At 41.7% G+C, this 60,948-nt stretch overlaps 2 protein-coding genes across 5 annotated transcripts in view; both read left to right on the forward strand.

The window, feature by feature from the left end:
- LOC130203168 (transmembrane protein 238-like) overlaps positions 1 to 1,493 on the forward strand; it is a 2,851-nt gene extending 1,358 nt beyond the window's left edge. The window contains exon 2 of one of the 2 annotated variants that reach the window (XM_056429094.1): positions 213 to 1,493. The gene's annotated coding sequence lies outside the window, so the exon portion shown is untranslated. The remainder of the gene's footprint in view (positions 1 to 212) is intronic. The other variant, XM_056429093.1, reaches the window with a different exon arrangement.
- Positions 1,494 to 8,612: 7,119 nt separating this feature from the next.
- wu:fj29h11 (uncharacterized) lies at positions 8,613 to 58,590 on the forward strand. Of its 3 annotated transcripts, none has more exons than XM_056429092.1 (48): positions 8,613 to 8,984; positions 12,084 to 12,109; positions 12,236 to 13,233; positions 14,359 to 14,557; positions 14,654 to 15,021; positions 15,970 to 16,092; positions 16,170 to 16,367; positions 18,787 to 18,927; positions 21,115 to 21,375; positions 22,401 to 22,581; positions 22,678 to 22,844; positions 22,966 to 23,109; positions 24,823 to 25,001; positions 25,372 to 25,544; positions 25,699 to 25,923; positions 26,041 to 26,150; positions 27,310 to 27,501; positions 28,634 to 28,769; positions 28,842 to 29,037; positions 29,173 to 29,320; positions 33,264 to 33,435; positions 34,658 to 34,835; positions 35,435 to 35,561; positions 35,695 to 35,814; positions 35,943 to 36,093; positions 36,173 to 36,285; positions 36,882 to 37,032; positions 37,179 to 37,421; positions 37,928 to 38,140; positions 39,177 to 39,358; positions 39,491 to 39,674; positions 40,845 to 40,987; positions 41,962 to 42,143; positions 46,976 to 47,235; positions 47,341 to 47,578; positions 47,650 to 47,830; positions 49,877 to 50,003; positions 50,287 to 50,373; positions 51,287 to 51,472; positions 51,607 to 51,884; positions 52,033 to 52,181; positions 54,557 to 54,641; positions 55,095 to 55,209; positions 56,156 to 56,287; positions 56,373 to 56,564; positions 57,326 to 57,452; positions 57,569 to 57,725; positions 57,807 to 58,590. In XM_056429092.1, exons 3-48 carry the CDS (start codon positions 12,247 to 12,249, stop codon positions 58,218 to 58,220), a joined length of 9,015 nt encoding a protein of 3,004 aa, XP_056285067.1. In that variant the 5' UTR covers positions 8,613 to 8,984; positions 12,084 to 12,109; positions 12,236 to 12,246; the 3' UTR covers positions 58,221 to 58,590. The 3 variants fall into 3 exon arrangements, with proteins under 3 accessions (XP_056285067.1, XP_056285066.1, XP_056285065.1); XM_056429091.1 differs by lacking the exon at positions 8,613 to 8,984 and adding an exon at positions 9,910 to 9,984; XM_056429090.1 differs by lacking the exon at positions 8,613 to 8,984 and having other exon boundaries at positions 11,562 to 12,109.
- Positions 58,591 to 60,948: the final 2,358 nt, after the last annotated feature.

Genomic DNA, 60,948 nt, shown 5'->3' on the forward strand with positions numbered 1-60,948 from the left:
CACGCCCGATTCCCATATCATCTAAACTGGTTAGTGATTATGGTTATGGGTTGAGTGAAATGACGTGGCCAAGAACAAACACTGCACCGTGAACAATGAGGCTGGTTCCTTACTGGAAATTAATGTGGGACAAAGCTGCACTTAGTGCAAAAGTCAAGGCTAAATGACTTGTCTTTACTTTAATATTTTTTCCTTATTATGTCTTTGTGCAGCTGTCTCACTCCACTCATTGTGCATGGGGGGCGAATAGTGCACATCAACAACAACACACACTTTGTATGTACACAGATGTTTTGAGTATACCTCATTCTGTCATGCTTGGTGTTGGGACACATCTGGGCTGGTCGAAGACGCACAGTAATGGTGGGGCTGAACTGAGGACACTGGATCTGATTCTAAAATCCTGGCTTCAACTCTGACAGAGAGCACATGATGGTGAGGGTTTTATCTCTGGACATTCCTCCAATGAGCACAGGCCTCCACCTAAAAATAACATTGCTGTTGTAGAAGCCACCTGCCTCTCTACATTATGAGTCACAAAGGGACATGTTAATCAATCTCATTTGTCTGGGAGAGAGATTGATTACCTTCTGCACATGCATTCATGTTATTGTGTAATGTCAATATGAGGCTGTAAGCTGGTGGTGATGCAGAGAGGGATTGTATTAATGTTTAACAGCAGTCTGCAGCTCAAACCTGAAGCGGGAATATGTCAGTCAAATGAACATAAAGACTTGTTTGCCTCGTTCAGAGTCATATGACCAGATTTGTACTTCTCCCATGTCAGTTAATTTAGTATCTATGGACACAGAAGACGGGAAGTGGTGGTGAACCGATCACCAGTGCCTGTACAGGTGCAATGTGTCAAATCTGGAGGAAACGCTCAAAAAATGAACTACCGGTATCAACAGACTGAACGGGTTACCGTGACAACGTCATGTCAAGGACGTCTTATCTCTAGTGTTGCAGAGATACTAAAAAGGATCATGCTGACCAACTAGCCTTGAACCTTGAGGTAATGGTGAGTCACTGTAGTCTGGCCTCGGCCCACCACGGAGGACCCGTCAGTAACACTCCAGACACAAGTAGAGGAGTCCTCCCTGCTCGGGGAGTGGAGCACGCTGCTCACCCCCCTCCACTTTGAATCCCGTTGATTTTCTTTCATGTAATTTGCTGATTGCAACCTGTCCAAATACACAGAAACCCTTTATCTCCTTCTTCCAGGTGATGTGCGGCTGTCCCAGAGCTATTTTCCAAAGACTTCAAACAATTGAAAACACTCAGTTTATGGACTATAGTCACTTTTTATCTTTTTTTAATAAGAAGACAATTTCCTAATCAGGGAAAAGCCTCATGCATCCACATTCAGCAGAAGGGCTGTGCACAAAGAAACATACGGTCTTTAACATGTACATGGCTAATTTCTATTTTGAGCTCATTTTGTGACGTATGTAAATATTTTTTCTTGGGAATAAAGTTTACATTAAATCTGATGTAGTTGTTGTTCAAGGGTGTTTCTGGTTACAGGTGAGAGACTGCTTGGTGCCAGATTACAGCACAGTGATGCCCATGCACGTTGCACAAGAGAGCGCTTTTCTTCTCTTCCTTATCTGAGTTCTACATTTTTTTAAATTGTTATTACCTTTTATCCACTGAAGCTGTTTTTCTTATATCGCAACTTTTTTAAATGTACAATCTGCATCCGGAGTTCTCTCTCTATATTCCAAAGCATCAAGGCCAATATTTGTATGTTTTCCAAAGCCACCTGGGCTTGATAGAAGGCTGTAATGTAACATGTTGATGAAATGAGGCCACATCCAACGATAGTTGAAGGAAACCTATCAGACGGGGTCATGAGAACAATGGTAGATGTAGCTAGAGAAAGGCATGTGACCTGAGCCTTTAAACTCTTCCTCCTCATCTCAGACTCACGAGTAAAACAGAAAAGGGAAGAAGCATTTATATACTGTAAGCAGTCAGCCTCTTCTATCATGGATTATTCCAGCTGTGTGGGCCGCTGCCTGCTGCTTTTCTTCATCTCCCTTCTCCTGGATGCAGTTGGCCTCGTCCTCTTCTTCATCGGGGTCTTTGCTCCCCTCAGCTTCTGGGATTTGCTCGTTTTCTCGGGAGCCCTCGGTATCTTCCTCAGACTGGTGTTTTGGATCTTGTGGTACCTGGGAAACCTGGAGGTTGCAATGGAGGAGTTACTCCCCAAATGAGATTAATAGCCAACATTTTGTCTGTAGAATGTAAAGCACGGGTTCAGTTCCAGGTGCAGATCTCCTCATTTAAAGCATCACACTATCAGGCAGGTTGTTGAGTCGAGGGTTTTCATGGACTGCAGCTCTGTTCCCTCTCTTTAAGGGGCAACCTTAAGCTGGAGGATGAAGGACAAACCCGCTTTAAAGACTCCCATCTAAAGCCTTGCTTCTTGGCAGATAATAGTTTCCTAACTTATTTATTATTTAGAGCAATAAATTTATGTAAAATAATATCACTAAGTTGTTATTTGAAACTTTGTGAATGTTTTATATCTTTGTAGCCAAGTGCTTCTCATTTTCATCTTTGTGGTTGTTCTTGCGAGTCTTTGAGTTATTTCATATAAATATTACTTTGTGCCATATTGCATAATTGTTTGTTTACTGCAAATGCAGCTGTACCACACGCTTTACTGCAGCACAAATGCCAAAGAAACAAATCTAATTTTTATGGAAACTCACACTAGTTGATCTCAGAGGTCAAAAAAAGATAAAGATTAAAGTATTTAATTGTGTGTCCTGACCATAAGGCTGAGTAATTATGTTTTAAATGAAGTTTTTTTTATGTTGTGGTAAAGAAATTTAATGGGGGAAAGTTGGAACAATATGAGATATGTATGTTTGTGTGTGTGTATATATATATATTATTAAAAAATGTTATGAAAACTATCAAAATAATCTTTTTAGATCTTAACATTGAAATGATTATATATGTAATTATGTCTACTTGTTCATATGTATGACTCTGATGGTGAGAATAATTAAATTCATGGAGGTTGTTCTTTTCAAATGACAGAAACCCCCTTCTAGTCATTTTAAAGCTCATGTGGTCATTTGATTGTTCACATTTATTTTTGGGAAGTCAGTCTACATACGGAGATTCAGACATCACACCCTCTGCTCACACTGCCTGCTCATGATGAGTCCATGCAGTAAATATTGTGCTCAATAAGATCCATTTGGTTTATTTCATTAGACTGTGGATGTATTATGTGTTCAACTGGTCTGCACTGTTCATCATGTATTTACCCCTTTCTATCGGATTGACTTCCTTCTCAGGCCCTTGTTCCCGATCAGTCTCAGTGGGGATCTCCCCGTTGTGAAATCTGAGTCTTGGTCGCTCAACCTATTCAACAGAAACCAGTCAAACTGGGTCCATTAGCCACAGCAGTGCACACATTTTACAAGAATGGGTTTGTGTGAGGAGGAAGGGAGAACAATTTCCCAGCTTATCATATGAAGACAATAGTGGAATCAAACTGTCGTATTATCTTTATCTCAAGTGCCACAACTTGTTTCTCTGTTATTAAAGTAGTAGACACACCTATCTGGTGCAACTGTGGCTCAGTGGTGAGGAGCCTGTCTGACTCCCGGCTACGCTAGCCCATGTCGATGTGTCCTTGGGCAAGGCACTTAACCCCAACATTTCATCTGTAGCTGTGCCTGTATACAGTGTGTGAATGTGTATGAATGTCAGTAACTGCTGATGTGCAGGGGGAACCTTAACCCCTCCCATCAGGGTACGAATGAGTGTGAACGGGGTGAATGATGTCATGTAGTGTTAAAGTACTTTAAGTGGTTGGAAGGCTAGAAAAGATCGATAAGAGTACAGGTCCAGTTGCCTATTTACACTGACTGATATTTAATTTCAACACCAGAATAATCCTCAAATGTAACAACATGGACCACAAGGATAGAGCTTCAACAACAAGACAAAGGAGAAAACAAAAGAAAGCAACTACTTCTTAGAAAAAGGTTGACTTTTAATTGCTTTGGATTTGCTAAAACCTAGAATATTTGATTCATCAAATCAATGGATCGGGGTGTGGTTGCCCTCCATTACTCTGCTCTTCATTCTCTCCTCCAGAGCTACAGTGTTTTACAGCATACAGCAATGTAGCCTTGCCCAAGGGAGCATTTAAGCACGTGTCAGCTCTTTACTAATTCATAACTGCACTCTGATGTGGCCGAACCGCTCCAGAAGAATGACTGAGCCGGTCCCCATGTGATTCCAAGGTGTCACAATCCCTCTGTCTCTGTCTGCGGGGCATCAGGTTTCACCTCACACCTCTCCTGTCTTTCCATTACTTGTTGCCAGCCTGCTGTACACAAACACTGCTGCACCGCCGCTGGGTCGCGGGAACATGACACGGACTCAGCCCCCGAGGTACAAAAGGGACGGGGATTAGGTTCCGTGTGGTGTTGCTCGCCGTGGCTCCTGCCAGCACTTCACACAGCAGCAGCACTGTGTTGGCATTTGATGTGACAGAGTTTGATGGAGTCCAGTCTAGTGGTGCAAAAAGTAAAGATCATTTAAGAATATATTAAATACCATGGGTAAGCAAATAACTACATTTCAGTATTGCATTTAAAGTCAACATTTAAAGTAAAAGTATATTAAGTAAAGTTAAGGTTTTTGACCTTTATTTAACATTCATTTATCAGAAATATCCTATTGAGATACAATATCGAAAGTAGCAAGAAAAAGTATCTTTTATGCAGAATATTACGTATTTGCACAGATATATTTTGAGAAATGACCTCCCCTTTTAGATAATAATAGGATAAAAAGAGAGAGAAACAAAAGTTGCAGACTAGTACCCGAGACTTCCCCCCGACCACAGAGGAGGCATGAAGAGGAGGGAAGCGCCATTAGAAAGGAAACAGGCATAATTCTACATAACACATAACTCCGGCTCTTGTACTGGGACTTTTTCTTGCACACTACCCTCTCTTGCATTAACAGATGAATGTTATTCCCCAAATGTCTATATATCTTTCAATGCATACCTGTTTTCATTAAAACATATTTTCCATTCACTTGATAGACGTTTACTTGGAACAAAGAAATCCCCAGAAAGACATTCTAGAAAAAGAAATGGATGGTTTAGCATTACCTCACTTTTTATTATACTTCTGGGATTCAATCATTCAAACTATATTGCACTGGTGTTGTAATAACAATCCCCCCCCCCCCCCTTCCCGGCTGTAGTTTTTCCTCTTCAACCTTGTGTCTCTGCAGCTTCTTTACATTGATTGATAGAACATTTGCATCTTTAACTTGTGTATTTAATATACAGAGGTCTCACTTCTAGAGATACTTACAAATACAAGAATTCATTCCGAAATGTTTTGGGGGTTTCCCTGCTGTTCCTCCTTCTATTCCTCCTTCTACCGGGTTGACCCCTTTTCTAATGTCCACTGATCTAAAAGAATGTCGCTGCCATCCTATTTTGTTGGACTAGCAACTTTTTTCCTCGTAACCTCTCTCATGTCCTTTGGATAAAGGGTACCAAATCCTTTGTGAAAATAGAAGGAAAAAAAACCTCTCCATTCATGGTTTTCATTCTAAAAGGTGGTTACCCTTCTTCAAGCATGCTAGGTCCCTCCAGCTCAACACTGGCCCGACTAGCTGAGTGACACCAAACTCCAGCTGCTCCAGGGTGACTTTTCATTGACATCTCCATATTACCTGATAATACAACCAGTCTCTTGTGCCCTGCCTCCTGGGCCCTGCTTCTGCCTGTGCCCCGCTGATCTCATTCTCTCTATCTCCTTCTGTTTACATGGATCACGGTTATCTGGATCGTGGTCCTGCCGGAAAATGCATAAAAAATGTGTGAGGACATCTAAATGGACTCACATTTATCTTCTGACCACTCAAAGCACTTTACAGAACATGTCATGGACTGGAGGACCATTAGGAGGACGACCCACTCTACCTCTGAGCCACAGCCTTAGTTCTGAAAAGAGCAAATTGCTCATTAGGTTAGTTGACTTTGTTAAGTTGAAATAGGCAAGTCGACACACAACAACTTGGTTTTAGTAAGGACACAGTGGTCTCCCGGGTTGTTGTCTTGATGACAAAAAATATAAAGATAGTAAATGATAGGGCGACTATGGCTCAGTGGTGAGTGGTGAGCCGCAGGTCCTACAATCAGAGGATCGGAAGTTTGATCCCAGGCTCCGCTCGCCCATTTCAATATGTTGGGCAGGACACTTAGCCCTAAATGTCTCCCGTAGCTGTTCTACAATGTGTGATTGTTAGTTACTCTTGATGGGAGGATGGCACCTTAGCTCCTCCCATCAGTGTGTGAATGGGTGAATGGTGACAAGTAGTGTTAAAGAGCTTTGTGTGGTTGGAAAGGTACAAGTCCATTTACCATTTACCATGTCACTGAGAATTGACAGATAATCTAAGAATTGACGATAAAGAGTGGACATCTAGTGTCTCAGAAAACAGCTCAAACAAACTCAGAGAAGCTGTTAAAAATGCTTAAAAGCTCCACCCACCCTCCCTCCCTCTAATTCATCATATTATGCCTCTGATTGGCTCACCCTGATAATCTTACCTAATCTCATCCATGCCTCAATTCAGTGTAAAAAAAGTAAATCATAAATTAGAAATGTTACTCAAGAGTACAAACATATCATCATCATGACAATGTACTCAAAGAAGTACTCATTATGCAGAATAATGTATTTTAAATCACTGATTATAATCCTTGATCCATTATTTTTTATATTGCTCAAATGATGCAGCTGCAATAGTAGAGATCATTTTAATTGCATATACTGGGTAGTTAAATCTATAATCATGCATCATAATTGTTTACAGTAGTTGATTGTATTTATTCTATTAACCTAAATCCTGAAAGTAACTAAAGTTCGACTCAATAATATACTAAATACTATTAACTATAGGTTTACATCACAATTCATAATTCATCTGAAAAGTAAACAAACATTGTTGAGGTTCAATGGTTATGACTTATAAATGTTAACTCAAATTCAAATTTATTCAAATCGCCTACCTTTTTGGGTAATTTTGCATCTCTTTGGAGTTGATTTGTCTTTCTAGTTTGCCGCTCCTCTTACTTGTCTTTTGTAATAGAAAAACTCCCAAAATAAAAACCCTTTCACAGGGGGAAAAAGGTAAGCGACCTTCAGGAGAGCAACAGAGGAGGATCCCTCTCCAGGATGGACAGAATAATATGTCAAGTGACCAGAAGGAAGCATTACAGACAGAGTTACATAGACATTCAATGAGTATGACAGACATTTATGAATAATGAGTAGTAGACATGGACCATGATCCATATTTCCACAATCCATAAAACAGAAGGAGGAATAGCTCTCTGTGTAATTGTTTGGAGTCATTTTGTAGACGTTTTGCATTTCTTTGTGGTCTTTTGATGGAGTTTCCAACCAGTAGTCTAATGTTAACGGTCAAGTCACTAAAGGATAGTGGAATATATAACAATACTGCATTCAACTGTAAATGATATGGAACATGTAAATAAAATGACATCCATGTATTTGTTTTTATTTTATACCTTAATACCTCAATAGGATAAGCAGTTTTGGAATACCTAAATACCTCTACATTTATAGAGTACTGGTAACGGTTCACAAGCAGATCAGAGTTGAACTAGAGCCTCTTTATGACAATAACAAAAACCAACAGCAGGTGGCAGCACTAGTCTGATGTTTCACTGCAGCTGAGGTTAACTTGATTGTTACTGCTAATAATAATAAACAATAGTTTAGAGAAAATAAGAAATAGGAACACAAGTGTTATCGACATATTCAGATTGTTTGTATGTATGTATATATATATGTACATATATATACAGCTATATATATTATTTTATACATATATATATACATAGATAATGTAGCTGATTATAATATATAGCTGTAGACATCCTGGCAAACGTTTCCGGTGAGCGAAATAGTCTGACGTTCATCTTCATAAGATCTCTCTGAAACCTGTGAACTCGATAGTTGTCTATTTGTGTGATACCAATCTGTTCTATTCGACTGAAAATAAAACATACAAAACGTTATATTTTGTATTAAGTAAAGAAAGCTTCACTATTGATATTAAATATTCGCGAACTAAATGGGGGGAAAGACACAGCCCCCAATCATCTAGCTACCAGCAGAAAGCTGGGATAACGCCAACCGAGAGGCGGATTTACTACCTTTGTCAAATAACTTGAATGCAGCACACGCTAGCTAGGTAGCCGGCGAACCCAATAAGACAGTGAGCATCTTATAGTGTTGACTTCTTATTTCCATACCATATTGCTGCCCAGCTGACATTGCGAAATGCCAAAACAGTGACACTGGCTATGACCACTGGTTAATAATTGACTAATAGGATTCATGTTGAGTTACATTAGCTACACCAGGACACTTCTCGTATTGTTTGCTAACGCTAGCTAGCGTAGCAGGTCTGCTAGCTCGCTGGCGTGAGCGTTGGCTCTCCATTGCAGGCAGGGAGTTGTATGAAAGAGAAGATGCACACTTGTCAACTGCTATACTAACCGGAACTTTCCGGTACAATAACAGGGAGCTGGATAGTCAGTCGTGGTTAACCAGACATTTTAAGTGTTGCTATTGAGTTTGACAAGTATTGCTTGAACAGAGCGTTGAGTATTTCAGTTGGTGTACCGTTAACATAAATAAACATTACGTTTGTCTCGCGCTGTCAGCCAGGCGACGAGATCAAGCTCATAACGTCCCCCACATTGTACAATATATTAGTGCAACCGCTTTAGTTAGAAGTGGGTAATTCTTAATTGACGTTACGGTGTCATCTGAGCTGTTAATGGAAGATAAATGTAATGTCACTTTTCCCCATGCTGAAAGCGACAGCCCTCGCCTTGAGGAGACAGGAGATGCGATGCACTGACCACATCACAAAGTGAACAACGCACGGTATGTTGTCGGCCCCTTTGCCATTAACCAGAGTCCTTTATGATGGGTTTTAAGATCAGTCTTCAGAGGCTGTGGGCCAGCGTTGCATGTAATAACAAGAGAACACGATGCTAGAAGATACCCATGTGGGGACGCGGAGTCAAACAAAGGGAGCGTAACTATTATAGCTATAACTATTGTGCTGTGAATTCCTCAGTGCTACAGAAGTCAGCTCAGTTGGCAAGAAGCCAGCCAATTACCAAAAGAGGTGGAGTGGTGAATGTGCCAACATGTAACTTTGTTGTCGTAACTATGCACACTCTGATCCAGGGATTTAAAGTTACATTCTTCAGCTCTGTTGTTTCCTTCGGTACACATTTATTTTCACAAGTGACTGGGCAGTAACAGTGCATTTGCTGACGTGGTTTATTACACAGTAGTTGGGATGAATCACCTGGGTTCAAGCTATGAATATGAAACTTAAAGTTAGTTTCTTTCCCCTCCCTTCCCCTCTCAGGCTTCTCTTGTTTTGTTTTCCCTTCTGTTTTGTCATTCATGTGCCCTTACCAACCGGTTTTACTTGTATTACCATGTCATCTGGTAAATGAACTAGTATTGCGTTTGTGTCTCTGCAGATATCCTTTGTCAAACAGACATACATTAATAAGTGCCTCACATAACTAGATGAACCGTAGGTCATGAAATACAGTGTGCTGCTGCTTTTGTTTGCCTCTTGTTTGCTCTTTTCATTGCTTTGTCTGTGAGATGAGGTGTAACCCTTTCCAGGAATATGAGAGTGTGTCATGTCACAAAAAGACATGATAGACTTGAATGAGCTTACCAGTTACTTTCAGTTTCGTTTCTCTGTGTCTTAGCTCAGAATGAAACACAGCAGGAAAGGAGATGAAGGAGGAGGCGGGGTATAGGGCCTTTAAAAGCTAAAACAGGAAGGTTGCGAATTAAAACAGCAGTCCAGCGTCTGAGGAAGATGCACTACAGACCTAATCGTTTGAAAGAATAGGTAAGATAGACCTGATCGCTCTTACTCTACATGCAACGTTGTGCTGTTAACTTTTATGCATGTGCCTCTGGATGTGTCGGGAACTAATTAGCGACGTTTTGGTACAACAACTACAGTTTTGATTAGCCTTATAATAATGTTCATGCCATGGTCTAAGTAACTAAGATTGTTTTTTGACAAGCTTGGGTCATATCATCCAGTAGGTGGGTTGACAAGTGTAAACCTGTTCAACCTTATGGTATCAATGCAAATATTCAGTTGTTCGGTGTGCTGGCCCCTATAGCCGTAAATAAATGATGAGAAAAGTGCTCTTTTTGCTGGAGCCCACTTTTTTAATTCTTCAGTATTTAAGAATAAAAGTTACTCTCTCTGTCATCAAGTCCCCCCAAATGTTTTTTAATATCCGACGGGGCATTTATTTGAGTTATTGTGAGAATATCGCCCCTCCTCCTCCCTCCTCCTCCTCCACTTCCTCCTTCGCGCAGTGCTCCTCGCCGCAGCACCAGACAAACCCAGGGCTCTCAAGTTTTGAAGACAGGCAAGAGTGAGAGTTATATAACACAGATGATCGTTGAAGTATTGATTGAATACACATTGCTAATGACTCTTTCCTTTTAGCGTTTTTTTCAGCGTGATAAATACGATATGTGGCGGGAGTGTGTGACTTAAGACTGAAATGTGTGACTGTCACGCTCAATGCGTGACACTTGAGAGCCCTGCAAACAGATCATGACGGTGTTTGTCCCCTGACGTTGTTTTGTGATAAACCAACCACAACATTAGCGCTGCTGAAAACATGACGTCACAACTGGTCCGACGTTTCCTAAAAAAATAAATAAACAAAAACTCACGAAATCCGTGATTTCAAAGCCTTGTCCAGCTGTTTACTGACGTTAGTTATGTTTAGAGAATAGAGAGGAGAGAGAGAAGAGATTGAAGAGAGAGAGAGAGAGAGAAGAGATAGAGAGAGAGAGAATTCTTATTCCGTTCTATTTAAAGGGCTAGTCTAGGATTTGCGTGGCCACACTGAAAAACAAATCATAAGGCCTCTCTTGTTCAGAGGGCCGGGCCAAATGTGGAGGGGGGCCTTAGTTTGAGGACCACTGCTCTTGGCTGTTGATGTCTATCAATATCGCTCATTTTGAAAATGACGTAAGAGGGCAATACGGATCCGTATCAGACCAGCGAGGAGGAGGGCAATACGTGGCTGGCATGACGACCCATTAGCCAATCAGAATGCTTGTACTGTTGTTGCTATAGAATAATTCATCTTTATTCATAAAGAAAATGTAAGGTAGCGGTCTGATGCTGCCCAGAGGAAACGCAGGTCGAGGACAGCTTCACTAGTGTATTGCTGCTTATGCTTCAACTCTGTCAGAATTTTGTTTTTGGCATTGGGTGCCCTTTTTTTTGGTTTGAGCACCTGCCTCCCAAAATGTCTGTGCACGTGCCTGAATTTCAGCATTGACAAGAATATTGGCTTGTGCTGAGTATTGAATAACAATACTTTCTGAGTACTGACCGATAATAATAATGATGATGAGAATAATATTAACAAATGTTATCATCAAAATGAATAGCAACAAGCATATTAACAAGCAAACCATTATATGTACACAGTCATTTCATCCATCGCATACTACAATACAACATCTTAGTTGAACAGTTGCTACTACTCATATTTTTGTGTTTAAAAAAAAGAGTTTAAATATTCCAATCAAGATATACATTAGCTATTAACCTTTTTATTAAAATAAAGACATAACATTAAAAAACATTTCTGGTAAGGATCCCTTTAATTTGGTTATTCAACAATTGTGACAAAGAGTCGATTTGGTTTTCTTCCAATAAATTATGTTCTTTATGCTGAAAGACTTGTATACCAGAAGCTTATGAACACATCTCTGGTAAACACCAGATTTAAAGTGGTGTTCTTGTGGGATTCTTTATGTTTTACAGATCTGTCGATTAAATCAAGTTATTGATTAGTCTATCTGAGTGGAAATTGATACGGAATTTCTTTGGTAGACGACTTCTATATATCATACCCTTATATTGACAGTGTTTATGTATCTGCCTCCTCTTTTTCTGTCTAACAGTAAGGATCATTCTCTGTTGGATATACGTGAGTTTTAAACACACTCCTTAAAGCACATGCACTGTATGGAGCTTCTTAGTGAGAGCACGCACTATTGGTATCCTACTTTGCAGGATTTATCTGTTATTAATGGACTCTTTTTTCCTTTGATAGCATCCTTCAAAATGGAGAAGGTTCTGGAGAATGTCGTGGCCATGGTGAAGGAGCACCCAGCTGGGATCCCCCTTAAAAAGTTATCTGTGTTCTACAGCCAGACATACCGCAAGAACCTGACTTTAACCTCCCTAGGCTTCGACTCCATGTCTAGCTTGTTGGTCTCTCTGGACAAGGATCTGGTTGTGGAGGAACAACTGGTGCATCACAAGGCCCACTGCCACCTGAGACAGGCTGGATCTGGGGCATCAACAAAAGCTACAGAAGACCACAAAGATATTGAGGGGGTTTTGGAAGATATAGTGGCGATGGTGAAGCAGCACTCAGATGGGATCCCCCTGAAAAAGATATCTGTAACCTACAGGCGGACATACAACAAGCACCTGACTTTGTCCTCATTGGGCTTTGATTCCATGGCTAGCCTGGTGGCCGCTCTGGACAGGGATCTGGTTGTGGAGGGGGAACTGGTGTTTTGTAATTACCATCATCGTGGTAGCAGGGCTGGAGCTGGACCACCAGCGAAAGCAACAGAAGATAAGTTTGAGAATGTTCTGAAAAATGTTGTGGCCTTGATGACAGAATTCCCAGATGGGATTCCTCTGAAGACGGTGGCTATAGTCTACAGCCAGAAATACCGCCACAACCTGGCCTTAGCCTCTCTGGGCTTTCAAACTATTTCCTGTTTGGTAGCATCTTTAAAAGGAGATCTAGTCGTGAGAGGGGACATTGTGTTCCATAAGATCCACCAGGCTCAAAATCAGCTATTAGCTGGTAAGCCATTAAAGGCCACAGAGGACAGCAGGCCTGCAACACCACAGAGAACTGAACCACTTCTTGGGAAGAGTAGCGCTACTCCAAGTGCTCCAGTGCCTCAGATGGATGTGCCTCCCACTGCCTCTTTATGTTCGACCCACTGTCTCCCGGTTAACCCACTCTTTCCTGCGTCCAAGCCAGCGGAGAAGTTGACCCAGCAGCAGCTGTACCAGAGGGTCATAGAGGTCAGTTATGAAAACAAATATATGCACCACAGACTATTTTGCTTTCAGATTGTGTTTTCTCTGTTAGCATTGTTATCTCCTGTATATCTGAGAACATTTTACATGAAAGCAACAATAATACAATAGCACTCATTTAACTTTCCCCAGACAGATCATGTTTCATCCAAACGTGTTGCTAAGACGTGACATGAACCGATACACCATGGCAGAAGGAAAGAAGACTTAATTAAAGTGCACATTACAGTAGACATTTTACACTGGCGAGACACAATGCTACTGAGGTTGGCACTAGCTTGTTACCAAGGCAAAATCAGTATCCAAATGGAACCCCACAACCAAAAACCTTTAAAATAGGTCAATAATACATTGTTTAATTCGTTAATAAGACTCAATAATATCCCAAAACAGCTGGGCACTAGTTTTAGAGAACATTCTGGAGGAAGTTTTGCATTTGTTTGCGCCTATTTTTATTTGCTGAATAATAATACACATCTGGTGCTCTCAGTATTAGTAGTATGTAGGACTGGATCAAAATAAACTCTTGAGCATTCAAAATAATGCCATCCCTATTTTATATCTAATGCTTCACCACAGTCATTTAAAGAGGGCATTTAAAAAAAAAAAAAAATTCAGTACAGCTGCACTGAGCGAGTGGGAGAAATGTAGTGCCATGTTTTTGCCCTCTGCTCCATCGGCAGGATAAACAGGGGAGTTGTTTACTGTAAGGCTTCGAGTTAGATGCCTGAGAACCCATCACTGTTTTCTGATCATGTTAATGATTTAATGTGGGTTCCACAACATGTTTGCTGCTTTGAAATGTTGTGGAACATTTTGAAACAAAAGCTTCAGTTAAAGCAGTCAAAGACATTGCTTTCAGTATCAGACACAGACATTACCAGAACCTGGTATTAATACTTCAAAAGTTCAAGATTTGAGAAAAACAACAAACCTTCAAAAGCTTAACAAATATTAAGTCAATAACTCGTATATAGTGTTATTTGGATGTTAGAGCATGTCTTTAACATATTTATCTAAAAACTGACCTTTGACTTTTCCAGCATGGAAAGTTATACTATTGCCACTGTCTACCGTGTAGGCCAGTAAAAGTGTATTTATGTGTTGCAGGTGATTAATAAGTACCAGCTGAGTGCTCCATCAATGGACCAGCTCCAAACCTGCTACTCTCAGCAGTTTGATGAACAGCTTCCTCTCTCACAGTACATGTCTCTGTATGACAGCTGTGAAGCTTCTTGGCCTAAGAAGCTTCACACTCACTCTGAGCCAACAGCAGATCCCAAGACTGCTGTATTGCAGACAACAGCAGGTAGCATATCATGACAGCATTAACTTTCATGCATTAAAACAAAGATGATTTCTTCCGTACTTCTAAACAAACATGTGTTGACATATCCTCCCACAGAAGCACAGGATCTTACGAGAAAGCCTGAGGAAGAAGACCTGCAACAGTCCATTGTGTCCAACTTCCTTTCTAGCTCTGACTTCCCATTGCTGGGGACAGATGTAAGCTCGACCAAAGAGAAGAAGAACACAATTAAAGATGCATCCAAGAGAGAGGGCGGTGGCACCATCTTTAGAGACGCCTTTCATGCCCAGCTGAGAGAGGTCCATGGAGCTAATATGCGGGCAGTAGAGGCTATGGAGAAGGATGATCAAGAGCTCAAAGGCAGGAAGAGGAACAGAGTCCTGGATCAGGATTCAGTGAACAGCCTGATGGAAGATGTGATACGAGACATCTCTGCAGAGGGAGAACTGGTCACCAAAGAGAAGGTGAGGGGGAAGAGAACACATCTAGTGACTGCTGATACTTCTGTCTGCATGTGGTCAATATGAAGCTAGAGCAGTCATTCTCAAACTGTGAGGCTCTATTTGTTAACTCAATAAATCCAGTGACAACGGTAGATGTTTAAAGCTTTACTTCAAGCCAACAATAATTTGTTCCGTGCGCAAATTGTTCCGTGTCCAATGGACCCGATAAGATGTGAAGTCAAAAAGACTCCGGAGAGCAAGCAGAGTTAATAATGTGTGATGAAGAGATGAAAATTCATCCATAAGGAGAGAGAGAAGAGGAGATAGGTGCTCAGTGTATTCTAAACGTCCCCCAGCAGCCTATCAGCCTATAGCAGCATCTCTAGGGGCTGGACCAGGTGAACCTGATTCAGCCCCAACTATAAGACTATCAAGAGGAAAGTCTTCAGTCTCCTCCACATGAGGTGACTGTGTCTGCCTCCAGGACTGAAGGTGAAGCTTGTTCCATAAAGAGGAGCTTGCTAACTGAAGTGGTGTCCATGAAAGCATGTATTGTTTACATTCCTGATTGTTTAATAGCTGTCACTTCTATCTTTCATTTGGTCTTGTAGCTGTAAAACCGTACCTATAACTTTCAGTGAAATCTGTGCTCCTGCGCATATGTGTCCTTTTGCAAAACAAACACTACAATGCCCCCCCCCCCCCCCCACGCACACACACACCTATCCCAACAACTTTGAGTGATACAAAACTTCAAGTTGTACCTTATAAGTTCAAGTAAATAGCTGTTAAACAAGAGTAATAGTTGCTGATGGGCAGATTGTGGAATGTTCTCGGGATCTAACGTTGGCCTGTTCAGCTACTAAAAGGTCTTTCACTCAAGTACCATATTTACTTATTTTCTGCTAAAGTTGCTGAAACAAACCAATGCACTGCATATCTTTCCCTCATTGTCCTCGCTGTATCCAGGTGATATCCAGGGTGTGCACCCTGATGCAGATCCCCTCTTTGGAAGGCATGATCAGACACTGGACGATTCCGGCTTTAAAAGACCTTCAATACGTCATGAGAGAGATCAACATGTTCATAGAGGTTGGCAGATGCATTTTCTAATACTTGTGTTGATGTGGATGTTTGGTTGCTATTGCAGTATTCTCTCTTTGTGTCAGTCTAGTGCAGCAGTGACATCTATCTGTACCTTGTATGAGCTGGGCCAGTCACTGGCTGGACTGAAGGACAAGAAGCGTTACGAGGAGCTGAACCTGGGGCCCCTCTGCAAACTCCCCCTCATCCACCGCATGTTCAAGATAGACAGTAACACTAAGGATGATGACATCCACCAGATCGAGACAATTGACATCTTAAAGGTAAAATTTATATTTTATGAAACTGGGACTAAACATTCAACAACAATTCTAGTGTTGGTTATATTTTCGTTATTTTATTTATAGAACTTTGCATTCAAGCGTTACATTTTTATATTACATAATCTGAGTCCCTTTTTGTGTTTGGATTATTAATTGTTCTTCTGTGCTGGAAAATGTGGATCTGGATAAAAGCAATGAGCCATGTTTCACATGTATGGTTTCAAATTAACTGACTTTTACATTTCTTTTATAGCCAACTTTTTTTCATTTAATAATTCATCAAATGTGTATTTATTTGCAAAGCTTTAATGTACAGTGCAACGCATCTATAGCTACTTAAAATATCACCACATTTTCTATCTAAATCAGGAAGGTCATGAAAATAATTCAAATGATCTCCTGAGACCCAATACGGTTCAACTACAATGTCCAATGTCCAAAAAGTATTTTTGGAAATTGTAGTTAAACTGTCTAAAACATAATGATAAACATGAGCATCTATATTGATGTTGGACATCAAATTAAAGAAGACAACTTGGGCTACAAGTATCAGTGAGCCATTTCAACACAACTCAAACTACAACTGAAATGATAATTAAAATATCATAATCAAAATTTGGTCAGAAGTCGCCCCACTCAGAACGTTTCTGGAACTAGTGACACGTAGCTTCGTGCTATCGTAAAAATTAAATATTAGAAAGCAAGAGGACTTCACAGATTCTAAATATCTTAACAGAATCCTTCTGCACCAAAGTATCACGGAGATATTAATCGCTTCATAGCTTTACAGCCAGAAAATTCAACTTACATTTGTTCTTTAGGAAAAGAACAAATTATTTTCTCCCATGAATTCCAGCTGGCATGTTTTCCATGTGTGTATCTGTCCCTTTAAAAACCAGGCAGACCTTTGGGAAGTACGTCAAAGTCAGCTGTCCGGAAGTTCAATTTCAGCGAATCGGACTTCACATTTTAAATATGGCGACACCTTTTTTTCTCCTATTGGCTCACAGTGCTGTCAATCTTGTCTTTCTTTGTACCAACCTTGGTATTGGCTCTAAGGATTCCAATGACATGACGTTTTTTTAAATACGCCCTTCCCGGGCAGAGATATCTGCGTGAGCAACAGCTGCGCTGTGACAGATTCAAAAACCGGCTTTACGCGCAGCACCACTTTGTTTCATCATTCTTTTATCTTTGGTTTACTAATAAAGCCACGGAATGATGTATTTGGATGTATTGAACACCAAAAGTGAAAGTGAAATAAATGGTTTGGCACATGAGAAAAGTCAAATGGCACAGATGGTGCTCCAATGTGCCCAAATGCACATTTTAGAGACCTCGCCTAAATTCTTTACCAAAAACTCTCCAACTATTGTTCTGCTTTATTTTTTATTTCATACTTAGCAGAGAGTCTGTTCACAAGTTGTGTTATTATCTAGGTGATTTTAGGCCTTTGCTGCGCATCCATCCAGAGATATTCATCCTGAAAGTGTTTTTTTTTCTAATCGAACCTGAAACTTCTATTTTCATAGAAGTTTCATCTTTATTTACTCTTAACCAGTAACATATCTAATAATATTTACACAGCTAAACAAAAGATCACATTTGTTGCCTTTATTATAACACCAACATTATTCAAATAGCTTTTGTGGTTGCAGAGCTACACCCTTTTTAGTTTGGGTATGTCATTTCGAGCAGAAACCTCAAAAATCGGGTGGTGATCAAGAGGTTGATCACAACAATAAATCCATGTAGCCGAGGTTGCGTTAGCAGTATTAACTAGAATGGGCACTCGGTAGAGCGGATACCTTCGCATATCACAAGATTGGGTATTGCATTATGAATATTTTGGCATTAGTTGCATGTCAATTGGACAAAAATGTATCGTGCTATGGTAAAAAGAGAGTTTGACCTTTCCATGACCTTGACCTTTGACCCAATTGATCCCAAAATCTAATCAAATGGTCCCCGGATAATAACCAATCATCCCACCAAATTTCATGCGATTCGGTTCAATACTTTTTGAGTTCTGCGAAAGATTTTGACCTGTTCATGACCTTTGACCTTTGACCCGATCGATCCCAAAATCTCATCAACTGGTCCCCGGATAATAAACAATCATCCCACCAAATTTCATGCGATTCGGTTCAATACTTTTTGAGTTTTGCGAATAACACGCATACAAATAAATAAATTAATAAATACACGGCGATCAAAACATAACCTTCCGGCATTTTCAATGCGAAGGTAACCATGCACCTTGTAGATAACAGGAATCTCTCCTCATGCCTCTGTGTGAGAATGTGGATGGAGCCATTGATCTCTGCATGGGGAACAAATGTGGGCGAAGCCCTAGTTCAATCTCATCTGAACTTTGAATTATTTTTGCCTGAATGTGTCTTCTGTTTCCATTGTTTAGCAAATCCGTGTGTTTCGGAGGCAGCAGAACAAACCAAAAGTAGACCTGGCTGAGTTTATGAAGTATCTGGCCGACCACTACAACTGTGACTCTCCCTACGAGCTGGGTGTCAGGATTCACAGCATCGGGCTGCCCATAGCGGTAAGAGAAACCACCTACTACAACCTTCCAAGGCTGTTTGCTCTTGCGTTATGGCATAGTTACATGACGATGTAGCTGGTATCGTTTTCACCTTATAAGTCTGTGTGGGAGGGATCATGGTAAAATAATATTCTGTCTGTTCATCTGTGGACAGATGTTGTCAATGTGACTGTATCACACTTGTACTAGTTACACTCTGAACTGTATCTAGTACAGGTGTGATACAGTCACATGTTGTCAATGTGACTGTATCACACCTGTCCCAATTCATACACTCTTGTCATATTCATTGAATGTGTTGTTACTCTGTAATGCTTCCTTCTGGTCACATGACATCTATTATTCATCTGGTCATATGACATCTATTCTTCTGTCCATCCTGGAGAGGGATCCTCCTCTGTTGCTCTCCTGAAGGTTTCTTACCTTTTGTCCCTGTGAAAGTTTTTTTATATATTTCTTGGGAGTTGTTCCTGATCCGATGTGAGGTCCTGGGACAGGGATGTCTATGTGTACAGATTGTAAAGCCCTCTGAGGCAAATTTGTAATTTGTGATATTGGGCGATGCAAAATAAACTGAATTGAATTGAATCTAGTAAAGGTGCAAGAAAAAGTGTGTAGTTGAGAGTTAGAAGATATGTGTGGTCTAAGTGCTGGAAGTAGTAAGAAGTGCACTATTTTATTAAACGTTTTTATTTTGCACTTATTTTCCTTTTCACTATATGTGATGGAGTATATTTCTCTCCAACAGTAGTACTACTATTCACTTCTGTAAGAAATGTACACAGTCACTTTAATCAGCAGGTGGCAAGCAGGACACAGGACCTTGGCTTGGGTCTTAAAGAGTTGTAGCATTTATTCACCAACAAATAGCCTTGACTGTACACACAGCACTACACATCTATCATGTTATGCTGCTCTAACACCAAATGCAAAGCAAATTCTTTGCACGAGTAGATTACATACAAAATCAATGCAAATTCAATTCAGTTTATTTGTATAGCCCAATTTCACAAATTACAAATTTGTCTCGGAGTGCTTTACAATCTGTACACATAGACATCCCTGCCCCAAAACCTCACATCGGACCAGGAAAAACTCCCAAATAACCCTTCAGGCGGAAAAAAAGGGAAGAAACCTGGAGGAGAGCAACAGAGGAGGATCCCTCTCCTAGGATGGACAGATGCAATAGATGTAATGTGTACAGAAGGACAGATTTAGAGTTAAAATACATTCAATGAATATGACAGAGTGTATGAATAGTTCATAGTAGGCATATTCCACGATGGAGACCTCCACGATCCATCAGGCAGATGGCGGTGGGGAGGAGGAGTGGGCGGAGTCTCAACAGGACAGTGGCGTAGTCATGAGCAGGAATTCCACGACCCAGACGATCCATCAGGCAGATAGGATCTATGCCGTCTCATAGGGTCCGATGACCCCATGAGACGTAAAGTCAAAAGGACTTCCGGGGAGAAAGCAGAGTTAGTAACGTGTGATTGAGAGATGAAAATTCATCCTTAAGGAGAGAAAAAAGAGGAGATAGGTACTGCAAAGACGCCAATGGATGCGAGTGACGCTGTTTTGCATAAAGCCAATCAGTGTTGAGAGGCCTGCCTGTCATCAATCACGGCCTGCAGTTGTTTGAATCAAACTACTGGTCAGCCTGAAGTAGTGCTGGAAGTGTCCGTCATTCAGAGGCAGTTCCTGCACAAGTCTGTGAAATCCACCTAAGAATAACATTATAAACCCAGACACGAGGGCGTTTGATTGTCCGATATTGGTGGGACTTCCACAACATGTACAGAGCAGAAGTATTTAGAATTTCTTCCATGGAGGATGACAGAAATTATAACTTATTCCATGGAGATAAGCCTCTCCTCCTTTTCCGCCTTGTCTAGCGGGATTGACGCGAATAATCACAAAAAGTTTGCGACTCATGCGACACAAAAATGTGCTTTATTGTTTGGTGTGGATGCAGCATTACTGCTGACTGCATTCTCACTGTCACACACAAGTGCTCGCTCTCTTGGTCCCACACTCGCTAACGTCACACACACAACCTGCGCTTCGAGTTATTCCTTTAAGGAGTTTGCTGCATTTATAGAGACACTTTGGTTCTTCAATAAACCATGCTTTGTTTGTATATAACTCCCAGCGTGTTTAACAATGCTTCTCTACTCCTTTCAGACAATACTGAAGGTGAGTCGATGTGAGCAATCTATCTTGGAACATGCCAGGGAGCTCATCCAGAAAGAGCTGGAGGAGGAAACCTACGAGCGGCTGAGAAAGATCAAGAAGATTGTGTTGGAGCCGGTGCAAGGAGCAGGTTCCTTCTCCTCCACCGGCAGCCTCGACCTCAGGAGGAAGTACGCCTCCATGCCTGCAGCCGAGGTATCACTGGCAGTCTTCTCAAACGCAGAGGGGGTATTCAGTCCCAAGATGGCTAAGGTGGGTTCTACGCACTGACAGCTGTATTCTATTAATGAATCTGATGCTAACTCTGAGGCATGAGAAGAGCTTGCTCAGTGGCAATGTGTGAGTTTTGTGTCCATGCTTTTGGGAACTCATTGGTAATGGCGCCCTGGTCCTGTGTCCTAAATTGATGCTTTAAGCTGCTGGGTGTTAATTCTCCTAAACTTCCCGCCATGAGCCTTGAGGGGATAACAAAGAGTTACAGAGCAATAACAAAATGTCCTTTAACCCCAGGGCTACAGTAGTTCAGTCCGTGGGGACTTGGGAACCGGAGGGTCACTGTTGAGGGCATGGAACCCCGAACTGTACCGGATGCTTGTCCAGCCCCAATGCTCAAACATCACTCCTTAATTTATCTGCATATGTCTTGTTTGTGAATGTGTGTGGAATGTGAAAGTGATCACCCATGGGGAACAATGAAGTGTTTCTTCTTCTTGATTATTAAAGTAAAAGCTTAATTTTAGACTATTAATACTGGTTAGCTCGACATTATATCTTTGGGTTAACTCTTTATCACAGACGTCTACTTGTACATGTTCTGAAATAATCTTTATCCAACTTATCAAACACAGTAGACATATTTGAATGAAGATAACATTCATTATACATCAGCAGGATGTAGTAGATGATATCATGTACACCTCCATTTGTTTATCCCCCTTCCTTTCCAACATATCCTGAGTTCAAAGTTTGCAGCATGTCTCTGGAAAGGTGCAAACATTTATGCTGACTCAACAACCACAAACTCTGGCTTGTTGGTCCAAAGTGGACTAAGTTGCAGTGTTTAACCAGGGAATGAGAAAGGGCTGGCTGGAGGTCACACCATCACCAGAAATCCAAATTGTGTTCTAAACACACACAAAATAATAAGAAAAGAGAAAATACAGACACCGCCACACATCTAATGGGTCAGACAAGATATTTACTCAGTAGTCATTTGTGATGTCATGTTAATGAGTACAATGTCTGAAACACATGCCTTTCTTTAACTTCCAATCCAGCACGTCCAGAACTTCCTGCTGCAGGTGTCAGGTAACCGGCTGGCAAAGGCTTTGTTTCAGCTGGCCATCTGTGGAGGCTCACTGGCCGTTCCACTGGACCTGGTGCCCAAAGACAAGTCATCCAACACCACAGAACAAACTAAGAGGGAGGACAAACCTACCACCTCCCTCGCCAGTGAAGGTATGAATGCAGGATATAGTGTTTCTGCCTCACATATGAACTAATCTGATCATGTTCGTCGATGATTTACAGACATTTCTGTCTTGTGTCTCTCAGCCAAAGTGAAGCAGTACCTTAAAGACAGCCTGTCCTCCCAGAGCACAGCCGTCACTTTGGCCCAATTGGCCTCTTTGGAGAGGAAGTTGACCAAACACTTCCTGGTCAAAGATTTCCTCTCTTTGGAGCAGGGCAACTTTCTGGAGTTCCTGGTTAAACATGTTCAGGTATTGTCTCTAAGGCCATTTATTTTACAGTCTGTGTAATATATATCGATGTTGTTTTAGATCTCCTCATTGTGTCCTCAGGGATATGATACTAATTCATCCTGTATGTGGTTGTGTGCAGCTCCTGCAGGACACACTGGGTTCGACTTTGCTTCTGGGCAGTGGGAGCATGGAACTGGCAGGCAGTGGTTTTCGACCCACCAGACAAGACGTGTTTGAGTTCATCACACAGTGCGGGGACATAATGTCTACTGACCCAGATGAAGTGAGTCAGAACATTTACACTTTTAAATAAAACAACTAAATTCATCATTTTCTCTGTTCTCCTGTGGACTACATGTTCTAGAACAGACATGGGCAAACTACGGCCCGCGGGCCACATCCGGCCCGTTGGGCTTTTTAATCCGGCCCGCCGAACTTGTCCAAATCGCAACTTTGTTTTCTTCCGGTGTGCGTTGGCGCGGAAAGTACTCGTCACACAAAACCCTTCACCATGATTTGTCAATCAGTTTGTCTGTCAACATTTTTCGAAAAAAACAACCAATGAACACTCAGTAAATCACAAGGGACCCGCCCACCACACAGGTGAGACTCATTTAGAAACAGCTGCAGGGATTTTGGCGAGCAGCGCGGAGCCTGGAGGGGCTGCAGAGCCACGAGGAGGAACACGCAGCCAGAAGAGAGCCACTTGGACCGGGTAAGAGTCTTTACTACACGTTACGTGTCACGGTGTCCGTCCCGGTGTCCGTAACTTGTGCGCGGTGCTGACTAGTCTTGTATTTTACAGAGAGGATTCACCAGCGCCTGCAGCGCAGCCTGCAGCTCCACCTGCCCGGCCAGCAGAGAGGTCTCGTGACACGATGACATGTTATTATAGTGAAGCCATATTGTAAATAGTCTGTCAATAGTTGTGTTCTGTTTTCTATTTCACAACATGTATATAATGTGGAATTTTTTTTTAATGTACAATACATATTTATAAAAAAAAAAAATGTAATGGTCATTTTTTATTTGCACACACCCCATGAAACTTTATCTGCAATATGAAGTCATTTCTCAGTCCCATCTTTATCATTTTGGTGAATGTGTGACAGACCACATCATTTTTACTAAAAAAACGTTAATATAAAATTTGGTTTTCCTCAATTCAGTTTATTTGTAATTACAAATTTGTCTCGGAGTGCTTTACAATCTGTACATATAGACATCCCTGACCTTTGACCTCACATCGGATCAGGAACAACTCCCAAATAACCCTTCAGGGGGAAAAGGGAAGAAACCTTCAGGAGAGAACAGAGGAGGATCCCTCTCCAGGGTGGACAGATGCAATTACATGTATCTAGCATTGTATTCAGATATTTCACTGCTTTTGTGAACCTATGACCTTTGGTAAACCAATTTCAAACACCAAAACAGTTTGTCCACATGAGTAAAGGTGTGTTTTCAGAAGAGATATGAATAATTTTTAAAAATCGAACTTCAATTGTCAGCTTTAGGGTCATATTTTCTCGAGTAAAGCGCTGTCAGTCTGTTTGTGACGGGTTCTTACACATGCTGACCAGATGACGCCGCACATCGCCCTCAATTTAAAGACCCCTTTCTAGTTTCTGCTGCAGGCAGGATATTTAATACAGTCTATCTCTCAGGACAATCCGTCCATTATTTTGCGGGGTTTAAAACAATTAGAAATTATTGAGCTTGAGTATGTCGTTGGGTAATAATTTGTTTTGAATGTTGAAAGTGATTCCATTGATGTCTTTCCAGTAAATGTTTTTACTTTAACTTTGCACCTTAAATTGAAATGTATAAAAAACAGACGCAATCTCCAGGTTTAATAAATTACATTGCGTGTCCAAATGCTCCTGGCCCGGCCCCTCTGTCACATTTTAGAACCGATTGTGGCCCGCAGGTCAAAAAGTTTGCCCACCCCTGTTCTAGAAGGTGACAGGAACATTAACATTCACCTTCCTTTTCCCAGCTCTCCCACATTGAGTCAGCACTGAGGGCCCACTACAGGATCCGGGACAGTCGGGACCTAGGCTACGGCACTCTGCAAATGCTGGCTGGCCTGGTTCAGCGTCAGAGAGGGCTGTCAGGAGGTGGACTGAGCCAGATCCACTATGAGTCAGCTCTGTTTGCCAAACATAGCAAATTAAGGTTAGCAGTTGTTGTTTTTACATACAAAATAAGGATTTAAAGAAAATATACTCGGGACGATTATCCTTGACTAAATAATTACGATTCATGATATTATCTCGATAATGATCAAAATATGTAGCTCTAAAATATACAGCGGTCACCTTTTTTAAGAAACTGTTTACAAAAAATGTGTAAATAGTCTCATCCCCAACAGAGAACAATGATGACTTTGAAATGTGTCATTGGTGATAAAGCATAATGCACTCTGATGCACAGGGTTTAACAGCAGCATGATGATACAGAATATCTCCATGGTCCATATAGGCATCCCCAACATATAACTGAATATGAAAAGTTTCATCCTTGGCTATTTACTCCCTGTGAACAGTGCTGAAGATGGGGGTGAGGCAGTGGGGCGCCTCGGGGAGATGTCAAAGGCCCAGGCCCTGGCCAGCTTGCTCTCCTGCCCTTTGCTGGAGGATTTAAGTGAGTGGAGCCAATGGGAGCTGATCTTTAAACCCCTTCATGGCTCCCTCAGAGATTTCATCGAAAGAAATGCAGGTAGGAGTTTGTGTGCTAGATCATATCTGGATAAATGTACAACACCTTTTTAATTCTGCTCAGTATTCCTCAAACATGCTCATTTGATGAAAGAAAAATGAGTAAACATATTAATTTCTTTGTGGGGAAATGTTGTTTTTGTTTACTAAAACAGCAAATACAGGCCTGGCAGCATTGGAGGTGACACCGGGTTTGCTCCTCAGGATCACCACACACACAGGAGACAAGCATTTCTCCAGAGCCTCCATGACTCTTGACCCTGTTGGAACAGCTGGCCACCTTGTGTCCATAGTAGTAGCTGATGGGGTTGTCAATGCTCCCACGGCCCTACTGGCCAATCACATGGAGAGCTCCTTGGCAGCAGCTGTGGCTAAAGAAGGTAGTGATGCATCAGGGCTCATCAAAGTTCACTTTGTTTATAGCTTGAATAATGCATCGTAATCCGGGTGCAGCATGTGTGATTCATCATTACTAATATGATATTTGTGTTCCTTAGATTTCTCCCTAGCTGAAGATGATGTGTCATGTTATAGCAGAGTGGCTGAATTCCTCTTGGCTTGTTTGACACGAATCCCCACTAGAACCTGCCAGGCTCTTTTGAAGCAGGTCAGTCACGCAACACCAGAGAGTTCAGGATCATATCATATACCTCCTGTTATTACTGGAGAGAGGTTATGCAAACGGTTCAAATGGATGCTGTTAAGATTATCCCATGGCTCAACAAGAAATAGATTGTATTTATTTTGCTATGTCCAGTGTATAATTGGGACAAATATTTCAGGAAACAGATGGAGCACAGCTTTTTCCTTCTTCCTCTGTTTATCAGTTTTCAAACATGATATACAAGGTGTATGTGTCCGGTTTAGGGTAAATATTAGCAATATAGCAAATGTTTCAAACAAAAGAATACTACAAATTCACAGCTGCATAAATCTATATGTAATGAAAGGTAGTAATATAATGAAATCAGCCTCTCTTAGTGCAGCAAGAGATGATGTCTGCTTACATAAAGGTTTCATATATATAACAGACATTGTGTATGTTGTAAATTAAATATATATATGCTGCTGTTCGAGGGTTGCAGTACATGATCATGTGTGGCTACGGGCCCAATCCAGATCCAATTCAGAATATAAATATTTCTTAGAAAGTGCTTTCTGCACATCAAATTGAGCTCATAACTGATCACATGAGGCAAAAACTTCTTCTCTGTACAGATCCTCTAATTAGACAATACTCTTCTAATGCCAGACCAGGAGGGAATCACTTTGAAACAAGGGGGGAAACTGATGATTTGCCACAGTCTGGGCACATAGCCAGCCAGCACTCCAGCCAAAATGTTTCCATATGCGTATCGACTGACAGTCACGGTGGACGTGTAATGCGGTGTGAAGCACAATTTCTGACTAACAAACACACCTTTCTGCGTGTCCTTGTCAAGCTTTAGCCTGTAAATGTAAATCTGCTCGCCTAAAATGTTGAGGAGGTGGTTATAAGTCTTACAGTTGTCATGCGAACCTTTTTTTAAATTTTATTTTATTTATTTTTTAAACTAACTGGAGTTTTTGTTAAAAATCTCCTCTTCATACTAGACACAGAATGAAAACGCGAATTCCTATTCACCACATAGTTGTCGCAATTACAATTACGACAATATAGTTCCAGATTGAGACATGGTTACTGAGACTATGTTGAAAGAAATAATTTTTTGTTCTAACTCTGATTAACAAATGGTTGCATGTTCTTGCATGAATGTGACTTCCAGGTGTTTTTGGAGCCTTTCTCTCGTGTCTTGGGACAGGCCAAGACTAAACAGGTCCTGATCACTGTGGCCCAGTCTGACCGGAGGCACATGAACTGTCTGCATCGGCTAGGGATCCTCCTCGGCATCACGGATTGGGTCAAAGACTACCAGAAAAAGCTGAACACGCACACAGCACCTGCGGAACAGGCCAAGGTCAGAAAATAAAATAAAAACTGTACTCTCATTGGTTGGGATGAGTCATAATATGTCTCCAATTAACGGTAACTCCATGAGTAAGAATAACGACATGGAACTCAGCGTATGTCTGGTTTGTAGAGCTATCCACTCAAGAAATGTTAGTCAATGAAGACCGCACTGAGCGATTAGTGGATTAATAGGAGGCAGCACTGCTGGCTTGTGAGTCCCTGCAGCTGCTGCTATATTGAGCCAAAGACCACAGTACAACAGCGAGTGGAATGTTTTGTGGTTTCCACAGCCCAGAGTGATTCTACCAGTTATACTTTCATTCATATCACACCAAGTATTTGTGAATCAGGACCGAAGAGTTAGGAGAAAGTTACTCAGTCAACATGCCTCTTGTATACCCAGCATCTTTGTCACAAAACATATCTTTTGTGAAGTTCTATCTTATCTCATTTTCAAGTTGGAGCTGAAAGTTTTGAACAGTAATAAGGCTGCCACCCCCAAACAGTTTTTGTCCTCTCTTTGAATTTCTCTAAAATCCCTGGCAGAACTTGCTGAGGTTGTCAAAAAGCTCCTCGGCAGAAGAAAACCTATGAGATTTGCCCTGAGATGCTGAAGGCACTGGACATTTTTGGGCTGTCTTCATTGACACGCCTCTTCAGTGTCGCATGGAGGTCGGGACAGTGCCTGTGGAGTGTGCGCAAATTATTAGGTTCCAACAGTCTGTTGTAAAGCCAAGCTTACCATCACCCCATGGACATGAGTTTTGGATTGTGACCGCAAGAATGAGATTGCATATACAAGTGGACAAAATTACCTTATTCTGTTGGGTGGAGGGAGGGAGCATGGAGTAGAGCAAGGGGTATGGGTATCTGCTCAGGAGGCCTTCTGGACCCCTCCCTATGGATGCTCTCTTTGCAAATCCAACTGGTAAGAGGCACCGGGGTAATAACATGGACGTCTGGAATATCCTGCAAAGTCTGCTGCCCCCACGACTGGGCCCTGGATAAGCAGAAGATCATGGATTGATGGTTTCTTCTAATGGTTTAATAGTATCTTGCTTCTTGTGCGTACACTGTGTCTTTAACAACAACAAAAAGAAAAGATGTTTGAAAGTAAATGTCCTTGTCTTTTTTGTCAGGAACTTTCATCTAATTTGATAGATTCTGAGAGCAACAGTCTATCAGCTCTGAATATGAGTGAAGATGAGTATCTTGAGGATAACATAATGGACAACACCTTTGCCTCCTCCAATCTCAACCAAAGCCTACAACAAGGTACATTTTCATTTCAGACTGAATAAGTACCTTACCAGTTCAATCTTTTAATTGCTCAATGATTTATTCTAGTATTAGGCCAGCAAGAAGTTGAAGAGGGAGAGGATGAAGAGGAGCTGTATGAGTTGTCCGCACTGCCTAACGGAGAGACATCAGACATCAGCAGTGAAGCTGAAGGAGGCCAGGACAAGGAGCAGTCAGAACTTTCTGATTCTGCCAGCTGCCAATCCACTGCCGATCTCCAAAGAGCCATAATTGAGGACATCAGGTTTGTTTTCATACCACCATGTGCAATATCTACTGAAGTTCTATGATTTTGTTTTGCCTATATGGCACCTTCAAATAATTGTTGATCTATATATATATATACGTATATGTCTGTCTATAATTTGTTTCCTGACAGGAAGAATGAGTTTGGTATTGGTGTGGAATTGAACGCTGCAGGCCTGAAGTTGATGCAGGTCCATCAGGACAGGCTGGGCCGCAGCTTAGACCGCCTCTCCACGGAACTCTACAGCAAAGACACACACTTTGTCTTGGAACTCATTCAGGTGAAACCTCTAATATTTACTCCCATAAAGATGTCACTAAATATTTATGTCTCAATGGCCATTGGTGGCTGTGACTCAGTGGGAAGAGCGTATTGTCCATTGACCACAAAGTTAGTTGGTCGAACATCGGCTCAAATTGTGTTCATGAAAGTGTCCTTAAGCAAGGAACTAACCGCAAGTTACACTTTAATTCAGTTCAGTTTATTTTGTATCGCCCAAAATTACAAATTTCAGACTCAGAAGGCTTTAAACTCTGTACACATTCAACATCACTGACCTTTGACCTCACATCAGATCAGGAAAAACTCCAGGATGGACAGAAGAATAGTTAAATACATTTTACAGAGTTACAACACATTCATTGTATATGACAGAAATGTATGAATAATTGATAGTAGGCATGGACCACGATCCAAACCTCCACAATCCATGAAACAGAAGGAGGAAGAAAGAAGGGGAGGAAGAAGTAGAGTTAGTAATGTGCAATAAGGGGACATGACATGACATTTCTTAAGGTTTTTTCCTGATCCGATGTGAGGTCCTTGGAAAAGGGATGTTGTATGTGTACAGGTTGTAAAGCCCTCCGAGGCAAATTTGTAATTTGTGATAATGGGCGAATACAAAATAAACTGAATTGAATTGAATATGGTACTACAAACTCCTTAAGATATGATGGAGCATCCCCAATCAAGACTTTGTAGGTGAGGATAAGAATTTTAAATGTGATTCATGATTTTACGGGGAGCCAGTGCAGAGCAGCTAAAACAGGAGTGATGTGATCTCTTTTCTTAGTTTTAGTGAGTACACGAGCTGCAGCATTCTGGATCAACTGGAGGGACCTAAGAGACGTATTAGAGCAGCCTGACAATAAGGAGTTACAGTAATCTAGTCTAGAAGTAACAAACGTGTGAACCAGTTTTTATGCATCTTTTTGAAATGAGATTTGTTCGATTTTTTAAATGTTAAGTAGATGAAGAAATGCAGTCCTTGAGATGTTCTTCACGTGGGAGGTAAAGGACAAGTCCCGATCAAAGATGACGCCGAGATTCTTTACAGTGGTGTTGGATGCCAGGGCAATGCCATCTACAGAAACCACATCACCAGATAATTGATCTCTGAGGGGTTCTGGACTAGTAAAATAACTTCAGTTTTTGCAGAGTTTAACATCACGAAGTTGCAGATCATCCATGTTTTTAGGTCTTTAAGACATGCTTGAATTTGAGTGAGCTGGTTGGTCTCCTCTGGTTTGATCGATAGATATAGTTGAGTATCATCCTGGTGGGCTGCAAGACTGGCCTCACTCAAGGCCGGTACACATGGCGGCACAACCAGGTGCTACAATGTCTTGCGGCAGTGCTGGAGAGTCGACGGATGAGCGTCAATGCCCTTCCTCCACCATCTCGTAGGCCGGCAACAACATTTGTCCGGGAGGGCGGGGGCCAGGCCACTCTCACCACTTCAAGACCAGAAACTGGACAGCTAAGTGGGGCACAGGACTGGAAGATGCTGGCAGACCTAGGCCAGAAGCTCCGCTTTCCAGCAGAAATAGTATTAACAAATCTGCGACCAGACCTTGTGCTTTGGTCGGCCTCACTCAAGCAAGTTTATATCATCGAGCTCACGGTGCCCTGGGAGAGTGCGGTGGAGGAGGCCTACGAGCGCAAGAAGATAAGGTGTGCGGACCTTGCAGCAAATGCACATCAACGAGGCTGGAAAGCTAGGGTCTGTCCAGTTGAAGTAGGCTGCAGAGGATTTGTAGCCACCTCAACATCCAGGCTTCTTCGAGAGATGGGAGTGCGGGGGAAGGCCTACAGGTAAAGCAGTCAAAGACCTTTCCAGGGCTGCTGAAAAGGGAAGTCAGTGGCTGTGGATTAAGAGGAAGGACTCCACCTGGGCTGTCGGATGAGTGATGACATCTAGGGAGTGAGCCCGGGACGCTGGATCTCACTGCTGAACCCTCTGGAGATGTCGTGGGTCAATCAGCGAAACATCGAAGAAGGAGGGCGCCCACTTGATAACCCATAGGATGCCATCAATCATTCGACCAGCCCACGGAGTCTCGAGTATGCAGAAAGGGATATTTACACCTTGTCCTACATAACAGATCTGCATAAAAAGGAAAGTCTATGGAGTGTTTCCTGATAATCTTGCCCGAAGGAAGCATAAATACAATTGGTCCAAGGCTCCAAGCACAGAACCTTGTGGAACCCCGTGACTAACGTTGGTGGAGTATCAGCACTAAGGTCTAACAAGACCAGTACAGAGATGAGTCCTTTATCAGCACCAAGCTCTAACAAGACCAGTACAGAGATGAGTCCTCTATCAGCACTAAGGTCTAACAAGACCAGTACAGAGATGAGTCCTTTATCAGCACCAAGGTCTAACAAGACCAGTACAGAGATGAGTCCTTTATCAGCACTAAGGTCTAACAAGACCAGTACAGAGATGAGTCCTTTATCAGCACTAAGGTGAAACAAGACCAGTAGAGAGATGAGTCCTGACCCTGTCATGTCTCGGTGGTGTTTTCTAAGTGACTGAAACTCCTCAATTAAACTATTATGATGTAGAAAGTCACACAACTGGTGTCAGACTACTTCCTCAAGGATCTTAGAGAGGAAGGGGAGGTTAGAGATCGGTCTGTAGTTAGCCGACAACCCTGTATCCAGAGCGGCTTCTTTAGGAGAGGTTTAATGACAGCTACTTTGAAGGAATGTGGTACAGGATGTTAGCAAAGACACATTGATCATATCTAATAGAGAGCTGCCAATTAAAGGCAGACCGTCTTTAAGCAGCCTCGTCGGGATGGAGTCCAAGAGACAGGTAGATGGGTTAGAAGTAGAAACCGTTGAAGACAGTTGGTCTAGGTTGATGGAGAATGCATTTAACTGTGGACCGTGGCTTCACTATCTTCACGTTCCTGACTATGGAGCTGAAGATAACCATAGTGGGTTTCTCAGCGGGTGTGTCGCTGAGTGGGGAGGTTTTCGTGGTGCATAGTGGGCTTCTGTTTAGACTTATTATTCCTTCGTTCAGTTACCCAACTGTTAGTTTACTATACCCTATGCTCCTGAAGGCCAAGGATGGATTAAAAGAAAATGTCAAAGGATTATTGCAATAAAGTTTGAGTTTTGTTCTTTAACGTATATTACTCGCCCACTTTGAATTGTTGAAGATGACTGTTTTTCTCAAATGCATCCAACAAAGAATCCAAAACATTGGGAAAATGATTGATGACTGGCCGATCACTACTACTACTACTACTACTACATGCATCTTCGCTAAAACAAGCGGTTTGCATCCACTCGTCTAGATGAAAATGTGAGGTTGTTTAAGACAGAAGTGTTTTTAATAGCCTGATTTTAGCAAAGATGCATGTGTTCAGGAACACAACTGGATAAATAAGACTTGATGGACACTGTACGACTTATATGATGGATCTGTCATCCTCAAGATACTCATCTTCACTAATATTTTGTTGTTGTTTATTGCCTCCCCGGTTTACCTCAATTCATCAAGACTTCTCTGTTTTTGTACCGTGGAGGCATGAGAGAAAAGTTGTCAGGGTGATCATTTTGGTGATGAAGTTTTCCTTTAATATTGCACCACTCGTGCAAAAAGATTGTCGAGCAAGAATGTTTTTGAGCAAAAAAAAAAACCTGAAAACATGTCTGTACAGCAAGGCATTGAAAAAACAACTGGGAAGTGTTCTAAAAAAAAAGCCTTAAAATTATTGAATTTTGTTTAGAAAGTATTCAACTTTGTTTTTTTAATGTGTATGCCATTTTGTGTGGGCTGCGGCCCTAACGACATGTTTTACTCAATACAAATTAAAGAATTAGGTTTTCATCCTGTATATTATGATTTGATTAACTCTGAAGATTTCTCCCAATAGTTTCAATATGTCTAATCCTGACCTTCTAACCTCTTTGTTTTCTTTTTTCAGAATGCTGATGACAACAGTTACCCATCAGAGGTTGTTCCAGCGCTGGCCTTTGTGGTGGAGAGAGACTGTATCACTGTTCTCAATAATGAGACAGGCTTCCAGGAGAAGAACATCAGGGCCATCTGCGATGTGGGTCGCAGCACCAAGGGCAAACACAAATATGGATACATCGGTAAGTATGTAGATGATGCCTTAAAGGAAAATAGGACAAGTCAAGACTCATGTTTCTGTCACCAGAGGATAAAGCTTTTGCTGGTAAATGTTGATTTCTCAATGTAATGACTGTTGAATAATGACACCAGGGGCTCGAGGTGAAGGACGTCCTGTTGTCCCTGGGACGAACAAATAGAAACCAGGAAAATTAAAACACATTTTGGGAAAACCCAGCTAATGAACTTTTTGATGTTTATGATAACGTTACAGGTAACATTAGCTAACCAATTAGCAACTCAAATTTACAGTGAGTGAGCTCTTAGAAATGTATGAACAACAGTATATAATTTTTTAAGTTCAATGTATGTTTTATGTTTTGTAAAGGCCACTTTGAAGGATTATAACTAATGATAGTGGAAGAAAACAAAGATTGGGACGGTTTAAGTTGTGTTTCATAAAGGTTCCGGAAAGATAGTGAAAAAATTTAGTTGAGATCTCCGATCTGATTTTGATTGGTTCCAACAAGCCTTGCTTTGATATGCAATTCTGTCTGCCAATAAATAAAATCTCCTGGGGAAATTAAGGCTCCATTTAAGTCACAAAGCAAGTGCGTCAATTATTGCACAACCAACATAGGATTCCGTCTTTGTTTCCCCGGTATCTATCAGCAGCTATTCCTACTAAAGAGTAGGAACGGTCAGGGGTTGATTTTCACCCGAAACCTTCTAGTTTTCTTCAGTAAGTTTGTTGCCTAAACGTGAGGAGAGAGGGAGAGACCCTGTGCTCTTGGCAGAGGAACCAGGGACTGGGATTTCTCTGATTAGCATAGGAATGAATTTCAATATCACATATTTTAATATATTTGTTGCTTTTTCCCTGATGGTCTGAATAAGTTGCCAGTAGAAAGCTCTGAGAAAATACGGAATGCAATCTGGTTGTCTTTACGTCAGCAATAAAAATGTCACTTAGTAAAGCCAGTGGATGAGTTGAAAAGTGATCTATTGCAACTTTACCATGCTCTCTTAAAGGAAAATATGCCACCTTTTTATGAGGACTGGTGGAACTAAGACTCCCAGACAGACAGTCAGTGTTTGCTCACTGCAGCTCAGGTTCTGGAGGGTCCCCACCACCCATATTCTCTCGCTCTCTCAGCCAAAACACTGTAAACACTGTTGCATCTAAATAACATAAAAATGGACAACGTTTCCAATTAATGTTCCTGATTGCTTTCCTCATCATAGGTCAAAAGGGCATTGGCTTTAAATCTGTGTTTAAAGTCACTGACTGTCCTGAGATTCACTCCAATGGCTTCCACTTGCGCTTCGACAAGACCTCCGGCCCCATGGGATACATCCTCCCCCACTGGAATGAAGAAGAGAGGCCTCTGGACACACAGCTAAAGGACTTGCATATGAACAGGTTGGGTGATAGAGAAACAGATATTTTGACTTGTCATAGTGGGACAAGCCGTTATTTCTAATACTTGTCCCAGTAAGCTGCAACAGTGATTATGCACAACACCAGGACCCTGAAACTGAAGCAGCTACATTAGTTTTAGTATTTTCTTCAGTGCTTTTCCTACTTGACATGTCACAATGTCTTCTCTGAAATGGGACTATTTATAACTCAAACATACTTTAATATTCAAGTCAGTTCATGTACAAAATGAAGCAATACATATTCCAAATATATCTAACTCATTCTGTTGAATTCTGGTGGTAAATGTAGCTCAAATAATAAGTACATGTTCAAATATATTGCTGGAATTTAATTTAACACAAATGTATTTCAGAAATAAACTTGTTGTAATATTTATTACTATCTGAGCCGCATGCTGCCAATATGCAAATACTAACTTTATTCAGACAGTCACACCAAGAGTCGCCTTCAAGCAGGCAGCTTAAATAACCAGTGGCTCCTTCCACTCTGGAAAGTGTGACCAACACCACTGGATTCAAAAACACTCCATCCTAACTACTTGTTTTCTTACTACCTCATTGCTTTTGTTCTCTTTTCAGCTGGACCACAAAGATCTGCCTTCCTCTGCGCTCGGAGAGCCATCAGACCAGAAACCTGTTTCATGACTTGCATCCCTCCCTGCTGCTCTTTCTTCACCGCCTGCGCTCCATCTCAATCTACAATCAGGTAGCTTTTTTTACTTATACACTTGCTCATAATTCATCAACCACACATAGTTTATGTCATTTAGTTAATTCTAATACAAGCTATGAAGACTCACCTGTTGTCCATACCTCCACCACCGTCTATCTCCCCGAAGAGCGAGAAGCGTCTTGTGACCATGACTCGAAAGGACCTGAGTCACAATGTGTTAGAGGTGGAGCACACACAGGGGATCGAGCGCTGGCTGGTGGTCAAAGCTACGGTGCAACCCAAGACGGTAATGCACTAACATTTAAATCAAATTTGCTTAATCTTTTGGCAAATGCATCATTTCTGGTTTTCAGAATAAGAGATAGACATCTGTTCCATCCTCCCAGGGGAATAATAAAAAATGTTCTCCATCAGATCAAAAAGGATGTAGAGGCCACGGAGCTTGCCCTGGCCTTCCAGCTTGACAGCAGCATCACAGAAAAAGACATTGTCTGCCAGCCACAAAAACAACCTGTGTTTGCTTACCTGCCACTGCGCAGTTTTGGCTTCCGATTCATCATCCAAGGTGAGAATGAAGTTGAGAGTTATTGAGCTATCCTAGCATGGACACAGTTGGTGTAAGGAAGAATACTCTTCTTCTTCAGGTGACTTTGACATCCCATCCTCTCGTGAAGATGTTGACAGAGACAGCTCGTGGAACCAGTCGCTTCGGTCTGAGATTGCACAACTCTTCCTCCAGGCCAAGGATGTCTTCACTGTAAGACTACTGTATCAGCCCTAAAAGATATAAGGAAATGTTACTCGAGGGAAACTGGTGGTATAAAACATTCAGCTGGGACAAAGCGATGAATTAGTGTATTCCTGAAAGATGAATATTAAGTAAAAGACTTTGTGGAGGTGGGACATTAGCTGGGATGTAGTGGGTCATGTGGTACATTCAGCATAATGTACTGCAGTTTTGTTTACATAGTGATTCCAGTGGCGGTTTTATTTTAAGGGACTACGTTGTCAGCAATGGAACCCAACACAAATGATATTGTTACAAGGAACAGGAGGGATGATGTGCCTTTGACCCACTGAAACTACTTAAGCCCCAAAAAACCTTGTTTCAGATATTACGCTTTTCTAAGTAACATTGAATAATCATGACTGAATAAGTAATGAGCAATGTTAACATTTTTAAGAAAAAGAACATGTTTAGATGATATCTATGGATGTTTTTGGCCTATATTTGAATAATTGAGGAATATGAGGAATCACGGTATGATGTCCCAAAAATAATACAGTAATATCACTTATGTATTAGTCATTGGTTATTGCCTGTCTTTCGACCGGTGTCCTGTACTCTTCCAGGATCACCCAGAGTTCAAGGGGCTGAAGGGCCTCTGCCAGTTCCTGTTGTTTGTCCCGCTGCCCGACGAGGTGTTGGACTTCTTCAAGCCTGTTGCTGGGCAGATTATTCAGATGCTCAAGGGCAAGGCGTTCCTGCCTACACTCAGCACAGGTATTACTCACACATGCAGGTTGTGACATTTTTATAATCACACAAGAAATGGCATAAACAAAACCAAAATATTTCTCGTCTAGCGGTACTTTGCTTCAGTATAGCAGCAATAGAGAGCATTGACCCCGTACATGTTTCTCTCCCAGACGGTCAGATTGTGTACAAGCTGCCGTCCCAAGTGGCCGTCTGTCATGACGCTGTGATCCGCAACGTGATTGGCGGCGACGAGCTAGAAAGGCATCTGTCTCTGTCCTATCTCCATCCGGGTTTGAGCCCTGCCCCACCCACCTCCCTGCTCACCCACCTAGGAGTCCGATACCTACGGGGATCTGATGTTACCACGGTGACCACAGCCATGGCCAAGGAGTTGATGGAAGGCATCCATTCAGGTGTGTGGATGGAGAGGGAGAAATCTGATTGAAAGTTAATCCATGTCACTTCAAATTATTTGCGGATTAATAGATAGACATTTTATTGTGAACACAACAGAAAAGCAACAATAGAAAACGTTGCATTGCTATATATAAATAAAAGCGTTCGATGTTGCAGGAATCCTCTGGTGCAAACCATCATTGACCTATGTAATATGTCAAAACAAAAGAATGGCGGCCTTAAAATAGTTCCAATTTAATGCACTGCTGTAATTGGCTTCATTATTGACCTCGTTGGTATAGCTGGGTCTGATTAAAGTATCATGGTGGGATAATTTATTTTTCATTCAACCCACTTATTGTTCTACTTATAAATGTTCAAATTATTTCTGAAATTAGTCATTCTTAAAAAGGGTGTCCCGTTCATTGGGTACATGTGTCTATTCCGTGTGTAATCTGAACATTTTAACATAATTTCTATGTAATGTAAAAAATTCAGTAAATTTCTTTCGACTGTCTTCTAGATGACAACCTGCGTCAGCTGGCCAAGCTGTTGGTTTGCAACTTCCGAGCACTGGAGCATGGCTACGGAGAGGCAGAATCCATCTTGCAAACCCTACGGCATCTACCCATAATCCCCCTTGCTGACGGACGTGTGGTGGCACTAAATGGGGAAGGAGTGTTCTTTCCAATGGAAGAAACCAAGACCAAAAAAAAGAAAGGTCAAGCTCCGAAAGGTAATGTCTCTTCGGTACAAAGTCGTCTACAATTCTAATGACAATGGAAGTCTTTGTATGGGGCTTGGTGTGGTCATTGCAAACTTAGTCCTGTGTTTGAGCATCTCACAATTTACACAAAGCGCCATTGACATAGTGAGTAGGCTTTTTTTGTAATACTTGTAAAAATTGGGACAACTCTTTTGTACCTACATTAAACGAACAGTTGTTGTCATTATTATTTGTAAAACTCTACTCATTTATGTCTTCCTTCCCCGCACCGTTAGCCATGATGCATGTTACATGAATCCCATAGCAAAGCATTCTGGGGATGTTCTTCTACCACTCCGTTTGCAGGGTGAGGGTTTAAAAGGGCTGGATGATCACTTAATCCCTGAAAGTAACGAGACACCCTACATGGCGGTGTGCCAGACTCAGCCCTCTGAAAGGAGGTCTGCTCTCTTAGTAGTCAGACCAATCACAGAGTAGTGCAGCAGTAGGATTATGTCAAACCAGCAAAAGTCAGGATGTCTTGAAGTCTGCTGCACTGATTATGTCTTTGTGAGCCCCTTTATCTTCATGGCAACACAACATTAAATGACAGGTGTTCCCCTGATATGATATGAAAGTTGACAGGTCAGTGAGTGTAGCTTGGGCAAGTAAAACCAGCATGAAGTCCGATGGACAGAGATGTGTCATGAGAGAGAAACACTATAAGAGTAGATCCCTGGAGGTTAACAGGTCCACACATTTATGGTTTTTTATTAACATTCCAAAGAAACTGCTAAGAAGAAATATACAAATTTAAGAAATTCAGAATGTTTTTGTACATTTCCCACATCAACAATGAGACTAGACATGAGTACGAAAAATAATTTCAACAAAATAGAAAAACAGTTTTCTTCTGCTTCTCATGTGCTGTAGAAAAATATTTAAGAAGAGGATGTATGTTATGAAGTGGACTGGAATAACTGAAACCATATTTAGTATCAGAAGGCTTGGAACCTAAAATAAGTGATAATATTTAGCTTTCCTCTCATTCATTGTCTTGTCATAGGCCCTCTTTCTGCGTTGTACGAGGATGTAAACGTAGTTCACCCCTCTCTGTTGAGCTGTGTGGAGCCTCTGGAAAGTCAGCAGGTCCGGGAGCTGCTGAGAAGACTGGGAGTTCATGAACTGGAGCCTCAAGAGCTACTGGAGCAGCACATCTACCCGTCAATACAGAACAACAAATGGAAGGTACCAAACTGATTTATTGGTAATTTTACATTACCGGTACATGTTTTATGCTTTAAAAAAGTATTGCTCATCATATTTGGCATATATATCTTTCACTCTCGCCCTCGTCTCCCTCGCTGATTCCACCACCAGTTGAAGCCAGAGGCAGTGGTGGTGAGTTACTTGGTCTTCATCAAGCTGCATTGCTCCTCCAGCCAAGAGTACTCTGACACTGGAGTACCCGTCCTCACCAGCAGGGGTCTGCTGTGCCCTGCTAATGAAAGGGTGCACTTCTCTGAAGAGTATGACAACATAAACCTGCAAAAGAAACTGCCTGGTATGTAGAAACACAATTAAGAAGTGTGCGGGCGAGTTTGCGGGCGTGTGCGAGTATGCGTGTGCGCGTGTGGGTGTTAGTGTGTGTGCACTTTTAGCTTGTAATATTGTTACATTCTTAAGCAGACTTGCCATTGTGTTCTAGCAGTGCAATTATCAACTAGGAACCTCCTGATAATGTTTATGATATGAAGCCAATAAAACAATGAGATCAATCCCATTTTGGAAAGTGAAGACATCCCTGTATTACACACATTATACCGAAAAAAAATAAACAAACTGTAAAACATACCACTACATTTCAAGCTATGATAGAAGTGTTTTTCGGTGTAAAAAGTACAAACGTCTAAAGATAGCTAGTTTAACCCTCCTGTTACCTTAACATTTACTAACATATTTTACCCTCGGGGTCAATTTGACCCCAGCAATTAAAACCTCCAGAAAATTATTAGAATTAATATTGTTTCCCAAGTTTAAGTGTGAGGTACTTTATGTTTGTTTGTTGACTACCTAAATAGCCCTTTAAATATATAAAAAGTTGATATTTCTTATATATTTGACACAGTGAAAAACAGCCTGGGGTCAAATTGACCCCAAGGAACACCAACATTAAACATTGAATGGGGTCAATTTGACCCTAAAGGTAACGGGAGGGTTAAATGAGTCCGTCTCTGTCTTTACATGAAAGAATGTAAGCCTTGCTGTCGGCTGAATTATTCATCGCTTGTTCGTTAATAACGTTGCATCTCATTTTCAATCAATGAAAGTGACCCACGAGGGAATCGAGTAGTGATGCTTTATTTCATAATTGAATATTCACTTCCGTATCTGAATATCTTTTTACCATTCTAATAAATATATATTTGAAAACTGTATTATGTGTTAACACATTTACTGCTCCATTTCATATTTAGTCTTTGAGAAGATACTCTCATTTTCCGTCTTGTGTACAAACAAACACGAGACATTTTAGGTGCTTGTTGATGATGTTGTTTCCAACATATAGTGTATGACAGCTGACCTTGTTTTTTACCATGGGTAATGCAGTGCTGCAGATTTGAATATGTACACTAATGTTTCACCTGATTTGAGATTAACTAATATCAAAAAGCTATATTATTGTGTCTCTATTGGTGGTCCTCCTGATCCTGTCTATTTCTTCCTTCAACAGGCTGTGATTGGGTCTTGCTGAGTCCCTGCTATGTGCAGACAGATGGTGACGTAGCGGGATGGAGAGAGCTGTTCAGCAGGCTCGGAGTCAGAGACGGTCTCATCATCCGCAAAGAGAGACAAACAATGACTGCTCAAGAACTGGTGAGGTGGACATCCCTGAACTGTGATCATAGCTATTTAGGAATCACACTCCACTCATGCAGCAATTACACTTGCACAAAAAGATCACGCCAAGGTCTTGACAGCCCCCACCAGTAAGCCCGCATGATGAAGGGCTATGAATTCAATTCAATTCAGTTCAGTTTATTTGTATAGCCCATTTTCACAAATTACAAATTTGCCTCAGAGTGCTTTACAATCTGTACATATAGACATCCCTGTCCCAGAACCTCACATCGGATCAGGAACAACTCCCAAACAACCCTTCACAGGGAAAAGAGGGAAGAAACCTTCAGGAGAGCAACAGAGGAGGATCCCTATCTAGGATGGACAGGTGTAATAGATGCACAAATTAAAACACAGTAACAACACAATCAATGAATATGACAGTGTGTATGAATAGTTGGTCGAATGTCTCTTCCACGATCCAGACCTCCATGATCCATCAGGCAGATGGAGGTAGAGAGGATGAGTGGGCGGAGTCTCAACAGGGCCATGGCATAGTTGGTAGCAGGCATATTCCACGATCCTGACCTCGATGATCCATCAGGCAGATGGAGGTAGAGAGGAGGAGTGGGCGGAGCCTCAGCAGAGCCATGGCAATGAGTTGTGTGAGGGCACAATATTTACTGGTTGCATGGACAACACAATCTTCCGGGAGCACGCTGCATTAAAAACTAACTGACTCATGATGGGGAATACAGCAGTGATTAAAGGATTAAGATAGCCACCATTGTGAGTCACAACAGAAACAGAGAGATGTTATCTGCTTTGAGGATGAGCAGAAAGAACAGCTGATGGATGGAACCCATCAGATATTCCTGATGGGCTACAGCAAACGGGGATAGTATGTGTATATGTCACGATACCATCAGTCATTGTGTGAAGAATGCTGCCTTCATGTTATATGGCAAATATTGTATGAACCAAATGGACTCTCCTTGTCCTTCCTCAAGGCCTCTACTCCCTGGTCAGTGGAAAGTGCAATGTGGCACCCACATCCCGGAGGGGGCTTTGTGCTTGATGACTACCCCTGTGAGGAGTTCCATGCCCTGGCCACAGCACAGCTTCCTGGACACCTTCTCCTGCTGCAGAGAACGGCTTTGCTGGAGCTTCTGACAACAAACTGGGATACAGGGTAAAACACATACACACACACCCTCATACCCGCACTTATCTCGCCTCTCATGTCATGTTCTGTTGAGTGAAGATTGTACAATTTTCAAAGCCGGGGGATTCGGTCTCTGTCTTTGATGTAAAGAAGACCTCATTGCCGGGATAATGGATGGGTTAATGGGTTTGGAGTGGGTCAGGAGTAATCCCCACGATTACTGGGATCAGATGGAGGACATTGTTTGACAATGAAATGTTATTTACTGCAAACGCATTGAAATGTCAGCCTTTTGTTAAGCTTTGACGTCCACAGGGAAAGTCCAGGGATTCATTCATCCGAGTGTAGTTGTCCGTAGCTCGAGTTTCTTTTGTGGATGTGTGTAGTAGAGGACAGCAGTTCAACTCAGGAGGTCAGCAGAGCTCACAAACTCACACTATTGAACAGAACAGACATTGAATAAGGTTGTGTGTCACCCTTCCCACCAGCCACTCAACACACCACACTGTTGCTTTTTCATTATTTATTATTTATAACCATTTTCCAAAGCATGCCATCAAGTTTTGTACACAGATGTCCACATTATAGTATTAGTTCATGAATGCAACCTTGACCAGCCACGGTGTTCGACTAATGCACCACGTCACTGGCAAGCTGTTAAAATCAGTTGACAGTTTCAGCGATAACAGAACACACTAACTGTGAAATAACCATCATTTTCACATTATGGATACCCTATCTCCTAAAGCATTTCCATATATTAAAAGGAATAGAAACCACTGGCTGCCTGGAAGTAAACACTAGTATAATCTAATATTTAGATATACAAGCCACGGTGCGCTCCCTTGATGTATAATACATTGTAACGGCGCAGAAAAACTGGTAAACTTGAAATATCATTGAAGTGAAGACACTTTTGGAACTGCAAGCATGCATTTATTCTGAGGAAATATAAATTTGATTTTTGCCAAAGTATTTTTAACTAGATTAACACAGTAAGCCACTGAGGAAACATGAAGGTATGTGCGTGTCAAAATTCAATTCAATTCAGTTTATTTGTATAGCCCAATTTCACAAATTACAAATTTGTCTCGGGGTGCTTTACAATCTGTACACAATCAAAACCTCACATCGGATCAGGAAAAACTCCCAAATAACCCTTCAGGGGGAAAAAAGGGAAGAAACCTTCAGGAGAGCAACAGAGGATCCCTCTCCAGGATGGACAGGTGCAATAGATGTCATGTGTACAGAAGGAAAGATTTAGAATTAAAATACATTCAATGAATATGACAGAGTGTATGAATAGTTCGTACTAGGCATATTCCATGATGGAGACCTCCACGATCCATCAGGCAGATGGAGGTACAGAGGAGGAGTGGGCGGAGTCTCAACAGTGGGCAGAGTCTCAACAGGGCAGTGGCGTAGTTGGTAGCAGGAATTCCACGATCCAGACCTCGATGATCCATCAGGCAGATAGGATCTATGCCGTCTCATAGGGTCCGATGACCCTATGAGACGTGAAGTCAAAAGGACTCTGGGGAGAAAGCGGAGTTAGTAATGTGTGATGGAGAGATGAAAATTCATCCCTAAGGAGAGAAAAAAGAGGAGATAGGTGCTCAGTGCATCCTAAAACGTCCCCCAGCAGCTATAAGCCTATAGCAGCATATCAAGGGGCTGGACCAGGGCAAACCTGATTCAGCCCTAACTATAAGCTCTTTCAAAGAGGAAAGTCTTAAGTTCAATTCAGTTTATTTGTATAGCCCAATTTCACAAATTACAAATTTGTCTCGGAGTGCTTTACAATCTGTACACATAGACTTCCCTGCCCCAAAACCTCGCATCGGATCAGGAAAAACTCCCAAATAACCCTTCAGGGGGAAAAAAAAGGGAAGAAACCTTCAGGAGAGCAACAGAGGAGGATCCCTCTCCAGGATGGACAGGTGCAATAGATGTCATGTGTACAGAAGGACAGATTTAGAGTTAAAATACATTCAATGAATATGACAGAGTGTATGAATAGTTCATAGTCGGCATATTCCACGATGGAGACCTCCACGATCCATCAGGCAGATGGCGGTAGGGTGGAGGAGTGGGCGGAGTCTCAACAGGACAGTGGCGTAGTCGGTAGCAGGAACTCCACGACCCAGACCTCGATGATCCATCAGGCAGATAGGATCTATGCCGTCTCATAGGATCCGATGACCCCATGAGACGTGAAGTCAAAAGGACTCCGGGGAGAAAGCAGAGTTAGTAACGTGTGATTGAGAGATGAAAATGCATCCCTAAGGAGAGAAAAAAGAGGAGATAGGTGCTCAGTGCATCCTAAAACGTCCCCCGGCAGCTATAAGCCTATAGCAGCATATCCAGGGGCTGGACCAGGGCAAACCTGATTCAGCCCTAACTATAAGCTCTGTCAAAGAGGAAAGTCTTAAAGTCTACTCTTAAACGAGGTGACTGTGTCTGCCTCCCGGACTGAAATTGGAAGCTGGTTCCATAAAAGAGGAGCTTGATAACTAAAGGCTCTGGCTCCCATTCTACTTTTTAAGACTCTAGGAACTACAAGTAGCCCCGCATTTAGTGAGCGCAGCTCTCTAGTGGGGCAATATGGTACTACAAGCTCCTTAAGATATGATGGTGCATCACCAATCAAGGCTTTGTAGGTTAAGAGAAGAATTTTAAAAGTGATTCTCGATTTTACGGGCAGCCAGTGCAGAGCAGCTAGTGCAGGAGTGATGTGATCTCTTTTATTAATTTTAGTGAGAACACGAGCTGCAGCATTCTGGATCAACTGGAGGGACCTAAGAGACTTATTAGAGCAGCCTGATAATAAGGAGTTGCAGTCATCCAGTCTCGAAGTAACGAACGCGTGAACCAATTTTTCTGCATCTTTTTGAGACAAGATGTGCCTGATTTTTAAAATATTACGTAGATGAAAGAATGCAGTCCTTGAGATTTGCTTTACGTGGGAGTTAAAGGACAAGTCCCGCTCAAAGATAACGCCAAGATTCTTTACAGTGGTGTTGGATGCTAGAGCAATGCCATCTACAGTAACCACATCACCAGATAATTGATCTCTGAGGTGCTCAGGGCCGAGTAACATTTCTTCGGTTTTGTCTGAGTTTAACATCAAGAAGTTGCAGGTCATCCATGTTTTTATGTCTTTAAGACATTGCTTGAATTTTACTGAGTTGGTTGCTCTCCTCTGGTTTGATCGATAGATATAGTTGAGTATCATCTACTTAACAATGAAAGTTTATGGAGTGTTTCCTGATAATATTGCCCAGAGGAAGCATGTATAAGGTAAATAAAATTGGTCCAAGCACAGAACCTTGTGGAACTCTCCGTGACTAACGTTGGTGGTTATCAAGGCTTCATCGTTTACAAATACAAACTGAGATCGATCTGATAAATAGGATTTAAACCAACTTAGTGCGGTGCCTGAAATGCCAATCGACTTCTCCAGTCTCTGTAATAGGATGTCATGGTCAATGGTGTCAAATGCAGCACTAAGGTCTCACAAGACCAGTCCAGAGATGAGTCCTTTATCTGCTGCCATTAAGAGGTCATTTGTAATTTTCACCAGTGCTGTCTCTGTGCTGTGGTGTTTTCTAAATACTGACTGAAACTCCTCAAATAAACTATTATGATGTAGAAAGTCACACAACTGATTTGCGACCACTTTCTCAAGGATCTTGGAGAGGAAGGGGAGGTTAGAGATCGGTCTGTAGTTAGCCAACACCTCTGGATCCAGAGTGGGCTTCTTCAGGAGAGGTTTAATTACAGCTACTTTGAAGGAATGTGTTACGTGGCCTGTTATCAAAGACACATTGATAATATCTAATAGAGAGCTGCCAATTAAAGGCAGAACGTCTTTAAGCAGCCTCGTTGGGATGGGGTCCAAGAGACAGGTAGACGTGTTAGAGGTAGAAACCGTTGAAGATAATTGGTCACGGTTGATGGGAGAAAAGCCATCCAAATATATACACCAGGGCATACAGCGGTTTCCAAGGCCATTCCACTTGAGGACAGATTGGCACTGTTTAAGGGCAAGAGATTATTAATCTTGTCCCTAATAGTTAAAATCTTTTCATTAAAGAAGTTCATAAAGTCATTACTACTGAGGTCTATAGGAATACTCAAAATAAGAGGAGTATCTCTTTAGTACAGCGGATCTTTTCTTCATGAGTAAATATCCCCCTCATATGTTACGTCAAAGTTTCTCTTTAGTACACTTTATAAAGCATCTCTCTTTCTCTTTGGGTGGACAGATTTTCTCCACCTTCTTTTCTAGGTGTTGATTTTCAGATGTGACTGTAGTACAACGTGTTTTTAACTATTAAGTGCCTGAATAAGAGTTCTGACATTTATTTTTGGAATTAAAGCAGTGACGTAACATATGAGGGGGATATTTACCCATGAAGAAAAGATGTGTAGAAATCCATAATATGTACTAAACAGTCCACTGTATTACTCTTACTCACAGGGTAATAGTGGACTGAAGGCCAGAAACACTTTAACGGGTTGTTAACCAATGTTTTTCTTTAAACATTGCTCTGTATGTGTAACTCATATTTTACACAATAGATTTGTGTTTAGAGCATAGATGAGAATTCCTCAATGCATTTAATGCTGAGCCTTAAGCAGTCCTGCTCAGGGCCACTTTGTTGAGTTGTATATGGTTGCTCCAAGATCAATGAGCTACAACTGAAGAGGCTTTGATACATGCATTGTATTCATAGATAGGTTATACGATCACGCATTACATGTATACTGTCAACAACATATCATTGTTATTGTATGCTTAGAGCTTTGCAACCTATTCCAAACATGATTTATTATCAACTTTCCCATTCTTCCAGACACCGCTACTCTCAGTTCCTCACAGCTCAGGTGATTGACAGGGATGGCCAACCAATCAAAAGCACCAAGTCCTCCTTCAGCCACTTCTTGAGTTGTCTTGAATGGGTGCCAGCCTATCGTCCAATGGAAGGAGAACAGCGAGAGAGAAAGTACCTCCGTCCAAACTCGGTCTACCTGACCTCACCTGAGATCACCAGCCTCCTGGGGATTCATGTCTGTTATGTGGACATAGACCCCAGCGAGTTTAGCAGAGCTCTAGGTAAAATGTATATTCTATCTATGGTGGAGATAGCTCATGATTGGTTATCCTATAATAACCCTAAAACAGACCATCTCACATTCTGTGTATCTGCCCCTCTTTTAGGAATGAGACAAAGTATCTCGGTGGACATTCTGATAAACTACCTGAAGGAGTGGTGTGTCAAACCACAAGCAGATGACCAGGAGCAGAGCCTACCCGAGGATGAGTTGGAGGGGGCCAATTTCACTTCCACAGTTGAGCACATCCACAACATCTACACCTATCTGGATATGAAATGTCCCCCGAGCAGTCTGAGGGAGCTGTTTCGTCATACCCCTGCTGTATTCATAGAGTACAAGAGGTAGGTCCTCAGCTGTTCAGGTTAATGTCTACATTGTGTCACTTGAGGCCCCAAATCAATCTTTCCCTTAGGCAAGATGAGTGGTGTTCGGGACGTTTTTACCACCTGAAGGAGGTGTGCTGGAGTGACCCCACGGCGCTGTTCCAGCGCTACAGACAGCTCAGTCAGGCAGCAGACAGTCCCATCCAGCCACCCAGAGTCCTGGTTCCCTTCTACAACCCTCTGGATGGCATGAAAACCTTCTTCACCAGAGTAAACTATGCATATATATACATATACATATTATTTCCCTACATATAGAAATGTTTCTTGAATCGTGGTTTCATAAGCCATCATAATCTTTCCCAAATTTTTTATGGGGAACAACAGAGGAAAATATTGGAAATGTTATACTATTTCATGTTTTATATTATATTATAATTGCATTGTATATGCCAGGGGTCGGCAACCCGTGGCTCTTTAGTCCCTCTGTTGTGGTTCCCTGAGGCTTTGACAAAAAATATATATACAGGACTGTCTCAGAAAATTAGAATATTGTGATAAAGTTCTTTATTTTCTGTAATGCAATTAAAAAAACAAAAATGTTATGCATTCTGGATTCATTACAAATCAACTGAAATATTGCAAGCCTTTTATTCTTTTAATATTGCTGATTATGGCTTACAGCTTAAGAAAACTCTAAAATCCTATCTCATAAAATTTTAATATTTCCTCAGACCAAGTTAAAAAAGATTTATAACAGCTGAGTGTTTGTCAAGGCTCAGGAAACCCTTGCAGGTGTTTCGAGTTAATTAGACAATTCAAGTGATTTGTTTAATACCCTACTAGTATACTTTTTCATGATATTCTAATATTTAGAGATAGGATATTTGAGTTTTCTTAAGCTGTAAGCCATAATCAGCAATAAATCAGAATAAAAGGCTTGCAATATTTCAGTTGATTTGTAATGAATCCAGAATGCATGACATTTTTGTTTTTTTAATTGCATTACAGAAAATAAAGAACTTCATCACAATATTCTAATTTTCTGAGACAGTCCTGTATATATCAGGGCTGTCAGCGTTAACGCATTAATCTATGCGGTTAATTTGGCCGCGATTAACGCACTAAAATATTTTAACGCAATTAACGCAACTTTGTTTACTTCCGGTGTTCGTTGAAGTTGTTTCGCTCCTCTGAGTGTCAAGTCGTGGCAGTGCGGTTTGACACTGTTTCCGTTTTAAAAACAATTATTTCTCCTCGAAAATACGGAGCAGAAATCAGTTTAAACTCCTGGATTGATCAGTCGGGTTTCCTCCTGCGCTCCTTCCTCCCGTCTGCTCCTCCGACCCACAGAGCCACAGAGGGGCGACGTGTCAGGTGACGCGGCGCGGAAAGAACTCGTCACACGAAACCCTTCACCGTTGATTTGTCAATCCGTTTGTCTGTCAACGTTTAGCGGAAAAAACAACCAATGAACACTCAGTAAATCACAAAGGACCTCCCCACCACACAGGTCAGGCTCATTAGAAGCCTGTCTGTCAGAGAAGCCAGAGAACACGGCACGAGGACAACTGTGCCTCATTATATAGAGATGAGATTGTTCTGGAATGTTTGATGTATAACACATGGGTATGTGTCATATGCAAAAGACTTTAAAAGGTGAATTTACATGTTTTTGTAGAATGGAGAAAATGCCCCCAGCCTCCAGAGGGTTAACGTGACATATTTGAATGGCAGTTAGTTTAAAGTTTAAACTAACTGACATAGGTAATTACCAAGGCCACTTGTTCTGCTGTTGTTCAATGTTAAAGATGACAGGACCAATGGGGTCTCAAATGCACTTTTTTTTTACTAATCTGGATCTTTCACTGAAGAAACAATTTATCATACACGAAGTTTTGTCTTTAAAAAAAAGAAGATTATTTTTATTTATTTATCGCGATTAATGAATTTCAAAATGTGCGATTAATTAGTTAATTTTTTTTAATCGATTGACAGCCCTAATATATATATATATTATTTATTCATTCATTTATTTATTTTTTGCTCAGTGGACACTTTTTCAAAAGGAACACCTCTGGAGTTTGAAGTGAAACTGTCACTGAAAATAATTAGGCTATACCTAATAGTTCATTCATAAAATTATAATTATTACTAGTAATAACATACAGAAACATTGCATGCTCTCTCTATAATCTATTTCTATTTCTCTCTCTATTTAATCATTTCTAAAGTGTCTAATATTCCACAATTTTTTGAATAATATACTACACCACATATAATGCCCACTGTGAATGTGTTTCATCTTGTGTGTAGCTGTTGAACGTGGATCTCAGTCCCAATATGAAGCAGTATGTGGGCTTGTTGGAATTGATCTGTTCATCATCTCCCTTACCAACTGCTGAAGTGCTCCAGGACGTGTCGGTGCTCTATGCCAGACTCGGTAAGGACATTTAGATTTAGATTTACAGTCTTTTGTTTCATCTAGTGTGTTCAGTGAGTCACACATTTCCTTGTTCTGTACGTCCAATTTGTCTGCACCTCATTATCTCTCTGCTTTAACAACTTAGAATAATAATAATATTTCAAATTGATATAGCGCTTTTCTAGACACTCAAAGATGCTTTTCTTCACTAGCTTGATTTGTTAAATCCTCCCTCCGATCCCTGACTTTGATGCTATGCTATTCTATATACGTTTACAGTACATATTTCTGTTTTCAACAGCTCAAAAGTGTAAAATTCAAGTCTCTGCTGACCAGGAAAACATCCCTCAGTCCAAACTCAATTCCAGCTACTGCAGCACCTTGAAGGGTAAGTAATGCACATCCCTCTTGAATCTGTGTAACTGTTCCTATTGGCCATCATCCACCACCTGTCAGTGCAGCACATGTTTTGGGATTCGTTGTTGACTGACAGCAGTCGGCTCACTACACTGTCTGCAGTGTAAGTGCGCAGCTCGGAGGTGTGGTAGCAGCAAAGGCAGCAGGTGCTACTGCGTGTGTTCATGCGTTTTGAGTGGTTGCTAAGACTAGAAACGCGTTCTCTTATGCTATTTATGGAACGGTTACTTTACACTTTAGGTGTAGGAATTCTCACGAATAGAAGTCCTCTAGACCAGGGGTTCTTAACCCGTTTGACCTTGGGGCCCAACTTTTCAAGGTCAAAGTGGCCCGGGGCCCATTCTATAGTGACACCGTTTTGGTTTAACTAATTAACCTGACTCAATTTGATCATCACAAAGATATTGGTTCATCATTTGTATATTCAATATTCACCAGTTCCCTGAACACACATAGACGCATGATTACAATATATGGAAAGTTACGTTGTGTACTGACAGATAATGCACACATCAGGCGGCTCATGAGTCCTTTGCTCATGATGTATAATGTTTGATTTCTCTTTAAAAGTTTCCCTATATAACATTCAGAACATTAATATGGCAGCTAAAATCTATCATATATGTAAAGATATAGTGGAGTAATATCTACCCGAGCAGAGAATGTCTCTCTCCCTATTTGTATTGTTATCAATTCAATTCAATTTATTTTATATAGCCCAATATCACAAATTACGAATTTGCCTCAGAGGGCTTTACAATCTGTAGACATAGGCATCCCTGTCCAAGGACCTCACATCGGATCAGGAACAACTCTCAAAAAAACAACTATAAAATGTATAAACCTGCGCATACAACAAGATGTCCTTTTTGCCTCGTGTTCAGGTATGGTGTCTGATAAGAGGGTCTTCCCCACCAAGGATAACAGCTGGGTGACTCTGGCACACAAACCCATGATTGCTGACAACAAAGAGGTGGAAAAGATCTTCAAACCGTACAAGCAGATCTGTCTGCTCAACCTGCCACCAGCAGGGAAGAAGACTGCTCCCAGGAGCAAGACTGGGAACTTTGGTACGCTGCTGTTACTGTATTTAAATACAGTGGTCGGTTGTTGGATTTGTTTGGAAGAGATTACTCTTCACCATACCCAATAAGAAGTATGCCCCAGACCAGATTCTGACTATCGTTGTGTAATTGCCTGCTAGGTCACACAGGGCTGGAAGAACGATCCAACACCGCCTTCAACGAGATGGACCGATGTTTATTTCTGGAGATCTGTGGGATCCGTCAGCTGTCCCAGTGTGTCAAGACTGAAGCTCAGACTGAGAACCTGAGTCCCTGTCCGTCCATGCAGGCTATCGTGCACTCCGTGATACCCTACATCCAGAGGTTCCTGTACCACCATGACGAGCTGTCTGAAGTCTATTCAGAGCTGATTGACAACAACATTGGAGAGAAAATCAAGCGACTTCACTTCGGACAGGTCAGAAGATCACAGTTGGTTTGGAGTAGTTTAAAACCTGAAGGAAGTGCCTTATTTAGTTGTTTTACTAAAAGCATATTGATTAGACTGAGGCCACGTTAATCAGACCTATCTAAAGGAAATATTTATACTGAGCCCTTTTCAACAGGTGGGTAAGCTGTACATTCGCTACCAGCTTGATGTTGCGGACTGTGAGGATGCATTGGTGGAGCTGCAGGATGTTATCTGTCTGCTGAAGGATGAGAAGGAGCTCTACATCCAGAAAGATCACCTCTTAGCCAAGCTGGATATCTGCAGGTTTGTGTGTGATGGATTGAGTGCCAACACTCACTTCTGTCCTCTGTTTCCTCCAAAACCATCATCTTTCTATTTGTTTAACCTCCATTTTCCCAAACTGCTTTTACACATTCACACCACACGGACTGGCCAAAGTCAGTATGATGTTTTGGTAATATCTAATATATACAGTGGGTACGGAAAGTATTTAGACTCCTTTAATATGTTCACTCTTTGTTTCATTTCAGCCATTTGCTAAAATCCAAAAAGTTAATTTTATTTCTCATTAATGTACAGCTCCATCTTCACAGAAAAAAACTGAAATGTAGAAATGTTTGCAAATTCATTAAAAAAGAAAAACGGAAATATCACATAAAACTGAAGTATTCCCAATACAAAGACATTATTTAAAAATACAGTATATTATCAAACAATCTACACAGAGATATCCTTGAATAACCAGTGTGAAGTTATAGCGAATCATGAAATCCCAATGTACTCACAGCTATAGTAATTTATCTCATCCAACAAGTTGATAGACCTCCTTTTTTTCTATTTCTTGGGAATTTTTCCTGATCCGATGTGAGGTCAAAGGTCAGGGGTGTACAGATTGTAAAGCCCTCTGAGGCAAACTTGTAATTTGTGATATTGAGCTATATAAAATAAATTGAATTGATAACAATACAAATAGGGAGAGAGACATTCTCTGCTCGGGTAGATATTACGCCACTATATCTTTACATATATGATAGATGTTAGCTGCCATATTAATTTTCTGAATGTTGAACAGGGAACCTTTTTAAGAGAAATCAAACAGTATACATCATGAGCAAAGGACTCATGAGCTGCCTAATGTGTGCATTATTGAGTTTATTTATATAGCCCATTTTCACAAATTACAAATTTGTCTCGGAGTGCTTTACAATCTGTACACATAGACATCCCTGTCCCAAAACCTCACATCGGATCAGGAAAAACTCCCAAACAACAATGGAAGAAACCTTCAGGAGAGCAACAGAGGAGGATCCCTCTCCAGGATGGACAGGTGTAATAGATGTAATGTGTACAGAATGAATCATTATACACAAATTAAAACACAGTAACAACATAATCAATGTTCAGAGTGTATGAATAGTTGGTAGTCGGCATATTCCACGATCCAGACCTCGATGCTCCATCAGGCAGATGGAGGTAGAGAGGAGTGGGCGGAGTCTCAGCAGGGCCATGGCATAGTTGGTGGTAGTCATATTCCACGATCCAGACCTCGATGATCCATCAGGCAGATGAAGGTAGAGAGGAGGAGTGGGCGGAGTCTCAGCAGGGCCATAGCATAGTTGGTAGTAAGCATATTCCACGATCCAGACTTCGATGCTCCATCAGGCAGATAGGATCAATGACGTCTCATAGGGTCTGATGAAGTCAAAAGGACTCCGGGGAGAAAGCAGAGTTAGTAATGTGCAATAGAGATGAAAATTCATTCATAAGTAGAGAGAAAAGAGGAGATAGGTGCTCAGTGCATCCTACAACGTCCCCCAGCAGCTATAAGCATATAGCAGCATATCCAGGGGCTGGACCAGGGCAAACCTGATTCAGCCCTAACTATAAGCTCTGTCAAAGAGGAAAGTCTTAAGTCGACTCTTAAACGAGGTGACTGTGTCTGCCTCCAGGACTGAAGGTGAAGCTGGTTCCATTCAAGAGAAGCTTGATAACTGAAGGCTCTGGCTCCCATCCTACTTTTTAAGGAACTATAAGTAGCCCTGCATTTAGTGAGCGCAGCTCTCTAGTGGGGCAATATGGTACTACAAGCACCGTAAGATATGATGGTGCATCACCAATCAAGGCTTTGTAGTTAAGGGTAAGAGAAGAATTTTAAAAGTGATTCTTGATTTTACGGGGAGCCAGTGCAGAGCAGCTAGTGCAGGAGTGATGTGATCTCTTTTCTTAGTTTTAGTGAGAACACGAGCTGCAGCATTCTGGATCAACTGGAGGGACCTAAGATACTTATTAGAGCAGCCTGATAATAAGGAGTTACAGTAATCTAGTCTAGAATTACTAGCAATGCCATCTACAGTAACCACATCACCAGATAATTGATCTCTGAGGCGCTCAGGGCCGAGTAAAATTTCTTCGGTTTTGTCTGAGTTTAACATCAAGAAGTTGCAGGTCATCCATGTTTTTATGTCTTTAAGACATTGCTTGAATTTGAGTGAGCTGGTTGGACTCCTTTTGGTTTGATCAATAGATATAGTTGAGTATCATCTGCATAACAATGAAAGTTTATGGAGTGTTTCCGGATAATATTGCCCAAAGGAAGCATGTATAAGGTAAATAAAATGATATGTCAGTACACAACGTAACTTTCCATATATTGTAATCATGTGTCTATGTGTGTTCAGGGAACTGGTGAAACTCTTCTGCAAAGAGAGCAGCCACAGAAAAGAGCTGATGCATTTCCTGAGCGGCCTGATAACCTCTCTCGATGTAAGTGGTGTATGATCCTTAACAAATGTATCACTAATCCACATCCAGTGATCTTGGTCTTTGCTCGCTTTCAGTCTTTCATCCCGTCAACCTCTCAGTCTTCTCAGTCACACACACACACACACACACTGACTGCCACCACCACAGAGCTGACCGTAGCTAGAATTAATGGGCTATTTCCCTGGAGGGAGTCACGTTTACATTCCATGGACATTTGCTCTCATCTCTGTAGAGCAGTGCAGCAGCCAAGCAGAGACTCTGCAAAGCTCACATCAAGCATGTTAGTCATCATTTTCTGTGTGTAGAACTTAAATTCACTATCAAAATGGGAGTTTTATAGATTATAGTCTTGGAAAGCATTATTAAAGTATTTTATATAATACACAGATGCAATGTAGATATTTTGCTTTGCTGCATATTGTCACCACATTTATTGACGGTTTGTGTCTGCAGGACCACGAGTCTCTGAAGAGATTCTTAGGCAAGGAGGATATCAGAGAGCTGCCCAGTGAGGAGGAACTGTGGGAGGTCCCAGAACCTCCCAAACCAGAGATGAACCTGGAGAGAGGTACTGAAAGCCTATACACAGCGTTAGCGAGTTAGTCATCAGTGCATTTAATGAATGGTTGTAAGAGAAGAAGCTAACACTGTGCCTCATAGGAAAACGTGTTTCCTTCTCGTGGTCTCATTCCAATCTCTCATCTCACGACGAAGTCTTTAAAGGAACTGATTACGTATCCTGTAATTCACTGATCATCCTGTATTTGCCACTTGCAGCCACAATGGCCCAAGTCAGGTGTTGGTCTTTGTATTTCCTATTATTAATTACATTTAGACTTTTTTGAATAAATGTTAGTTTCAACTTTCCCACTTGTCTGTTCCTCCTGAAAACAACAAAAAGCTGATTTCATTTTTATAAAAGGATCAGTAAATTCCTCAAGAAGCAAATGTTACTCAAGCAGGAGAAAATACTGCATGTGGTGGGAACTACTTTCAGGATCAGAGTAACATTGATAAAGTGTACTGATGTTAGTAAAATAGACTGGATAATTTATAATCGCAGTTTGATGCAACTCCGGTTATTGTGCTGCTTTCTCTCCGTCTTTGTTTGGGACTTCTTACATCTCCAATTCTCTCTGTGAATATTGCTCCGATTTCCATTATCATTTCGTAACTATCATAATAATACTAAGTATTTTTCCTCTTAGTCTCAGCCCTGCACACACACACACACACACACACACACATAGATAGATAATTCATGACATGCTAATTCAGGTTTGTTCACTGTTGTGTGTGAAAACATCAAAGAGAAGCTGTTGCTAGGGCTTAAAGAGCAGATCCCTCACTGCAGCAGAGAGCGCAGACACACACACATACAAGAAGTAATTTGATCAAAAGAAGTTATTATTACAAATCTGTTTTTATGGCATAACAGCGCTGATTTTTGCTTTGCAACTTTGAGTCATTCTTTTCTTTTTCTTTGGTTTTAACTCGTAAACGTTGTACTTCAGGGCTATCAAGGAGTTACTCCTCTATCAGCTCCCCAGAGGAGCAGTCTCGCCCCGCACAAGAGGATGGGGAGCAGACGCTGGTTTGCTGGCCTCCTCGAGCACCTCTCATGAATACGGGAGCCGGTCGCACTGGTGAGTGAGAATGCTATGGTTGTTTCTGCCTGGTACCTCTTCACTGTGAAACTACATTTCTCATTCACCTTCTGTGGACCAACAGGGCAGGCAGGTAGCGGTGTGGTGGAAGCCATCATGAAGCTGTGGCCACCTCCAGCTGGGCCGAAAGACAGAGACCCAGAACGAGATCCTCCCCCCAGAGGAAGCAGCCATGCCATCCCCAAGAGTCCCAGCAGCAGCTACGAGGGAAACCAGCCCCGCCCTGCTGCTGGTCTTTGTCTGTCTCCACCTCCAGGTTACACCTTCAGCCAACCTCTGTCTCCTACTGTCAATCTGTAGTTTTAATTTTAGCGAGCAAAGCTGCACTCATCAATATGTTTATCAATTCTAGTTTCCGCAATGTCTGAAAACACGAAACCCATGAATTAGGTAGATTCGTTAGAAAACTATTTGGTTGTCATGTAACACAAACTATCTCCCTACTATTCAGTTGTGTTTGTGATGGTGTAAAAGAAAAAAACCTGGGAGAGTGATGGGCTTCTGTCCAATCAATATGTGTCGATGATCTATGAAACCCTGCAGCCAATCAAATCCTTTTGATAGTAACCTGAGCACCTGCTTATTGTGGCGGGTCCACACGGTGTGGCGGGTCCACGGTGTGAAGAGTCCACGGTGTGGTGGGTCACAGAGCTTGTTCATGTACTTAAGCTGATTGTTCTGCTTTGGAACAATATGAATTAAACTTGCATTTTCAGGTGTATTTTCTCCATGAATAATAATTATAGAAAGTTGGTCACCCAGCGGATAATACAAACTAGTTAGTGGCAGAACTACTAGCTAATGCTTGGTAGACGTTGGTGGTTAGTAATAGATTAAGGAATGCTCTTTTTGCTTAATTAAAGCCACTTCGTTTACATTTTGGACAATTAGTACTCTGTCACCATGGCGCAAAGAACAACTTTGGCCATGATGCAACAAGAAATCTGCACATTTTGGCTTAATCTCTTAATATGCAGAACATCCCGTGTTAAACTCATTTGGTGTGGTTTCTGACAGAGCGCAGACAGCAGAGTGAGAGCACCTTGTGTGGAGAGGAAAGCCTCACTGCTCCCAGACCAAGACCGAGTCCTCCATCTGCACAGCCTGCTGAGACCGCCAGCCACCAACCCGATCCAAAATGCCTGTAGGCTTCTTCTCCTCAACCCCCAACATCTGAAAGATTCAATGTCGACAACTAATGTTGACTTTTTCCAATACATAATCCTCAACCCTCTACCTGTTGGTCTCCTTTGTCAACAGTGTCGTCCCTGAGGCCGTGGTGCTTTCCAGTATGTTTCAGGGGGGTGCAGAGAGCCAGCGTGCTCCTCTCAACATGGACTTCCCTCCCTGGAACAAAGTGCAGCCTCCCCTGGCCACACTGGAGGACATGGAGCTCACCTGCCAGAGACCCACCACAGTCAGTACATTGAATACATGGGGTGTTTTCTCAGGGGTTGAGCTTTGGCAAGATGTTCTAAGTTGTTCTATTGTTGCGTAGGTGGTGTTGTCTGACGACCCGATTGACCGGGCAGTGATCGGTGAGTGGGGGGAGCAGCTGGTCAACTCCTTCCTGTGCCACTGGAGAGACGGTGGCGACCTCGGACGACCCGCTGAAGTGCTGTGGTGCAACCAGAACGGAGAGAGCGGCCAGCCCTACGACTTTAAGCTCACCTTTGGACCTGCAGCAGTGCCGCCGGTCTTGTACGTGGAAGTCAAGTCAACAATAAAGAAGGAGAAGTCATTCATCCACCTCTCTGCCAATGAGCTGGACTTTGCACTGAAAGAGAAGGAGCGCTATCACATATTCAGAGTGTACAGCGCAGGAGACGCACAGAACGTCCGCCTGTGTCGCATCCAGAACCTGGCGCAGCATCTCCACACCAAAGACCTGGCACTTTATCTGTTTGTATAAGTGCTTTATGCATTTGGAGAGATATTTGCACGATACCAACTAACACCCCAATGATAGGCCAACATGTGTATTCTACAAGTGTTTCATATGCCTTTTAAATTTATTTTAACTGCACTGATTTTAGTTGTTTTAAATGTGCTACTGTGACGGATCCACTGTTTTTAAATGTATGTCCTGTTCCCCTGAGTTATTGTTCCTGCTAAAAGAAATCACATTCCTTTTTCCTGTTCAGAATGTTTTTATTGCCAAGGAACTACACATGGTTTGTGTACAATGTTAGTGGTCAGTGGACATACTGAATATTTCTTAACGTTTTTATAACTCACCTTTACTCTAGCATTCCTTTGAATAAAACCGAATGTCATCCGAATTACTGTTTTTATTTCTTACATAATATTAGACGGTTCTTGTGCATCATCAGTGATGAGGGATTTTATCACCTTAACTTCCCTGACGGATGAAGTGATGATAGCTCTTGTGAATCTACAGTTTCTCATCTTTCCTCCGTCACAGTGAACAGAGTGTACTTTGGGTCGTACACAAAGAAACGCATCTTTGATCACTTCTACAATTATTACTCCGAAGAACGTTGAACATTATGCCCAGTTTGACACTGAACTACAGAAAGCTCCTAAATCTGAAAATCTGTGGAACTTTACCAATGCATACAAAACAATCCAGCATCATCTTTGTTGTCATACTGTGAACACAAAAATTTGTTTTGGTCCCTGGTGGTCTATTGGAGTCCACAGTCTATGTTCTTGCTGTTTGAGGGCTTATTACTCTTGTGGTGCTTCAGAAACAGCCTCTGGGGACCTCCCCAGTTTCATCCTGAGATGCATCCTCTTGGTAACCAGAGGGCTGTTTGTTCATCGTCAGTCACAGGGAATGCTCCAAGGAGACACATTGATGAGCCCATCATCAGAACGCGTTATTTAGTGTGAAGCTCATCAAGAAGTACTATAGACTTGCAGTGACTCAGTATCTGACAAAGCATTTTATAGAACCAGTCAAATATATTGTCGATCATCACATGAGATGAGATCCCTCTAGTACAGACCTCCAGTAAACCCCCCACTCAAGGCCCTGTCCCCACAAAGACAAAAAGGACACAGCAGACATTCTCTGCCATAGAAGCACACTGGATGTGCAAGGTGGGGTGCTGTCTTCAGCTGGGCAAGAACTGCTTGAGGGAGCTAAAAAAAAGAGGAATAAACCTTCAGAGCCACAGAGGAGGATCCCTCTAGGATGGACAGAAGCATAGATGTCATGTGACCAGATGAACAGAGTTACTACACATTCAATGAATATGACAGAAATTATGAATAATGAGTAGTAGACATGGACCACGATCCAGACCTCTACAATCCATGAGACAGAAGAAGGAAGAGAGGGGGGGAGGCATCAGCATTGTCAGGGCAGGAGGCAGGAGGCAAGGCCACAGAGGCAGGAGCCGGACCAGGCAGGAGGCATCGCGAAGGAGGTGAGGCTAATGAGGCAGGAGGCACAAAGAAGGAGGCAGGGCCAATAAGGCAGGAGCAGTGCCGCCGCAGGAGCTGTGCGTAGGGCACCAAGTCCTGAAGGGGCACCAAAAAATAGGCAACTAAAAAAATCATCATAGTTATAATAATTATAATGCCGATATTATTTCAGTCTAGAAATATTAGGCACCTTTTAGCCATGTATATCACAAAACAGGCAGAACAAGAGATATATTTAATTGCTCAAAAAAGGTTACGATGGCCAGGACCAGCTCCAGACACAGCCAGGTCCGAGCGAGAAGGCACATAGACTCCGGGGAAGAAGCAGAGTTAATAATGTGCAATGAGGAGACGTGAATTTGTCCATAAGGAGAGAGAGAATAGGAGAGAGGAGGAAAGTCTTCAGTTTACTCTACATGAGGTGTATCTGCCTCCAGGACTGAAGGTGGAGCTGGTTCCATAAAAGAGGAGGGGCTTGAGACCTGAAGGCTCTGGCTCCAATCCTACTTTTCAAGACTCTAGGAACCACAAGTAGCCCCGCATTTAGTGAGCGCAGCTCCGGGAGCCAGTGCAGAGCAGCTAATACAGGAGTGATGTGATCTCTTTTCTTAGTTTTAGTGAGTACACAAGCTGCAGCATTCTGGATCAACTGGAGGGACCTACGAGACTTATTAGAGCAGCCTGATAATAAGGAGTTACAGTAATCTAGTCTAGGAGTAACAAATGTGTGAACCAGTTTTTCTGCATCTTTTTGAAACGAGATCTGTCTGATGTGACAAAACCTTGTGGAACTCCGTGACTAACGTTGGTGGTTATTGAGGCTTCATCGTCTACACATACAAACTGAGATCGATCTGATAAATAGGATTTAAACCAACTTAGTGCGTTGCCTGAAATGCCAATCGACTGATCCAGTCTCTGTAATAGGACGCCATGGTCAATGACGAACACAGCACTAAGGTCTAACAAGACCTACAGAGACGAGCCCTCTATCAGCACTAAAGTCTAACAAGACCAGTCCAGAGATGAGTCCTTGGGTGGGTAACTGCTCCAATGGAAGAGCAGAGAAGGGTGTAAGACTACAACTCTGCTCCCGGTTCCTGATCTCCACCCTGGGTGATCAACTTGGTCATATTTGCAGAAATGAGACGCGCTCAATCCAAGGTGGGATTCAATTAAATTCAATTCAGTTTATTTTGAATAGCCCATAATCACAAATTACAAATTTGCCTCAGAGGGACGAATGC

This window comes from Pseudoliparis swirei, chromosome 13 (genome assembly GCF_029220125.1).
Source record: "Pseudoliparis swirei isolate HS2019 ecotype Mariana Trench chromosome 13, NWPU_hadal_v1, whole genome shotgun sequence".
Lineage (NCBI taxonomy): Eukaryota > Metazoa > Chordata > Actinopteri > Perciformes > Liparidae > Pseudoliparis > Pseudoliparis swirei.

Bases quoted from the DNA above. Each gene is read 5' to 3' on its own strand.
- wu:fj29h11 (XM_056429090.1), top strand. From the start codon at position 12,052: ATGTATCTGCCTCCTCTTTTTCTGTCTAACAGTAAGGATCATTCTCTG. The intron at 14,558-14,653 runs GTAGCATATCAT...ATCCTCCCACAG, and splicing joins TGTATTGCAGACAACAGCAG to AAGCACAGGATCTTACGAGA. The intron at 40,988-41,961 runs GTGAGGTGGACA...TCCTTCCTCAAG, and splicing joins CAATGACTGCTCAAGAACTG to GCCTCTACTCCCTGGTCAGT.